The 72089-nt window shown below is 35.8% G+C and overlaps 1 protein-coding gene across 1 annotated transcript; it reads right to left on the reverse strand.

The window, feature by feature from the left end:
- Nucleotides 1-5499: 5499 nt before the first annotated feature.
- On the reverse strand, nucleotides 5500-27436 carry DLEU7 (deleted in lymphocytic leukemia 7). The gene is made up of 2 exons (XM_051987371.1): nucleotides 26969-27436; nucleotides 5500-6187 (listed from the first exon to the last, which is right to left on the reverse strand). The coding sequence occupies exons 1-2, from the start codon at nucleotides 27287-27289 to the stop codon at nucleotides 5975-5977; spliced, it is 534 nt and encodes a 177-aa protein (XP_051843331.1). The 5' UTR covers nucleotides 27290-27436; the 3' UTR covers nucleotides 5500-5974.
- Nucleotides 27437-72089: the final 44653 nt, after the last annotated feature.

Here is a 72089-nt window from a genome sequence, read left to right on the forward strand (position 1 = left end):
AGTGTCATTGAAGCACTACAGAGACAATTTAAATTTAATTTAAGTTGAAGAACAATTTTAACTACATCAAAAATATTGTCATCATCTTCTAAGAATTACCAGCTAGAAAGCTGGATGAGAAAGTAATGAAAATCTGTGAGTATCTACCAGGAAGACTATATTCATTTGAACTAGACTAAAAGGAGAATATAATTCTAAAAAAAAAAAGATTAGATCATCTCACACTGTATAAACAGAGAACAATAAGGCTAAAATACTGAAGGATTGGAATTAAAAGTGTTTAACTAAAATTTGGAAAAGTTAAAAATAAAAGGGGGGGAGGGAAAAAGGGACCAAGAGAAGGGGAGAGGAAAGGGAAGGAGAAAGGTATTTCTTTCAACATTTTTGTCTAGGGCTAGTTCATCTCCCTTCCCCCCAAAGAATAATTTGGAAGAAGTTCACAGACTCATCAAATTCTTAGTTTTCAGAAGACTACAGAGATCATCTATTGCACTTTAAGACATGCAAGACCCATTACGTTATCTCAGTTGATCCTCACAACTATTTTGTGAAATAAATATTATTACATACATTTTACAGAAAACAAAACTGAGTCTTTAAAAAGTTACACGATATGCCCAGGATCATACAACTAGTAAGTATCTAAGGCAAAGTAAAAAACAGTGTTTATTAAACACTTACTGTGCTATGCTAAACTATAGGGATACAAATACAAGAAACAAGATAATTCTTGTCAAGAGGCTTCCAATCTAATGAAAAAAAACAATAAATAAAATGAAGCTGAAAGGAGCAAAAAGGAAGGCATTTATATAATGGGATGGTGTTGAAATCCAGAGTCAGAAAAAAGAGCGAAGAAGAGAACGAACTCTCCAAATGGAGCTCTTGGCAAGAACTCACCAATGGAAAAAAGGGACTTGGGGGAAAAGGGGCTCATTCTGATATATTGACCAGGTGCTGAGTGAGTTCTAGGATGGGATAGCAGTTGAGGCAGGGTGAGAAAGTCTGCAAAGGCAAATCTGAGCCCAAGAATTCTTCACTCTTATGTCTAACACTCTTGAGGAACTAAAACAAGAATATTTTAGGAGAGTTTGTGATCTGCTCAGTCACAGTGTTGTCAAGAGTCAGAGCCAGGATTTGAAGTTGGGCCTTTGCCCTCAAAGCTAGCATTCTTTACATTGCATTGCACTTCCTTCAGTACTATTAGTAGCTACCAGCAGTAGGTCTCCAGCAAGAGAGACAGAGGCTTGGGAGTTACTTGATGTGAGCCCCATAGCTGGCACCTGAAACAAAATTTAAATTTGGGGGCAGCTGGGTGGTGCAGTGCTTAGAGCACCAGCCCTGAAGTCAGAAGGACCTGAATTTAAAATCAGATATGACACGTAACACTTCCTGGCTGTGTGACCCTGAGCATGTCATTTAATCCCAATTGCCTCAGCAAAAAAAAAAAAAAAAAAAAAAAAAAAATGTAAACTCAGGTTTACCTGATATCAAATCCAGAATGTCATGAAATGACTACTGTAAGAAGTGGGAAGCATGGGAAGTCTCCTATGTGCCGATGCAGAGGGATGTAAGCAACATCAAGAAGATACTATATTAATGACTACAACAGCATAAATGAAAAAAGCAGAAACAAAAGCCAGAACTGAATTTATGGCCCCAAAGGAGAAAGGCAAGTGTGTACTGCTCTCCATTCTTGGCAGAAGTGGAGTTTAATGTAGGTGGGAACAATGAATATACTATTTTGATTGATTAATGTGGTGTTTGATTTTGTCAAACTGCTTCTCCCTCCCTCCCCTCCCCCCCCTTTTTTTATTCTTTCTCATAAGATATGGTTTAGGGGGACAGGAAGGGTTAGGAATCTATATGTAAATTAATTTGATTTTAATAAAATAAAATATAGAAATAATGTTAAATGATTGCAATAAAAATAAAATCTAATAAAAATTAGAATAAGAGAAAATAAGAAAAAATATTAGGGAGAGAAAGGGTCTTCTATTGTAGTAATCTATAGTTTAATTCCTTTCTATTATAGAAAAGGAAAGAAACCCACAAAAAGATCACACACATACGTCCTTCAAAAATGTTTTCTCACTTTCCCATACATTAAGCCAGATGACATAAAGCATCAGTCTGTTAAAACACTGTACTTTTCTCTACTCTGTACATATGTAGTTACTGCACATCATCCCCTCTACTCAAATGTAAACTACTTGATAAAGACAGAGACTTGAGTTCACCTTTTGTTGTATTTTCAACATTTAATAATGATTTCCTAATTTCTTGGTATTTATATCCCCAGTCTTTAGCACACAGCCTGGCTTATAGTCGGTACTTAATAGATGTTTATGGAATGAATTATTTTATTGTAGTGGGAAAATGAATTATTTTATTATAGTGGGAAAAAAGTTTGAAGAGTTAGTCAATAACCATGTCATTCCAGGTCTAACAGGAAAAGTCCATTTCAATATAAATTAACTTGATAAAAAGACTGATAAAAAAGTTAATTTGAAAGCTCCCAAAGTTTTCAACAAAGTAAAACATGATATCTTCCTAATTCGAGGATTCAGGGGATTTTTTTTTTCCATTGGAAAACTTAAAGAAAAGAAGCATTTGTTAAGTGCCTACAATGTAGCAGGCATTGTGTTAACAGCTTATTAAATTACTCATTTGATCCTTTCAATCCTGGGAGGTAGGTGCTTATTATTATCTCCATTTTACAGATATGGAAACTGTTGTTATTTTTCTGGAGTGATACAGCTAGCATAAGTGTTTGATACTGGATTTGAACTCAGACCTTCCTAATTTCATGCCCCATACTAGAAGAGGAAAAGAGACAGGGAGGGAAGAGAAAGAGAAGGAAAAGCCAGAGGAAAAAACCCAATACTCTCCTATGGAGAAAAAGACATCCCAGGGACTTGACCTTTTTGTCTATAGCTTCATTTTTCATTTTTATATTCTTAAAAAAATGTTTTTAAAAAGTCGGGTCTCTGATAGGACTCATTGTTCAGATTTGAAGAAAGTGATTTTCCCAAAGCACAGATAACCCTGTCACTCCCCTCCTCAAGAGACAACAATGATTCCCTATTATCACACAGATGTGTGATTATCTGTAAGGAGAAATCAACTACAAATCCTCTATTTAGCCTGGTGCAGCATTACTAAATATTACTACTATGCATGCACTTTGTGGTTCAGCGAAAATGACCTTTTTTTTCTTTTCCCCTCTGCCACAGCACTCTATCTCCCACCTCTTTGCATTTGCACTGGCAGTTCCCCATACCTGGACCACACCTTCCATCACCCTTAGAATGCTCAGTTATTATTTTTTCCAAGAACCCCTTTAGGTGCCATCTTTGTCCATGAAAGCATTTTTGATTCTCCCAGCAGAGTAGGTACCTAAATGCTTATTTGATTGAACCCATCACTGTGACTTTGTAAAAACTACTGAACTCTCATGAGCCTCAGTTTCCCCATATGAAAATTGAGACGGCAAATGTGGATATCTGAGTCCTGGCTCTCTAAGTCTATGATTCCCACTGACTGTGAATGTTGAATCAAAGACACTCCCTGTGCCTTCATTATTCTCTAAATTCTAAAAGAAGTCACCAGCATTGCTGTGGCTAAAGTCCTGTTTGAATATAAACAAGGACAGCCTACATAACTATAAAACTTTGACATTTGACTTCCTTTAAAGTTATTTTATTTGTTTTTCCATTTAAAACTTCTTGATGTGGTCTGCTGGGCTGGGGAGAAAGGAATGAAGGCAGGAAGCCTCATAAGATGGCCAGAAAGAATCTCAGAGCACACAAACTGCAATCCTTTCATTTTAGAGTTGGGGAAACTGAGGTCAAAGACTTGGGTTTTCTGGTTCCAAATCTAGCCGTTTGTGCACTGTGCCATATTGCCTTTGGAACAATGAGGATAAGGGAACAGAGGAAGAAAGGAGGCAAATTGGCCATTTTGAGGAAATTCTAGTTTTAGCTCATTTGGAAATAGATTGTTAATAGAGATTCCTTGAAGTATGAGCAGTAGACATCCAGCATGCTGTCCCTTAAGCCATCATTCAATCTCATCACCCCAAAAATGTGGCGACTAAAGGTTTACTTTGCATCTCATTTTCACTTAAAATAAATCCTTGAATAATTCAAGAGTGAAAGCATCTATACATTTCTGGCAGACATCTGACTTTGTCAAAAATATTTTAATACCCCCTTCTGTTTTGTGACCATTCATTTTAACATGTTTGTGTAACTGGATTTTTAAGTGAAGGAGGTAAAGTTTCAGAACTGAGAAAGTAATCATTTTCCCACTTAATTGGATATAATTTTCTGAAAAATCAAAATACTAAATAAATTGAAAAATACACATAGGGGAAAAAATGCACCAGACCCCATTTACCTATGAAACACACACTGTTTTCTCCAAGAATGTTACTTCCCACTTACACTAGATGTATCTTGTATATACTTATTTTTATATTCTCTCCTCCATTAAAATGTAAGCTCCAAGAGGGAAGGGCCTGCCTTTGCTTTTCTTTATATCCTCAATTTTTAGCATAAGGGTGTTCTTAACAAATATTTGTGCATCAACTGATCTAGTCTCTGAGTATTAGAGGTGTGGGGGGATACATCTCAAGAAGTTATCAAGAAATTCCTTCCCTTTGGTCTTTTCTTTCTGCTCCATTTCTATATTTTGTTTTGTCTCTATCTTTCTCTTAGAATTTATTTTAATATAAATATTCTTTAAGGCAGGTGATTATCTGTAAGGAGAAAAAAAGTATAGACCAGGATTGCTTATCTAAGATCATTGTGAGGAGAGAGGAATCCTAGAAACATTTCTGAGTGGTAGATAGATCTGCTGTAGTTTAAATGACCTGTCTACACTCCCAGAGCCAAAAATCAATATAAAATCTAAAATCCTGATTGTTATTAATGAGAGTGTGCAGGATTTTCCCCACTCCCAACCCTCCAGACACAATTTCCTAATTTTTTAGGAAATGTTACACTCATAAATTTTATTCCTGTCTCATAAATCTGATACTGTTTCTATTAAGTGGTATAGGAATGTCAGAAGTTTAACTGACCTCTGTTCTGGGCACAGTCTGCATGAAAATGCTGGAAACCTGGAAAAACTAGCTATGTGCCTATGTGAGCTACTAAAAATCCAAAGACACCTTTCCTCTCTTGTCAATTGGAAATGCTTGAGGGACACTGGCCTCTATATCCACTTCTCCCTCTTTTATCACAAAATTTCTTACTTGAACTGGGATATATGAAAACAATTTTTTTAAAAAGCTGGAAATTTTCATCTCAGGCCATAATAACACAATACTTATATTTTATTTAGCATCTTTTATTCCAAGTACCTTAAATAGGATTATTATCATTTCCAATTTCCAACCAAGGTACTTAAGGCAAAAAACTTGTAAGGTATTTAGTAGCTGTCAAATAGTAAAGACACTAAACCAGGAACAAGAATCAGAAGTATTAACACAAAGTCTTCAAATTTCTAGAGATTATTCCTTTACTAGGAAATGAAATAAATTGACACGCTCTATTTTATACATAGCAACAGAAAACATATATTGATTATAAATATCACATTTATGGCTCAGATTTTTTATTAATAATAGAACTTTAGACACAAAATAGCCCTAGTTAAACAAGAAGACCTCTAATGGAAAAAAATATGTAACAGGTCAAAAAGAATATCTGATGTAGAACTTAATGCACTTATCCAATCATATAACCAAAGTAGACTATATTCCTATTCATAATAAGCCAGAAAAATGGCAAAATCCCTGAAAATCCTAACTACTGCTACTGATTGTTGTAAATGGGAATAGAATTATGAGAGATCTGGATGACAGCCCTTAATTCTACCAGATGTAAGGATGCTCCGGGTTCAGTTTGTTATCAAGACTTACATACAATATCTACTTGGTTAAAGTTTAAGGCTGGACAGTCAGGGAGGGTTAGGGCTTGCGATCCAGAAGATTGCGGAGAATCTGCCTCAGAGCAATGTTGGCCATGGCACTGGGGTCCGGGGGGAGGCTCAGTAATGAATGGATCAGCTTCTTGATGATGGTCTTCAGACACTGGAAGGCTGCGTTCAAATCTTGGTCAAAGCTGTGTCCCTCCGGCTGTAGGGCCATGTGACTGCAGATGTTTCTAAACTCAACACTATCCTTTAAAAAGAATTAAACAAAGCAAAACCAAAGAGAAGAGGTTAATATAAGGTAAAGAAGTAAAAATGGATTCTACTAAATTCACATAAGGACCAGGAGGGCTCTCAACTTTGGGCAGGGTGGAAGGGATGTGTGAACTTGTATTTTTTAAATAACCATTTCAATATAACTGTTTCCTTTGTAGTCCTATGTATTTTATTTTGTATACTTAAAAACATTTTTCTTAAAAGGGTACATAAGCCTCACCAAATTATAAAGGATTAAGAGAGGGAAGCATACTATTTTTTCTGGATTCAAATTTTCTTCTATAATGATTTATATGGAAATGTTTTATATGACTGCACACACACACAAATATATATATATATATATATATACATATACATATATATGTATACACACACACACACACACACACACACATATATATATATAAAACTTATAACAAATTGCTTACTGTCTCAGGGAAGGGGGAGGGGAAAGAAGAAAGAACAAAATTGGAAATTCAAAACTTTTTTTAAGTGTTAAAAATCGTTTTTACATGTAATGGGAGAAAAATAAAATTATTTTTAAAAATCCATTGTAAATATTTTAAATCCTATCCCAATACATAAAGAACAGAAAAGGGGAATGGATAAAAACCATGAAGTTCTAGTTTGTAATTAGTTTTTAAATATGTATTAATTTTAACAAGATATGCTGGTAATATTCCCTTCTCAACTGCCTGATGCTCACTTCTAAATGTTTTTAAATGTTTAATTGACATTTTTTTTCTTTTTTTTTGGTATCACTATTACTAACTCACAACACCTTCCTAATCTCCAACCCCCTAAAGTTCCAGGAGTCCTCAAACTACGGCCCGTGGGCCATATCCAGCAGCTGAGGATGATTATCCCCCTCACCCAGGGCTATGAAGTTTCTTTATTTAAAGGCCCACAAAACAAAGTTTTTGTTTTTACTATAATCCATCCCTCCAACAGTCTGAGGGACAGTGAAGTGGCCCCCTATTTAAAAAGTTTGAGGACCCCTGCAAAACCCTACCTTTTCCAACAAATAGGTATAATTAAGAAACATGTCAACACTTTTACTGACTGTCTGAAAATTTGTCTCATTCTACACCTACAGTCTATCACTCCTTTGCCAATAGGCAGGAAGCATGCTTTATCATAGGTTAACTATCATATTAGTGCTTAGGAGAAAAGGGGAAGTTTTTTGGGTTTTTTGTTTGTTTGTTTGTTTGTTTGGTGCAACATGGCTATAGCTTCATTTGCTGTTTCCCTCCTGTAATTCAAGAGCACAGAAATTTCCATCCATATTAAATGCAAAATGAGCACTTATTAAATGTGCTCTTGACTGAATTTGACAATCTCCTCAATCGGCACTTGAGAAGCAGACCACACTTTTGTACAAAAGGAAAAAAGAATTCAAAAGCAACAAGCAAATGGACTTTCTGAATGGAGTCACACAACACCACATGTGGGTAACATGCCTAACACCAGCCTCTGATAGCATCCATCATCCAAATAAGAGGAAGATGCCTTTAAAAATAGATATGGGGCTTCACTCAGCTCCTAACACAATTCCAGCTTTTCTTTAGAGAACCTCAGAGAAAGCATCTTTGGGGAAGTCACATACATACATATATACACACACACCCCATAAAATTCAGCTGCTGAACTGTATTGCCCCCTTATTCCCCGAGGAAACTTTGAGTCTCTGTTGAGTTCTGCAAGACTATTTTACTATTTTGGTATTTCCTTCCAATTCTCTCTAAAATATATTAAAGGTCAACGAAAACAAATTAACAGGGGAAGCCTTTCCGTGGGACTATTAGGACCCAAGACAGAAAAAGAAAAACAGGTGATTGTCTCTCTTCCTGTCCATAATCGAGAAAATCCAAGGTGGGGGCCCACGGTTAGAAATGACCTCAAGCTGAAACCCCTACTGTTTTCATTTCAGAACAATGGAAGTCCACCGAGAAATCATTTAAGGAACCAGAGTATTAACTGGCCCATACTCTTCTGTCAGAGACTCACATAATAAATATTTGTGATGATTTCATTTAAAGTGTTTTCCATTCAGCCCAGGAGCATATCCCTCCCAACAGCTTTTGTTTGTCAAATCCCATATGTTCACCCAGACAAGTTAATATCCTAGATGGTGATGGGAACCCCTTGCCAAAATTAGAACTCCCTGTTTTCCCCCCATTTGGATGAATCTAAAACCTAGGTTCAACATGTCCTAATGTTGATGAAAATTTGTGCAAGTGAATATGAAATGTTGAGCCATGAGAACCCTAACACATGGCCATCCTTGGTATAACATGGTGATCTGGAAAGCTGCCCCTCCTTATATCTCCTCCAGCTGATCTTTTTCGGTACATGGAAGTAAATCCTCATGTTAATCTCAGAAGACTTCTTTTTTTTCCCTAATTACATTTTTGTTGTCTTGCTTTATATCACCCACATTTCTCCAATGGATTCCCTCCCCTCTCCACTTCCTAACGTCACTCCTTATGAGAAAATAACTAGCAAAACTAACCAAAATAGTCACAGTTTCACATTACATGCACATTATTCCATACTCAGTCTCCTATCCCTGCAAAATGTGTTGAGGGGTATCTTTTGCTATTTTTTCTCTGGGGTCGTTTAGTTATTCCCATTTCAATTGTGTATATTATTTTCCTGGTTTTATTTATTTCACTTTCTATCAGTTCACATAAAATATTGCTATGCTTCTTCTCTGTATTCATCATATTCATCTTTTCTAACATAGTCATATTCTATTACATTTAATTAGTTGTTCCCCAAACAAAGACATCTGTTTTGCTTCCAATTCTTTGCAATTACAAAAGGTGCTTCTATAACATTCTGGCTTCTTTTTATCAGTAATCCCAATGAGGTATATGTCTAGAAGCTCTAATTCTAACTGCTTTTTTCAATACCAGACTCTGCTGTCTGAATCAGGCTACAGATATAGCGACTTTGGTGAGCTGATCAGGAGTAACTAAAAAGAGCTTTCTGGGCTCAGTTCCAATAAACATAGCATCACAAAGGTGTGAATCATTTACCCTTTCAACATAAGTGTTAGCCCATAATCATAAGCCTCTGGGCCAGATCTGGAAACTAATTCTCAGATCTTCCGTATCACAGGCAAGGGTTCTAAAACCAGTAAGTACTCTGTTAAATCAGGTTTGATGTTGAGATTAAATATAGTGCTTTTTTTAAAAGGTAAGAATAATTCTATTTTGTAGATGGGGAAACTGAAAGATTGAGAGTAAACTGATCTGGCTAATTTGTCCCTCATATACTACGGGGACTTCAAAAGGTATAGGTAAGCAGAGAAAAGAGAGATTAAATATTTTAAGCAAGAAGAATCATCTTAAAGACCAAATGCTTGGTCTAAGGAATGACTGTATTTTGACAGTATTATTATGCCGATTTGAATCTAGGCCCCAAAAACGCTACCATTTTGTCACTTAGCTGCCTCTAATGGATCTAAAATCCGTCTTAAATCTCCAGCTCTCTCTTCTGCTTTGAATTTCTTTCCCTAGTGATTGAACAGCAATCTTGAGATACATGTTCCTAGTCTTTGCAACTAACTTATAAGCAAAACTGGTCACTGAGAGCTCTAGGGCCTGGTTTCCCAATGGGAAGTGCTTCCTGCAACCTTTCTCAAAGGAGCTCTCCATCACTAAGATGATGTGCAGTATCCTCTAGCTGCCCAGAAGATCTGGACCCGAACTGAGTGGCTCAGCTCCCAGTTAAAAGTGATATCTATTCAGTGATTCCACAGTCTCCCACCGATCTTTATCTCCTAAACAATTATCATAAGACAATGGGATTCTATGGTTACCGTTTGAGTATTCTTTTAAAAGTCAAAGTATTTTGTGTTCTAAGCATCTTTAGATATAAACAATAGCTGCCCTATACCCAGAAGTGTACTGGTAAACAATCAGCTCTCTGGTGGGGAAAATATGCTTGACATATTTTCAAGTTTAATCTGCATTATTAACATTTTCTTCATCACTTTCTTAAGTCTAGACAATCAACCAAAGAAATCAAGCCCTTCTGGGTAACATCTGCCAATTTCCAAGCGTTTTGTGCCCAAACTGAAATTTAACAACTGGCTCTTGAGAGCTGGTTACAGCTGGCTCTCTTATGTATGCCCTTGCCTATACTTGATCTACTTTGCAGAATGAATGAAATTCTAAAAAAGGTTGTCCTATTAATCCCTTTGAGGGAGAACCAAGTTATCAGCCAAACTTGGTGTAAGGAGGTTTTCTTGGAATAACTCCAGATGACAGCATGATGGGTTGCCTTTCCTAGTGGAAACCAAGGGTGGGAAAGGGGAGCCCCTTCTTGGATATACAAATTTAAGTAAGTTAGTCAGACCCTGTCTTCAAGGTGTTTACATTCTAATGGGGAAAGGAGAGGTCCAGGAGAGGGGTTTGCTGCACAGTGTGGCTAAAGACAGGAAGAGATGAATAGGGCTTCAATTCAGCAGATATTTACTAAATATTCAATTTGTAAAAAGCATCACAACTAGAATACCAGGACAGTCCAGAGGATGCAGCATATAGAGTTCTGATTCTGGAAGAAAAAGCACTTATCTCCCCAAGTTCAAATCCAGCCTGAGACACTTATTAGCTGGGTGATCCTGAGTCAATCCTTAATTTCCTCATCTGTAAAATGAGTTGGAGAAACAAATAGGAAACAGCTCCAGTATCTTTGCTAAGAAAACCCCAACACAAAGAGGCAGACATAATACAAAACTCCTGAACAACATCTGATACTTGGGGACACAAAGCCGAAACCTGACAACAGATCCTGTCCTCAAGGAGCATAAATAATCCAAGTGCAGTGATTCTTAACCTTTTGTGCGATATAGACCCCCCCACTGACAGATTGGTAAAACTCGTCAGAATATCTTTAATCAAAAACAATAAAATAAAATGCTCTGAAAAAGGAAATCAATTATATTGAAATATAGGCACCCAAATATTTTAAAAACAAGTTCACAATCCCCGGACTAAGGAATCTCTATTATATAGGAATGTGGTATTTATACAGATAATAAGATAATACAGAATATTAGTAATAAATTAGGAATTTTAGGAATTAAAAAAATCAAGTAAAACTCAAAGAGAAGCTCGGGTCACTGATCTCTACATATGGATCCCTATGGGATACTTAATTTTCAAATTCAGTGTTAAATATTTTCTTTTTTTTATTTTGTTCCATATTTCCCCAATACATTCCATTCCCAATCCATTCTAGCAGTACTGGGAAGCATTATGGGTCAGCTGCTGCTCATGGACCTGGGATTTAGTCCTCCCCCCCCCAAGCTAGAACTTGATGAAAAGGATCTTCAGCAAACAATGTTGATGATGAGCAGAGGGACAGATATTGGAGAATCAAGGGATAACTCTCCACGTTGGCTAGGATGTCAAATGAGTAAAGAATCATGTGAAATAAAACTAGCAAAATAGGTCGCTGATGAACTCCAGGAGTATTAAATGCCAAGCTAAGGAGTTTGTATGCTTTGAGCAAATGCTCAAAGCCTTTCTCTCTTTCAAAAAAAAATTTAAAGCTTTTTATTTTCAAAACATATGCACGGATAATTTTTCAACATTGACCCTTGCATAGTCTTGTGTTACAGATTTTCCCCTTTTTCCCCCCATCCCCTCCCCTAGATGGCAAACAATTCAATGTATGTTAAACATGTTAAAATATTTGTTAAATCCAATATGTATAAACATAATTTATACCATTACTGTGCTGCACAAGAAAAAAATCAGATAAAAAATAAAGTAAATATGTAAGAAAACAAAAATACAAACAACAACAACAAAAAGAGTGAAAATGTTATGTTGTGATCCACCCTCAGTTCCCACAGTCCTTTCTCTGGATGTAGATAGCTCTCCTCATTACAAGATCATTGGAAATAACCTCAATCATCTCATTGTTGGAAAGAGTCATGTCCCTCAAAAATTATCATTGAAAATATTGGCCTTTTCTCACCCCAACTCCCACTCATTCTAGAAAGAGATTCTGATGTTGAGGTCCTTGCTTCCCAACCCTGTCTCAGTTCCAGTTAGGATCACCCTCTGCTCTCAAACTCCAACCTTGGATATCCCCACCAGCAGCCCCCTGGCTGGAGAAAGGATGCTGAATGGGGTCACTGCGGATTTAGGTTATCTCTTGTCACCTGGGCCTTCACTGCCTCCAGGCAATCCTTTCACTTCCCTAATTGGCTCTCTAGAGCACTCCTTACAAACCCATTATTTCACACCTCTTCCCAAGCCTCCCACAAAAACCTTCTCCGTTTTCCTTCTTAACACAAGGCCTCCCGCCCAAACTTTACTGAGAAAAATACTACCCTTTTCAATAATACCAACCCTTGGGTTGTTTACTCACCCTATCCCCCCCCAAAAAAATTACTGCTTTTGTACTTTTCAAGTTCATTTCCACCCTTTCCACTCTACATCTTCAAAGTCTCCCTACTGGTTGACATCCTTGCTGACTAAACACTTCTATGACAGCCTTTAAAAATTTTCACTCCACCTTGCCATCCTTCCAGGCTCTCTCTGTCTGTCTCTCACTGTCTGTCTGTCTCTGTCTCTGTCTCTGTCTCTGTCTCTCTCTCTCTCTGTCTCTCTCTCTCTCTCTCTGTCTGTCTCTCTGTCTCTCTCTCTGTGTCTCTCTCTGTCACACACACACACACACACACACACACACGTCAAATTCCTTTTAAAACTAAAGCTGTCTACGTTTATTTTTTTTTTCTACCTCCTGTCTTTCAGGCAGCTTCTTCTTTGCTTGTGATTAACCCAAGGGATTTCTTACTACCCAAAAAGGGTCATAGCCTGAAGAAATAAGTACACAAAAAGGTGGGTTTTTGAGCGTTTTTTTTTAATTGTCGTTTTTACTTTCTTTAAATAAGTCAGATACTTGATACAGATGCTTGAGAAAAATTAGAATGCTTTAGAGAGGGATGGGGGGGAGTACAGGAGCCAAACTCATTCTAAAGTTATTTTAAAGATAGCCCTATAACTGTATTTGGTGACAGAATGGCAGATCTAGGGCCTTAAAAAAAAATAATAATCGGCACTGACATCCCAACCAAATCAGCATGCAGAGGCACTTTTTTTGTTGCTTTTTAAACAAATAAAACAAAGCCTACATGATCATGTTTTTTCTCACTATTACCCATTTCTCTGACTTTTATACAGAGCTGTTCTAGTCTGGCCTATTGTTCACTACCTGGTGAATTTTAGACAAAAAGCTCAATTACTTAGGATCCCACACGTGGCCTCAAGCCAAATAGGGGACTCAAGTCAAAATTGTTCAAATTAGAGCCCTGTGGCTGAAATAGGGAGACCCAAATGTAGAGCCCAACACAAAGATAAGACCTGCTACACCAGCTTCCGACACCAAGACAAGCCCACGCCAAGCAAAGGAAGAAACAAAACAAAGCTATTTAAGAAAAGCTATTTAAACTCTCAGCAAAGTCTTACCTTCCCCTTGGCCCCCAACTTCCCTATAAACTACATGGTAAATATTCCCCAAGATCAGCCAGTTTAAGCTCTCACTCCACCAGTGGTGACTACAGAGCTGACTTGGTCTAAATATGTGTAATCTAGGGGTGTGGATGGCCCCAACCATGCTCTTCAGCCAACCCACCCAATCCTACGAGGTGTTAAACATGGGGGACCCACTCATTTTATCTATGGCCAAGAAGCCTCGCTAATAATTTACTTTTTTTTTTTAATGGAGAAAATAAAAGCCTGAAAGCCAATAAGGATTCAAAATTCTTTTTCACTTGACCATTTTCCCCCAATATTAAGAAACTCTCACATAAATTATGGAGTTAGAACAATCGTGAAATCTCACCCAAATTTTACAAATGTCTTTACAGCATAACTGAAGGGCTTGGTTAACTGGAAAGAATCTAAATGACAAGCATCCACAGAGAATAGTCTATGGTCATAAAGCTACGTATCTGAAGCCGCAAAGGGTTATCAAATTGGGTATACTGTTTCATCCAGCAGTGTTTCTACTGGGTCTGTATCCCTAAGAGATCATAAAAGATGGAAAAGGGATTATATGTGCAAAAATGCAGCTCTTTTTTTGTAATGTTGGCAAGCAACTGAAATTAGCAATTCTTAACAATTTTAATTTTTTTTTTTACCACTTTATATATCTCAGATTGGCTAAGATCACAGGAAAAGGTAATGATAAATTTTGAAGGGGACTGGGAAAACTGGGACACTGATACATTGTTGCTGGAATTGTGAAGGGATTCAGCTATTCTGGAGAGTATTTGGAATTATGGCCAAAGAGTTATTAAACTCTGCATACCCTTTGATTCAGCAGTGTTTCTACAGGGCTTAGATCCCAAAGAGATCTGAAAGGAAGGCCCACATGTGCAAAAATGTTTGTAGCAGCCCTTTTTGTAGTGGCAAGGAAGTGGAACCAGGAAAGTGGATGCACATCAATTGAAGAATGGCTGAATAAATCGTGGTATATTAATGTGAATATTATTGTTCTGTAAGAAACGACCAGCAGGATGATTTTAGAGAAGCTTGGGGAGACACATATGAACTAATGCTGAGGGAAGTGAGTAGAACAGGAGATCATTATACATGGCAACAAGAAGACTATACAATGATCAATTCTGATGAATGTGGCTCTTTTCAACACTGCAGTAGTTCAAGGAAATTCCAATAGACTTGGGATGGATAGAGCCATATGTATCAAGAGAGAAGACTATGGAGACAATGTGGATCAAAGCGCAATATTTCACTTTATTGTTTGCTTGGGGATTTTTTTCCTATTCTCATGGGGTTTTTTCCCCTTTTGAAATGATTTTTCTTGCCCAGAATGACAAATATGGAAATATGTTTAGAAGAATTGCATGTTACCCTACATGGTATTTCTTCATGTCTTGAGGAGGGTGGAGGTAGAGAAGGGTGAGAGAAAAATTTGGAACATAAGATTTTGCAAAGGAGAATGTTAAAAACTATTTTTGCTTGTATTTGGAAAAATAAAATGCTAATGAGAACTAGAACCTGTTAGTCATTAGAGTAGAAGCTTTCTGAATGGGTGAAGAGAACTCCATTTCAAAGGATGGAAAATACTAACTCTTAAAGATAATAACATAGTCTAAAGTTTTTAAAAATTAATAAAAGTCTAGTTTAACACTTTTAACTAGACAGTTTTACTATAAGCCTAGAATAATAGCAAAGATAATGTGACTGCTTAAATGACATCAAATCTCATGGATTCAGAAACAGCATTCAATGAATTTTTTTGAAGTTAATTATATTTTTTAAATGGTATTTTTTAAAATGAAAGTGAAAGATCACCTGAATCTACTGTCTGGCTGACTAACATCTTGAAAAGATTAGAAAGGAAAATTAAAAGTACAAAGACCACATGTTAACAAAGGCAGAATTCTCATTGAACCTCACTTTAGGATTTCAAAATTTGATTTTGACTGTGTTGGAGGGAGAAGGAAAAAACCTTCTGTGGGAATTCATCTCAAATTATAATGTCAATGACATGATATGTTTTGAATATTCTGTGCAAATATTCACAACATAAGTTGAAGTATTTACGAGTCTCTCCCTGCCACTTTTGATTCCATTGAGCTGCCTAAATTATAAATCAGTCTGTACTGTTTTCTCTCTTCCCCTCCCCCTTCCAATCTCCTCTCTCACTTCCCTTCTACTTCTTCCCTTCCCTTTCTTTTTTTCCCTTTTTTTTTTTTTAACAACTTCAGTAATCATTTATTGAGAATCTACTAAATACTAAGTACTCTGAAAGGTACTGGAGGACACAAACATACAAAGCACATGATTCCTATTGATATTCCATTGATAGAAATCAGAGGCCAATATCGATAACCATTGACTAATACCAGTGCCACATTTAATACTTGATATCCACACCATCATATAGGGAAAAGCTTACAAACTAAGAGATGAGAATGGGAGAAATATTTTAGATTATTATTTGCCTAAGAGGCATGATGCAACTGGGTACAGCAAATTATCCAGGTAAACTTAACTATCTTCAATTTTATGATGTCCCTTTATTGATTTGCATGTTAGATGTCAACAAATATTATGGTTTCTCCAGAAAGTATATCAAAGACTCACGCCAAGTCATTTCTATCAAAATGCTGTGGGGAACTGAAATTTATTTTTGTCACCACATAGTATCCAAGGTATAGCTGAATAAAAGATTCTGCAGATGAAATGATTTCCCTTGATTTCTTTAAATAATGAACAGCCTTTTTCCTCCTCCATTTTCTTGTGATGGTGAATATCCTACATTACTCTCTGAGGGAGGCTGGTGGATTCTTTCAACCTAGTTTATCCCTTGATTTTACTCCTTCTGGGAAATTTAGTTGAGCAGTTTCTTGAGAAAACTTGAGAAAAAAAGCAGTTGGATTTTCTTCACCTTTTTTGATAATCCAATGATTATTAAGTTCTTTTTCTAAGTAGTATCCTCTAGCTTCATCATCCATGCTTGTAAGATTTTCAAGTCTTTTTTTCCAGTTGAGTTGTTTTTTGGTCTGATTTTCAGCCATTTTTTTTTTGCCAACTGGCATTCCAGCTTGAGAATTTTATTTCTTATTCCCTTATTCAAATTTTCCATTGCTTTCTCCATGTTATTGACTTTTATAATTTTGTTTTATTTTTATTGATGAAAAATGATATCATTATAGATGCCAGATCTTTCTTTACTAAAAGTTTTATCATCCAAGTTCATGTGTCTTATATTGTTAAGGCCGTGTCATTTCTTGGGATGATACAGTTAATTTGTTATTCTCCCCATTCTTAGAATTATCTCCCACCTCATCTCTGCCTCCTGGCTTCCTTCAAGTCCCACCTTTGACAAGAAGCCTATAAGCATTAATGCTAATAATACCTTCCCTTTGAGACTACTGATAATTTAGCCTATCTATAACTAGCATATACCTATTTTCTTGCATGTTGTCTAAGATCAGGCATTTTTTTTTTGGCCTTTGTGTTCCTAGCACTTAACACAGCACTCTAACATTTAGTAAGCATTTAATAAATGTTGGCGGATTTGATTTCTTTATAGTACACACTATATTTATCATTTGGGGGAGGATTTTTTTTCTTCTTCTGTTTGCTCATTTCCTTGTCCTTTCCTCTTCTCTTGAGGTTCTCTCTTTGGGGGTTCTTGGGCTGTTCCCCTCCTTTTAATTTATTAAGAATTTGGCATTTTATCTCATTCATTTGAGAGTGTTGAGTTCTTCACAATTTCTTACTCCTTTATCTTGTCATAAACCTATGTTTGTTCTTTCTTATAAAGCAGATATATTTTCCCCAGAAAAAAATCATTCTAATTTTTGTTATTTTGAGTTTTCTATCTTCTGCCCATAGGTCCAACTCCTCTCCTAAGACTATCTCCCAAGTCTATAACCCAGAGCATCAGAGCAGGGAAAGGAAATTCTCCCCAATTTTCAGCAAGGGTCATAATGAACACCAATTTATTCAATCCTCTCTGAAGGTGCTTATTAGCAAAGTTAAGAATACTCCTGGGCTGAGGCAAGACCCTCTGGAATCCCTCAGGGAGTGGGAAGTATATAAAATAGAAGAATGCTTCTGTCTTAGAAGAACGACTTTAAACAAATCATTCTCTCAGCCATATTACACTATAACCCTGCATAATGCATAAAATTTTCATAGAACTGGAACTTCACAGAGCACAAAGCAGTCGCCAGTTGTGTTTCATGAACCCAAGGTCACTTCTTTATAGATAAGTAGCAGTGTGTTAATAAAACACCCAATGAAGAGCTCCCCAAAATCTGCCAGTCACCATAAAAAAAATCATTGTCCACAGGAAATTAAACATTTTTACTTTGGGATACATGCAATATAAACCCTCCCATAAGCTCTCTATACTCCCATGTATTTGCTTAGAGGACGGTATCATTTTTAATTGGAAAAACCCAATGAAAAAAGTCATTTGGGATGACCAGTACCCCCCATTCAGGGACATTTGCTGACAATTCCCAACAAGGTCGAGTTGACAGAAATGTTTTCAGAGCTCTCTCATAATAATCTTTTCCAATCATTTGTATTTTGGAAAGCTGGGTTGGGGGGTACTGCTTTTCATATCATTCATGTCATAGGGAATTATAGAGCTATAAACGAGTTTCTTGTAAAAGTCAGTGCGCACATGGAAAATACACGCCAGGCAGCCTGTGGTTAGCCACCGAGTCTCTTTCTAATACAGAAAACACAAGTTTGTCCCAAGAACAGAGCAGTCCTCGGGGTACAGAGACGGTTCACATAGCGTAATCATGAGCACAGATTTCCTCCGTGGCTTCGTAATGATTTTTTGGAGTCACGGTTCCCAAGTTTACAGAAATTGGCCCTGCTCCTCAGAAGTAAAAATGCAACACACTCGTTATCAATGTCTGTATTTCTCCGGGCAACAGGAGATCCGCTCTGACAATGTGCAAATAACATTAGCAGAGAACTTGGAAGTCAGAGTCCACAGCCAAGGCTCACACTGAAGCAGAAGGAAGGAAAGCAGTGATTCCTGTGATGGACGGATGGATGGATAGATGGGGTCAGAAGTGAGGTGACAAATCACAAAAAATGGTGATATACAATAAAAAGTGAAAACCTCTGCCTACAAATAACACTTCCTTAGCTCTATCTTTCACAAATAGGCTTTAGAACATTTGTTAGATTTGGGGTTGAGAACGGTGTTTAAATATTACAAAGAGAAGTTCTTTTGAAATGATTTTAAGGTATCCTCTATCTTTTGCTGTGAGTCATTTAAGTCAAATACGATTTTCCATGTCCACATTTGGGGTTTCTGTGACAAAAATACTGGAGCGGTTTGTTATTTCCTTCTCTAGTTCATCTTACAAATGAGAAAACTGAGGCAAAAAGAATTAAATGCCTGCCCAGAGCCATAGTCAGTAAATGTCTGAGATAGCATTTGAACTTATGAAGGGGAATCTTCCTGATTCCAAGGCTAGTGCTCTATCCACTGGACCACCTAACTGCCCCAATTACTACTCCATTACCCACATTTGGATTTGTCATCAGGGCAATTTTTTTAAAAATTAGCTTCTACCTATCATCTTGCCACTTCTGGATTGCCTCTAACTCTGAAAATCTTTAGCAATCAATAGACTGACTAGTTACTAATTACATTAGTTTTCCTTTTTCCTTCTTGGATCTGGGTCTTTCATTAGCATAGAAAACTCTGGTGAGAAATGTCCACTACCAATACCTGGTCTGCATCTCAAGAGTCTCAGGGGAGTTTACCTAGACTACTGAGAGGTTAAATGATTGGTTTGACTCACACAGCCATTAATGTGTCAGATATAGGCCCTCCACCTAGCTCTTCCTGATTCTAAGCTAAGCTTCTATTTCCAGAGCCAAAAGAATTTTGTTTGGATTTTTTAAAAAACTACAATGAATAATTACCTACATTGGGAAGTATACAGAAAGGCTTCATAGAAGTGGAAAATGAATTGGACTTTAAAAGACCCAATAGGGAAAGAAGTAGAAAGATATTTTAGCCAATGGGGACAGAATGAGAAAAAGTATGATGTCAGAGAAACTTTTTTCACTTATAAATAACCCCTTCTGAGGAAGTGTGTTTGAATTTGTTTGAGAGAGGGAAAGGGAGCAAAAGGCATAACAGAAGTGAGCCCAGGAGATACTATGAATGCTGCCAGACTGGTCCTCTGCCCTCCAAAAGAGAAAATACTATTTCCACTTTTTTTTCTTGCTCTTTGCTTTCATTTTGATGTTTTTTCAGTTTTTTCCTTTTTATCTGATTTTTCTAGTACACTATGACAATTGTGGAAAATATGTATAGAAGAATTGCACTTGTTTAACATATTGCTTGCCATCTAGGGGAAGACACGAGGGGAAGGGAAGGAAAAAATTGGAACACTTTTGCAGAGGTGAACATTGAAAATTATCTATGCATATGCTTTGAAAATAAAAAGCCATAATTAAAAAAATAAAAAATACCAGATAGAAGAAAAATAATTAGGAAAGATTTGGGCCTGAGAAATCTACCCACACAAAGAAAAAGAGAGCACTAGAGAAAAACCAGAGTGCTCGGAAGAGCCAGGTAAAAACAACCACCAAGAGAAGTCCTGTAAGCGTCACCCTACTAAATGAAAAAGAATTTTTAATCTGGGATCTAAAACTCAATTTTTCAAATTAATATTTTAAATTCTTTAAAATTAATATTCCAATAATTCTATTTTAACATAATTGATTTCCTTTATAATTCTGTGTGGTTTTGTTTTCTGCATTTTAAAATGTTATTCTGAGATGGAATCCAGGGCACAGAAAAGGTTAAATACTCCAAAATTAACAGATCTATCAAAACTGGCCCCTTGGCTTTACCTAGGGTTTAGGAAAAAAAACTGATGCCCCACGACAAATTTGCAGTCATCAAGTATTCTGTCCCTACTTTACAGGTGCAGAAAAATTCTGAATCAAGTAGTCTCAGTGTTATTAACAGAAACTGTCTCCCAGATCCAGAAACATGGCTCATTATTTCCTCCTTAAAAAACACCCTATTTTATAGCCCTGATGCTATATATTAGGCTCCTGTTTCAAAAAGCTCCAAGTTATTGAAGTGTCTATTAACAATGATAAATAGTGGTAAGAATCTCCTAAGCAAGCAGGCTGCTAAGAGGCCAGGGATATTAAATGCATCCTTCCTCTTCCAAGGGCAGAGCAGTTCTGAGGCACTGGAGTTGGAAGGAAGGACACAGTGAGGGGAGAGCTCTGAATGTAGGAAAGAATGACAAAAGCCAAGAGCCAGGAAAGATATTTGGCATTCAACAGGTCACAATGATCCTCGCTCAGCTGTAAAAGAAAGCCTTGGACTGACGTGCTTCAAGCAGCTGCAAGCTGAGCCCATGGTCAAATCGACATTACAGGCTTGTAGGCCCTGGCTTGCATCAATAACCCTGTCAGAGGATCCTTGTTTCCCGTTTTCCCCTCAATATAAACATACAGTCCTAAGCCTTTGGGGTTCAGAGTACCACTAAAAAGAAAAAACCTCTAGGGTCAAAACTCACTCATGCACAAGACCGGATGGTTCATATTTCTCTTTCAAAAGCACTTTACTAAAGACTTTTGCTACAGCTCTGTAGCTAGGACATGCATTATTTCCAACAACCAATGACGGGAATAGTTCAAAAAGGTTAAATGACTTGTATACAATCAGAGAGTTAATTAGTATTAAGACCAAATTCTTAGGGACCTATATGTGCAAAAATGTTTGTGGCAGCCCTTTTTGTAGTGGCTAGAAACTGGAAATTGAATGGATGTCCATCAATTGGAGAATGGCTGGATAAATTGTGGTATATAAATGTTATGAAATATTATTGTTCTGTAAGAAATGACAAGCAGGATGAATACAGAGAGGCCTGGAGGGACTTACATAAACTGATGCTGAGTAAAATGAGCAGAATAAGGAGATCATTGTCCACGGCAACAAGAAGAATATACAACGATCAATTCTGATGGACATGGCTCTCTGCAACAATGAGATGATTCAAACCGGTTCCAATTGTTCAGTGATGAAGAGAATCAGCTACACCCAGAGAAAGAACCGTGGGAATGGAGTGTGGACCATAACATAACATTTCCATTCCTTCTGTTATTAGCCACTTGCATTTATTTTTCCTTCTCAGTTTTTTTTAACCTTCTTTCTAGATCCAATCTTTCTTGAGCAGCAAGTTAACTGTATAAATAGGTATACATATATTGTAGGTAACATATACTTTAACATATTTAACATGTATTGGACTACCTGGCAAGGGGTTGGGAGGACGGGAAAAGTTGGAACAAAAGGTTCTGCAAGGGTCAATGCTGAAAAACTACCCATGCATATGTTTTGTAAATAAAAAGCTATAACAAAAAAAGACAAAATTATTTTGACTCTTCCATAAAATCTTTCCTTTATACCATCTTCCCTGATAAAGATAGAAATCCAATACCAAAGCTAGTGAAGTAGATCTCCTATATTCATGATTTCAATGAATCTACTGAACTCTAAGATGTATAATCTTACTTTCCCAGACCGTAAACTGCCCAGTAGAATGATCACCAGCTTCAGCCCATGTCCTCTGTTCCCTTAAATAAAGCTATGACTTCATATGGATCATGTTTCTTGTTTTCTCTATGAGTGAGAGAGAGGGTAAAGGAAGCAAGAGCATTTAGGGGAAAAAATGATATTTTAAATACATAAATAATACTAGGGAAAATGTTGGAAGGCATGATCTTCAATCTAGCTAGCAGCTAACAGAAAAACAAAACAAAACAAAACATCATTATACTAAGTAGAAAGAATTGCCAATGCTGCCTCATATACTGGCCATCATCAAGGGACATTGCCCTAATCACTGTGTTTGCTGGAGAAAAATAGTTGCTCCTTTATCTATATGTTTTCCCTCAACCTCTAACCATTTTGCTGATGTTAAAAATACAATTATTTTTGGATTCAGCAGTGTTACTACTGGGTTTATATCCCAAAGAGATCATAAAGGAGGGAAAGGGACCCATATGTGCAAAAATGTTTGTGGCAGCCCTTTTTGTAGTGGCAAGAAACTGGAAACTGAATGGATGCCCATCAACGGGAGAATGGCTGAATAATTGATGGTATATGAATGTTATGATATGATCGTTTGATCAGCAGCATGAATTCAGAAAGGTCTGGAGAGACTTAGATGTACTGATGCTGAGTGAAGTGAGCAGAACCAGGAGATCATTAAACACCACAAGATTAAGTGATAATCAACTGTGATTGACTTGGCTCTTTTTAACAATGAGATGAATCAAGGCAATTCCAATAAACTTGGGATGAAGAGAGCCATGAGAACCCAGAGAGACTGAATATGGATCAAAGAATAGTATTTTCAGATTTTTCCCCTTTTGATCTAATTTTTTATATAACAAGGCAAAAATGGAAATACATTTAGAAGGATTACACATATTTAATTTATAGCAGATTACTTGCTGTCTGTAGGAGGAGGAAGGTAGCTTAGCAAGGGAGAAAAATTTGGAACACAAAGTCTTACAATAATAAATGTTGAAAACTATCAGCATGTATTTGGAAAATAAAACACTTTTGAATTTTTTTAAATACCCTAGATAACAAATTAGAATATCTAAACCATGCTAATTGTAGTGGGATCAGGAGCCCATATGGGATCTCCTAATTGAATGTGGAGGTCCACAAAATTATTATTATCAATAAATGTTTGAAGATATATATATACTTTCATACCTCAAGTCACATAAAAATTTCTTGGACAAAAAGGAGTCATGGATATTAAGAAGCCCCGGACTGGAGCATGAATGGAGAGAAATTGAAAAAGCAACATTAACTTGGGCCAAAACAGTATCAGTGTTTGGGGTAGGGGGAGATTGCATTGAGATACATTATAATGAAACTTCATGAGGAGCCTTAGACTTTTGGTAATCAAAATAAAACATTTAAAAATTAGGGAATCAATAGTTGAATTATTAATATAAAGTATTAAAGTGTTATTTTAACAGAAATTATATATATATGTGTGTATGTATATATATATTCATATATGTATACACACACACACACACACACATATATATATATATAAATCATATGTTTTCTTTTTCTATCTACTTTCTTTTCTGTGCTTGCAGACTCATCCATCAGAACAGAAACTCACTATAAATAAGGATTATGTCATTCTTTACATTTATACTCCTGGCACGTAACAGGATTGATCAGTGTTAAATACTCCTCCATACTGAAATGCCAGTCACCCATCACATAATAAACACAGCTCAGTTAACTGCATATGCCCTTAACAATCCTTTGCCTTTCCAGTTAGCACTGGGCCTGAGACAAGATTTTCTCTGATTTTGTTATTATTTCATCAATTTAAAGAATTCCAGATTTCCCTTCTTAGAAATATAACTGTAGAGAATATCTAGTCTAACCCTCTCATTTATAAAGATGAGGAAACCAAAGTCCAGGGGAATTGGAGCATAGGGTATTGGTGGTGAGGAAAACAAGATGGACTTGAAATCAAAGGACCTATGTTTAAATCTTGGATGTTCCATTTGATAACATGGGACCTTCACAAAGTCACAACCTCTTTAAACCTTAATTTAAGAAAGGTGGCATGGTGCAGTGGATAGAACAAACTGGACCTGTGTTCATATCCTGATTTTAAAGTTTATTAACTATAGAACCTTGGCCAAGTCATTAAAAAAAAATTGTGCCTCAGTTTCCTCATCTGTAAAAATCAGGTTGGGTTCAACAGCTTTGGATATCTCTTCCAGATCCCTATCCTTTGATCCTAAGTGACTTGCTCAATATAGTAATAAGGAAAGGGAGAGTCAAACATCTTATCCAACTTTCCTATTTTATACATGCGATATTATACCTTGCTGCCTCTCATTATTTAATACACAGAATTGGAAACAGTGATTGTTTCTGGATTTAATGACTTGCTAAGTTCAACAAGTCAGTAATAAATGGCAAAGCTGGGCCTCAAACCCATATCCTAACTTTTCACACAACACACAGATTGTCTCATAACACTTATCTAGGTGTAAGTTTCAGTGCAGTTTTTTAAATTTTTATTTTATTTTTAATTTTGGGAACAAAACAATGTAGTTTTTTTAAAATATCTATTAGATGACTTAAAAGTCACACAGTATATAATAACTTTCCTTCTAATGTATAAGAACAGCAAACGCTGGATTACAAAATTTATCTCATACTATCATTTAGCTTCCTGTTACCAAACATATTTAAAAAGTCCTTTGGGCACCTGTTTGACCACCAAGACTCTAGAAGCAATACTGCAGCTAGAAGATGCCCTGGAAATTATTTTTATTTTATATTATTTTATCTGAATGCTTTCATTTTACATGTAGGATAACCAAAGAAACTGCTTCACCACCCATGTAAGTAAATAATAGGCAGAGTACTTTATGGAGATACTGCCTAGTTATGTTGCTGTTCTGCCAATCGGCAGTATTTTTTTAAGCAGTTTGCAACCTTAAGAGGGAACAGGTGCCATACAAATATAAGCTCTTTTACTTAGCAGGCATTTAATATTAATATTCACACTTCAACACTTTGGGCTTAACCCTTCTCAGCCTGTTCAGTAAGTGTCCAGATTATTGACTCAGTAGTCCTCTAAACCCCCTGGCAATCCAGACTAGTAGTGAAAATAAATGTAATTCATGGGTGTGAAAAAACTTTAAATGTTATAAAGATAATTTAGTGCGGAAAACAGCCAGGTGATTTACTAATCCCACCTGCACCAGAGAAAGGCATTTATTAAATCATAGAATGCTGAAGCTGAAAGGGGACTTTGAGACCAGAGGCCAACCTTATATCCTGGAAAATGAGGAAACTGAGGCAAAGTGAAAGGAAACCTTTTGTCCAAGATTACACACAGTTTAAATTAAGAAACCAAAATATGAACCAAGCTTCCATTCCAATCCATCAAAAAATTTAATTCCTGGTATACAAGAAATGCTCTATAAATGTTTTTAATATATTTAGAGATGACCTTAATCAACTGTTTTCACATCCAAAAACATACAGTGGGGGGTGATGATTTCAAAATCTGGACTCAAGGCCATTTCCTATTCACCAGAAAAGTATTTTATAAATGTTAATTATAATAATTTTTAAGACTCGGGCTATTTTCATACCCAGAAGCAAACAGCAATGATGTAGATTTCAAATTCTGAATCCAGGGCTCTTTCCAATCCATCACAAAAGTGCTTGGTGCCCAGCAAGTGCCATATAAAATATATTAATCTTATATGTGCATATATATATATATATATGTCATCGTTATTATCATTGATTTTGTGGTTATTAAATAATGAGATAGGCCAACTGTTTTCATACCCAGAAGCACAAAGCAGTGATGACTTCAAAATCTGAATCCAGAAAGCCTCTTTCCAATTCACCAGAAAATTAAGTATTTTACAAATGTAAGTTAATTATTAACAAGCTTAGAGTCTGGCTGTTTTCATATTCAGATGCATATGGCTGAGATGCCACTTTCAAAATTAAAATTCAGGGCCCTTTCTAATACACCACAAATTAAGTGCCTGACACAAAGTAAAAACTACATAAATTATTATTATTATTAAAGGTCTTTTCCAAGCCACTACAAAACTGAGTATATTGTAAGCCCTCTATAAATGTTGATATTAACATTATGATTAGCTTGGCCAACTTTTTTCACAACCAGAAGCACAAAGAGGTGGTGATTTACAGCCAGGAGGTAAAAAAGCAACAAGAAGAAACGGGATCACTTCCCCTCTGCTCCCAACTTCCATTTGTGGAGGATGCTAACACAGCAGGAAAAGGAGGATGAGCCAGGGCAGGATGCCCTCTTGCCTCCAGGACACACAAGCACACGCGTGCACATGCACACACACTAGCGTGCACATGCACACCTCCGCACGCTTTCCCCGTGCATCTTCACTTGCAGGGACTACTTTTCTTCCAGGATGCTTCTGCAATGCACTGTTCCAAACCTGCCACTGCCCTCCTTCCCTTCGGTGGCTTAACCCCACTAACACTCGCGCTGCCCCTCGGTGCTGGCCAACCCAGCGTAGGGTCCGGGGGTGAGAGGTCAGGGCTAACCCTGGGGCCCAGCAGTGGATTACCCCGCGCTGGGAGGCGACGAGAAATGGGGTAGGGGGCGGGAGGAGCTTACTTTCAAGTAGATGGGGAAGCCCAGTTCCTGATGCAAGGGTTTTAGGATGGTCTGCTCCACCCGGATAAGCTGCGAAGTGGACTCGACGACGCGGCCCAGCGAACACTGACCGCAGTCCCCCGCACCTTCCGCCTTCGCCACGGCCGGGCCCCCGCCCTTTTCTCCATTCTCTCTGGGCCCTGCCTGCCCCGGGGCTGCGGACACTTGCTGGGAGTAAAGCAGGTCGTCCTCTTCGTCCCTCTGTTGCTGCAAGAGCCGCAGGGTCTGCAGGGCCACTATCTGGTGACTGATAGCGACCTGGAGGCTCCCAGTGGGGGCCATGGCTGCCCCGGGCTTTTCTGCCCTATTCCTCGCGCAGGTGAGGAATGAGAGAGAGCAGGAGCGGGTGATTGAGGTCAACAGGGTCACATTTTCCGCCAGTTCCCTTCCCTCCCGCCTCTACTCCCCGGGAGCGCTTCTTTTCTCGCTGCGTGGGGCCGCGGCCCCGCCCCCCTCGACCTGTAATCAATGACTTGTTGGTTTCAGCTCCGGTACGGAGCCCTAAAAGCGGTCCGGAGTCCGCTCGTGCCATACAGAGCGTTTCTTTCCTCCCTTTTTCGTAAGAAACCGGTTGGATGGGGCCCCTTTATTATTTCTGCACGTATTGGGGGATGCGAAAAGAAAAGCTTCTCTTTGGGGAGAAAAGCTTTCTCTTCGGCCCTGTGGAGGATAAAATAGAGCGCCAAAGGGACTAAGTGTGAAAGGCCCGAAGGGAAACTCAGAGAAGCATATCTGGAAATCTAAACCAAAAAGCTATCATTTCTCTCCGGGCTACGGCGGCTTTTTTTTTTTTTTTCCTTTTTTTTTTTTCTGGGAACTATTTGCAGCAATTCAACATTGCAGCAGTTTGTTTGCAATAGGATTTTCACTTGTTCTCCTCCGGTGATTCTTGCTGCCTTTGCACCTGAAAGCAGGATTGCTAGGCTTTCTGGAGGAAAAAAAAAAAAAAGTAGCTTTAAGGAGGAAAGAAGTTGAAAACCAGAAAGAGGAAAGAGTCGCACCTGAACTAACTCGAGAAGTAGCATTCCTGGCACCACAGAGTAAGCCAGAGGATCCTATATGTTTTTGTAAGAAGGTCCCAAAGGACTTAAGACAGCAACATTTGATGCTAAATCCATTTCTATGCAGTGAACCCGGGGGCAGCTGTACAAATATTTGCTGTTTTTAATTAAGTCTAACATTGCTACTTCCTTGATTTAAGTTAGGTCAAAGAATTGGCAATTTTATGCTTTGGTAGACGAAGCAAACCAGCGGTGTGCTGTATTAGTGCTTAAAAAAGAATAGAAAGTAAGAAGGAATAGAAGTGGAGCCCCAACTCAAGGCTCCTTAGCTCCCTGTTTTCCTTTCCTCCCTCCTCCCCCCCACCACAGCTTAAGTGTTCAATTTAGAAAAGGGCCTTAATGGTCTTTGCTTGGAATAATTTTATCTAAACTTGCAGCTTGCTCCCAAATTAAATTTTAAGGCATGTTTTTCATGTTCTTTGAAAAGGCCAAGACCGTTTCTTTGATCAGGGTTGTCGGCTCACATTACCATTTTAATCACATCACTGCAAAAGTCCCTTCTTGTTCAGCAGAATTAAGCTGGATAGATTCCGATTTGCTGACTGTGATTACAGGGCAGTTATCTTTCACTGGATCTGTATTTGCAAAGCCACAATTTTGTCTATGGCACATCCTAAGGACCAGATTGTACATGTAGCAGTTTTCAGAGGAGTAGCACAAAATGTTTCAAAGTAGTTAATTAGTCCCTACAATAAGAACCATGTGTGTACTTTACAATCCCCTCCAGGCCCAGCAAAGCTGGAGTAAAAAAAATTGGGGTTCAAAAATTAAAAAGATGGGATGAGCAGACTTAAAGCTTCGTGGAAGGCAAAACTTAATTTTAAAAAAATTCAGAGCTGTCAAAAGTGGAAGGTTTTCAACGCAATACTGGGAGGTTTTCTGTAGAGTCCTCTAGATTCCTTATAGATGTTCATGGTTAGGTGTTAGTTGGGCCAAGTGACCCTTGAGGAAGTTTCCAAACCTCAATTTATGTAAGTAAAGGAAGAGAAACTGAAAAAGCCAGAAAACAAGATCTCATGTTTCCAGTAGGAAAGATGACTTCGCCTTTGGGGGAAAAATAATAGTGGTCTCAAATAGGATCTGAAGACAGTTCTGAGCTGAAAAAGCCCAGATTAATGAGTGTAATCAATCTAGAGAAACTGCCATTTAATATAAGGAAGGCAGCTGTGGTGTTCTGTAACAGAGAAATCAAGTTGGCATTAACCACATACTAGCTACGTAATATTGGCCAGTCAATTAGTCTCTGTGAGCCTCCGTTTTCTCATCTGGAGTGGGGAGTAGAGATGATAATTATTCTGCTATTTCTGTTGCCTGGTTATAATGAGGATAGCCCTTTGTGAAGTGCTGTACCAGTGTGAGTTATCACCAGGCTGGGTTGTTGAACGCTACAAAGAAACACATTTCTAGCTCATTGAATTAAGGGGCCAAGGTCAGCAGCTCACCAAAAGACAGCACAGAGGGGAAGGATGACTATGTGTCCCAAGAAAGGAAGAGCATTAATGGGGTAGTAGCCCAATGGTCCATGTTAGGAAAGCTTCCAGAGTACTACTTCTAGAATTACTTTGTGCACTCCCAGATTCCCATAAAGCAAAACCTGCTACAGATTACTCTCTGTGGGACATCCCACTAGCTTTTAGAAGCTCTGCTTCAAGTGTCTAGCAGGAAAGGAGGGATTGTGGGATGTTTGGAAGAAGGAGGGATTGTGGGATGGTTGGAAGAAGGAGGATTGTGGGATGTTTGGAAGAAGGAGGGATTGTGGGATGGTTGGAAGAAGGAGGAAAGGAATTCCTAGGAGACTGAAAGCCCCCCAAAGTGAAACCCTATTCCCAGTCATTGGGAATACAGTGACAAATCCCTGGCTCTCCCAGGTATGGCAAAAGGCTTTTCCCTCTGTAATCCAAAGTAATGGTGTGTTAACAAAGGGTGTTGGGTCTAATATTAAGTTTTTAAAGAAATGTATATTATACATGTGATATAGCGGGACATTCTTGCCCTTGGAGCAAATTCAATTGAGTGGGGATGGTCAGTATCACAGTGCTGTAAGGATAGTAGGACTAAAGAATATCATCCAGAGAAAGGAAGTAGGAGCAGTTTATGGCCTAGAACATTTATTTATCACTTCCACAGAAAGGTAGCGGGAAGAGGAGGGGAGAAAGGTACAAAAGTGATGGGATCCTGAAGTTGTCTGTTAGAAAGTAAGACTAATAAGAATTTATTAAGGACCTACTATGTGCCAGCTAGCGTTCTAAGCACTGGACATACAAACCCCAAAATGAAACATTTTATTCCTTCAAAAGAGTTTTTACTCTATCCAGGAAGATAACTTCCACATAAATAATTGTGCAATAGTTTGGCGTGGTGGATAGAACACTAAATCTGGCATCAAAAAAAAAAAATAGTTCAAATAAGGAATTTGATTCAATAGGAAAGAAAGAATCATTCTAGGCATAGAGAAAAGTAGAGAGTCTGAAGAATAGGAAGAAGGCTAATCTAGCTGTTCAATAAGCTATGGAAAGAGGGAGATTGATAAATACAGATGTCATATATGTGTGTGTGTATGTGTGTTTTTGTATAAGATGTATATTATATATATATATGTATATATAGGTATCTTCCCACATTCTACTATATATAATTCTATATATTATTTATGTCATATTAATATAGTATATACACTTGTATGACTATTATAATATATACAGCATAGAAATATTTTATATAATAATATATATTATGTGTGTGACTAATAATATATATATAATATATATGATATATATGTTATAGATAATATATACTATATATAGTATAATATATTATAATGTATTCATATTTGTAATATATATATGTGAATATATACATGCCAGTATATATAATATATACAATAACATTGAAAGGTAAATTGGGGACTGCTTATGAAAGATTTTAAATGCTGTACAAACAAGTATATCTTTTATCCTAGGCAATATAAGAAGCTATTGGAGTTAAGTAGAAGAGTGACATGGTCAGACCAATTTAGAAAAATGACTTTGGCAACTGTGTAGAAAACAGACTGGAGGGTAGGAGGAGAAATTGGAGGTAAGTGAATAAATGAGAAAATTATTATAATACTCCAAGTAAGAGGTGATAAGGATCTGAGATAAATGTATAGAGAAATGGAAATAGACAAATAAAATGTTTTAGAGGCCAACTACATCATAACTTGGCAGCTGATAAGTTACATGAAGTGAAGAAAAATAAGAATTAAAAGATAATGTGAAAATTACAAAGCTGGTTAACTGGAAAGACGGCAGTCTGCTCAAGTGGATTTGGAGTTGAAGAGTAGGAGACAGAATGATGGTTCAAATTGAACATAAAAAGTTTGAAATGGACCATAAGTGTAATGTTTCCAATAGTCAATTGGTAAAATAGAACTGGTGCTTAAGAGTCAAGGCAATAAATATGTAAGTACTTATTTTGGTCCAGTTACTAAGCTAAGATCTAAGGATGTAAAAAAAAAAAAAAGTCAAAAATAGGATCTTGCACTCAAGAAGCTTACAGGCTGATGGAGAAACAGCATAAAAAGAGCTATGTACAAACAAGATATATAGATATAGATGTTTTGTTATCTAGATATAGATATATGGATACACACACACACACACACACACACACACACCTGGAGATAATCACATTAATCATAAAAGGAAAGAGAATTAAGGGAAATCAGAAAAGGTTGGTAGAAAATGGAACATCTTCTGAGACTGAGGAAACCAGGGAATCCAGGAGATGGAGATGTAGAAGAAGAGCATTTTAGACATGAGCAACATCCAGTGAAATGTCATGAATTCAAAGAAGTAATGTGATATGAGGAATATCAAGAAAGCCAGAGTATCCAGATCAAGATAATAGGTAAAGAGAACAAACTGTTTATTAGCTATTTTGATTTAGATATCTCATTAAACTTAATACATCAGAGATTGAATTTGTTGTCTTTTCTCCTAAACCCTCCCTGTTCTAAGTTGCTCTATGTTTGTCAAGGACATCACCATACTTCCAGTCACCCAGGCTTGCAGCCTCTCTTCATTCCTGATCCCCCATTCTCACTCCTTCAAATGCAATATGTTGCCAAAACCTTCAGATCTTTCCTCCTTACCATCTCTTGAGAATAACCTCTTCTCTCTTTTGTGGCTTTCATCCCTTCAAACCTGAACTATTTCTTTTTTTAAAAAATTATTTTCCCCAAATTACATGTAAAAACTATTTTTAACATTTGGTTGTTGGAAAAAGGATCCACATGTGCAAAAATATTTGTGGCAGCCCTTTTTTGTAGAGGCAGGGAACTCGAAACTGAGTTGGTGCCCATGAGTAGGGGAATGGCTGAATAAGTTATGGTATATGAATATTATGGAATATTATTGTTCTGTAAGAAACAATCAGGAGAATGATTTCAGAAAGGCCTGGAGAGACTTACATGAACTGATGCTGAGTGAAATGAGCAGAACCAGGAGATCATTGTACATGGTAATAAGAAGATTATATAACAATCAATTCTAATGGACGTGGTTCTCTTCAATAGTGAGGTGATTGAGGCCAATTTCAATGATCTTGTGATAGAGCCATCTGCTCCCAGAAAAAAGGACTGTGGGGGCTGAATGTGGACCACAACATAGTAATTTTACTTTTTTGTTGTTGTTTGCTTGAATTTTGTTTTCTCTCTCATTTTTTCCCCTTTTTGATCTGATTTTTCTTGTGCAGCATAATAATTTGGAAAATATGTGTAGAAGAATTGCACATATTTAACATATATTGGATTACTTGCTGTCTAGGAGAGGGGGTAGGGAGAAGAAAGGAAGAAAAAAAATTGGAATACAAGTTTTGCAAGAGAAATGTTGAAAACTATGCATATGTTTTGAAAATAAAAAGCTTTTAAAATTTTGGTTGTAGTTGTTTTATGTTTTGATAGGAATTATATCCCTCTCTCTTCTGTGATAGTAAGCAAGCAAATACAGGTTACACACATGCAGTCATGTAAAACGTATTTCCATATTAGTAATTTTTTGAAAACAAAACAGAAGAATTGAAGCAAGGAAGGAGGGAAGAAAGGAAAGAAAGGAAGAAAAGAAGAGAAAAAGAAAGGAAGGAAGAGAGAAAGAAAAGGAAAGAGAAAAATGCTTCAGTCTGTATTCACACACCATGCATTTTTCATCATGAGTCTTTTGGGATTGCCTTGGATCATTGTATTGCTGAGAAGAGCTGTCATCCACAGTTGTTCATCATACAGTATTGTTACTATATTCTACTCATTTCATTCTGCATCAGTTCACATAAGTCTTTCCAGGTTTTTCTGAAATTATCCTGCTCATCATTTTTTATAGCACAATGGTATTGCATCACAATCATATACCACAACTTGTTCAGTCATTACCCAATTGATGGGCATCCCTCAATTTCCAATTCTTTACCACCACAAAAAATGATACTATAAATATTTTTGCACGGATAGGTGTTTAATAAGTATTTTGTTGACTGATGATAAATTAATAAGTGTTTTGTTGACTGATGATAAAAAAATAAAAGAACAGTTTCTGATAAGCCAAGCTCAGGCTAAGAGATAGATCTGAGAGTCATCTGCATAAAGATGGTAATTGAATCAATGGGAGCTGTTGAAATCATCAAATGAGAGCTTATAAAGGGAAGAGAAGAAGGTTTGAGAGAATCTGGAAGTATAATGACAGTAAGGGGACAAGGTTAGACAATTTCTCTCTTAAAAAGCAGCATGGGGGAAGTACAGACCTCGGGTATTGATGCCCTGGGACAATGTTGTTCTGAAATAATTATAGCTATAGAAAAGACAGTTTGAAAACTACATGTGAGTTACCTAAAAAGGGACAAATTTAAACATTTTTTGTGTTAGGGGGTCAGCTTTCTTCTGAAGATATCCAGGAAATTCTAAAATGCTGTCATTAACTATACCTCAAGATAGTTGAATGAAAAGAAAAACATAACCAATGAGATTATACTGCTTCAAATTATCACTGAGGAAAAGCATGCGTAAAAGGTACAACTAGATATAAAGATGGAGAGTAAAGCAGAAAATAGAAGAGTTAAGAAAAAAATATAAACTCACTAAAATATTATAGGAGCATTTTTTGTAGTTTTAAAGAAGTCCAAACAAACTAGATGTCCATCAATTGGGAATTGGCTGAACAAATTGTGGTATGTGAGTGTAATGGAAAATTACTATGCTCTAAGAAATAATAAATGTGATGAACAGAAAGAAATAAGGGAAGACCAAATTAATTGATACAATGGAAAATAACTTGAACTAGGAAGACAATATACAAAATGATTACAACAAAATAAATAGAACCAAAAAGCAATTGAAATGGAATGTTGTGAAATTACAAAGAATAAGCTTGACCCCAAAGAAGATATATGATAAGATGGCTCTTCTTATTTTTTCTGCATAGGTAGGGATTTACGATGTAGAATATTTCATATGTCAGATTTCTTTTTAATTGGCTTAATTGAATTTTTCCCTGATCTTTTTAATTTTATTCTTATTCTTTATTGTAAGGAATAGTTCTTTGGGGCGAGAATGATATAGTCATAAAAGTAAGTAATGTTAAAGCAAAAAATATTAATAAAATCTCTGAAGGGGGTAATAAAAATTGAAAAAAAAAGAATAGATTCAGATCATAAAAATATAGCAACTAAAACCATGGTCATTTTTATTTTTCACTCAACTATTTTAGCAACTGATGCTGTCAGAACAATTAAAAATGACCTAGTGGGTATACTCAGGCACTGTGGAGCCCTTGTAACCTTGTAAGGACTTTTATACCTCTTCTTAAGAGAAACACCATCGGCTGAAATGTGGGCTTCCTCAGTGGGCCAGCAAGGACTCAGGTCAATGCCTGGGTTCCCACTAATTTTGAAATGTACACCTGGTTTTGATCCATGAGTACAATTTTGCTGGGAATGCCCCAAATTTGTTGGTGTTGGAAAATGTATATTTCAGAGTCACTTATGTGACCACAATTTGTTCAGCCAGTTCCCAATTGATGGACATCTATTTTGTTTGGACCTCTTTGAAACTACAAAAAAATGCTCTATTTTGGTAAGTTTATATTTTTTCTTAACTCTTCTACTTTCTGCTTTACTCTCCATCTTTATATCTACTTGTACCTTTTAAGTATGTTTTTTCTCAATGCTAAGTAGTGCTGGAAAAATCATTAGCCCTCTATCTTAAAACCTTAAGCCATATAGTGAGTGCCTTGATATTCTAGGCAGTTCCTCACAATGACCTTCATCTCAAAGCCTGCCATATAGTACTTGTGAAGGAAATAATTTCAGGGGGGTTAGTCCAGTATTCCTCTCAGACAGAAGAAGAAACTGTGACTTTAAGAACATGTGGTTATTTCTAAAGTCCACGACTCCTGATTCTTGGCTTCACATGTATTTATTAGTACCTCTTCTAGCTAAGGTGAAAAAAAAATAAATTATTTTATTTTCATAATAAAATGAATTAATAGATATGGAAAGAAGGAAAAAATTGTTAATTGTCGTTCATCTGGTAGTCCAACCCAAGACTATCATTTCTTTGATGTCATATATTTACCAATTAATAAATTGGGAACATGGTTATGCTGTAAAATACTAAATAAATACTGCACACAGAAACCATTTTACTTGGCACTGATAAAACAACACAAAAATATGGCCTCCAATGGAAAATGTCAGGGCTGCCAGAAGATAATTTCAAATTGGAAAAATTGTTCTGATTTTGTAGTTTTAGAATGGTTGAATTTAACATGCATATCAGAAGTTTTCCAGGTGTTTCAACTTAACCATGATGCAATTTAACAAAGGTTTACTAAGTCTCTGATATATGGAAGGCGCTGGACTAGATTAAATGTACAAAGATAAACATAATACAGAGCTTGTTCTGGAAGAGCTTGCAATCTAATAATTGAAAAAGACACAGACATAATGCAAAAGAGAAAGTCAGAGAAATGCTAAATATGAGTTTGGGTAATAAAATCAGAGGAAAGAGATTGTTTTCAGGATGGGAGAGAAGTCTCAAGGTGATATTGGCATCAGTCATTGTCTTAAAGGAAGGAAAGTTCCTCAATAAATGGAAACAGAAGTTGGAATGGGGTTCATAAGCACATGCTTAGCAGAGAGAACAGCAAAAAGCAGTAAGCAAAAGAGAACATTTTGAGAGTGATAGAATGCAATCCAGGTGGGTTGACTCTAATTTTGTTTGGCTGACTTTAAATAGGAAGGATTCAGTCTGAGGTGGTTAGAAAGATAAGTTGAAATTTTTATCCATTTCAATTTTTAATATTATATAATTGTCCAAAGATACCTGCTTAAGGAGAGGATTTTGCTTCGAAGCCTTGTGACATTTCATTGCTCTATGTCAGGGGTCCTCAAACTACGGCCCATGGGCCAGATGTGGCCTGCTGAGGACATTTGTGCGGCCCGCTGGGTTATGGCAAAATCAGACCGGAAGGGTTAGCAATGCCCACTTCTGGCACTGGGCTGAGGCGGCGGAGACAGAGTGTGAGGCGATAATGAGGTGAGGTGAGTTTCCAGACCAGAGTGTGGGGTATGGGGAAGGGAGAGAGATGCAAAAGATGGACAACTGATGGCCTGCAGCAGCCACCACAACAGACAGGCAGGGGGATGTACAGTGCATGCTGCGCATGTCACGCCTGCTGCAGGGGGAATTCACTGCAGCAATGAAGGTCGGAAGTGGGAGCACAAAGAGTGGGAGAGAGTGCAGGAAATGGAGGCATCACAGCACAGAGGCAGCTTGGAGGAAGTTGGGCATTGCAGTCTGTATGTCTCTGTGTGGGCAAAGTTATTGCTGGTATATTGTTTCTGTAGCACTGTATATATATGTTGGTATTTTACTAATAGCAATTTGGAATCCCTAGGAAATTATGATGTCAAGAAAAAGAAGAATTGACTCGGGGTGTAGGATATTCAAAGAAAAGTGGATTTATGATTACTTTTTCATGCAGTACAAGGAAAGAATTGTATGTCTGATATGCCAAAATAGTGTCTGTGTTCAAAGAATATAATTTACGTGGACACTATGAAACTCAACATAAAGATAAATATGATTGTTTGGTTGGAACAGTGAGAAAAGATAAAATATTAAAACTGAAAAATGCATTGACAACTCAGCAAAATACTTCTATGAAGCAGAAGCAGCTAAATCTTTCATCACTGCAAGCAAGTTTTCAAGTTGTCAAGCTACTTGGCCAACTCAAGTGGCCAAGCTAGTTGCATTGGCAGACCCTTCGTGGAGGGAAAATTTGTTAAAGATGCCTCCTTTCTGTTGCCAAAGAGATGTGTCCAGAGAAGGCTGATTTATTTAGTACAATGAGTCTTTCAGGACCTACAATTACACGGAGGATTGAAGAAATGGGAGACAATCTGCATCAGCATTTGTAAAACTCCATAAAAAAATTCATATTTTTCCTTGGCATTTGATGAAAGCAATGATGTTCATGATTCTGCACAACTTCTAATTTTTATTTGTGGGACAAATGATTATTTTGAAGTCATAGAAGAGCTTGCTGCACTGCAAAGCATCAAAGGAACAACTATAGGAAAGGATATCTATGAAAAGGTTTGCCAAACTATGAATGGTTTGGAGCTGGACTGGGCTAAACTAGCCAGTGTGACAACTGAAGGTGCTCCTAGCATGGTGGGGTCTAAGAAAGGAGTAATTGCTCACATTAACCAAGAGATGGACAAACATAACCATTCTCATCCAATAGCCATATACAGCCTCATCCACCAACAAGCGCTGTGTAGTAAATCACTGAAGTGGGACTCTGTTATGAAAATCTTGTGTTACCTTCATTAGAGCTAATGCACTAAATCATAGACTATTTCAGGAATTTCTGTCTGAGCTAAATGTTGAGTATGAAGCTGTTCTATATCACAGAAGTCCATTGGCTGAGTCGAGGGAGAGTTTCGAAACATTTCTATGACTTACTTCCAGAGATTACAACTTTTCTGCTTTTAAAAAACAGAAGGACCAGAGCTCAGTGATGCAGAATGGAAATGGCACCTTGCCTTTCTGACAGATGTAACAGAGCTACTCAACAATTTCAATATACAACTTCAAGGAAAAGGGAAGCTCATCTGTGATATGCAATCACATGTCAAAGCATTTGAAGTAAAATTAGCCTCCTCATCAAACAAGTGAAGGAGGAAAACTTCTGCCATCTCCCCACAACTCAAAATCTTTAGCGAGAAAACTGCTGATTGCATTCCCAAACAAAACATGTATGGATTCAACTGAAAAAACTGCAAAAGGAGTTCCAATTTAGATTTAAAGAGCTTCATCTCCATGAATAGGACATACAGCTTTTCCGTAATCCATTTTCTATTGACATTGAAACTGTGGATACAATTTACCAAATGGAACTGGCTAAACTGCAGAATTGTGACTCTCTGAAAGATGCATTCAAGTCAAACAGTCTTCATAATTTCTATGCTTCTCTCCCCTCTGAGACACATCCTCATCTCAGGAACCATGCTGTCAAAATGGCAACCATCTTTGGCAGCACTTATGTCTGTGAACACTTTTTCTAGAATGAAACATTTGAAATCTCCAACCAGATCAAGACTAACGGATGCACACTTGCATCACTTGTTATGACTGGCAGTGACAAATATGGAACCAGATATTGACCATCTCATTAGCCAAAAGCAGGCCCATAGTTCCCATTGAAATACTTCTAAGTTTGTTGATTTAACTTTACTTCATTTTAAATATTGTATTTGTTCCCATTTTGTTTCTTCACTTCAAAATAAGATATATGCAGCATGCATAGGAATTTGTTCATAGTTTTTGTTTTTACTATAGTCCGGCCCTCCAACAGTCTGAGAGTCCCCTATTTAAAAAGTTTGAGGTCCCCTGCTCTATGTACATACAGTTATAGTAAGAAAAGGCAATGTATGGAATAAAATAGAGACTAAATGGAGACAATAACATCTGTGTCTTTTCACACCTTTGCCCCACCACATCTAGTGAGTTATCAAGCTTTGTCATTTCTAATTGAAATATTTTTCACATTCCTCCATCTCTACTCATATTGCCATTCACCCTAGTTCAGACCCTCATCAACTCTTAGACTAATGAAATAATTTCCTAATTTGCTGTAGTCTCTCCTACTTGACTAGAACTTATCTACCCTTGTCATCTCATTATATCATACTCATGTGTTGTGATACGGGAGCCACCTGCCAGTGGCTGCTGGAGGTCTAACTCAGACCTGTAGAATGGATCTCTTCATATGAAAGGATGATGATGATACAAGGAGACTGAGAGGCAGTTGCTGTTCTCTGACCTCTCTCCTCTTCCTTTTGCCTCCAATTTACTCCATTCCCAATCCCCAAGGAACATCTGTGAAGGCTGCTTTGCAACTCCTTCAGGGGTGTTATGATCCACAGCTGCAGAGGCTCTCAGAGAATTGGCCTGCCCCCTCATCTAGGCATAGTCCTTAACAATTCCCCGTTTTTTGTTTTATGGAATTGCAATTATTTCCCCCCCACAGCATGGTCAGTAAATTTGTGCATTAGCTGTTATCTGAGTTCACATACTAAGGTATCTGAATCCACATGTGCTTTCCATACTTGTGCCCTCCTTTGCATTTCAAGTTTGACTCTATTATCCCTAGCAAGAATGTTTTTATAATTATTCTCATTATACCAGTTCAGGAAATATTTTCCCCAAATTTTAATTGTTTGCCTGATTGCTCATGTGGAACATGGGATTTCTGAGCATGAATATCAGGAATATTGGGCCCTTCCCATAGAACTGGCAATAAAAGCAGCATCTATGATCTAGAAATCTGGTCTACCAAAGTAAGTGGGAATTGGATAAGTGACCCCAGAGGGTACTACAATATCAGTTCTACAAATTAAGAAATTGAGACACTGATACTTGTCTTGGGTCATATAGGTACTAAATATCCAAAGCAGAATTCAAATATATATATATTGCTAGATATAGATATATCTATATATACATTATATATAGATAGATATAGAAATTCATTTATTTGTTTGTTTGTATATAGTTCCTCATGTGTAAAATGAACTAGAGAAGGAAATGACAAACTACTCCAGTGTCTTTGCCAGTGAAAGCCTAAATGGGGTCACAAAGAGTGGACATGACAGAAACAACTGAACAATAATAACAAACTCTAATGAGCTATTGTGACTCTCCCCTTAGTTCTACTGGAGTCCTCTCTGCTTGCACCATTTTCATAGTGTTGATAGAAGAAAAGATTATTTGGATTGTATCTAGACACTTAAAGACCATTTTCCTATTCCCCTTTTTTTTTTCTTTCTAAGAAAATTTCTTCTCATGTGCTTTACTGTAAGTCTCCCCTGCCAGTCTTCGCTGAGTGAACAGACGTGAATTTTATCTACCCTCTCATTATGGGAATTATCTGCCTCCCCTACTCCCCTTTGATTTCCCTGAGCCCTTCTCTGTAGCAGTGGTAATGAGAGATGGGCACATGGCTCTTTTGTGTAGTTTCTGATACAAGACCACAACAGGGGGTGCTTCCATGAGGTCCAGATTTCATACTGAGGGATTCAATAGACACCTTTGTAAGTTTCTGGCTCTTAAATGGTGTTTGCACCAAGGGAGAACTAAATAAATCAGTTTTGAAAACTGGATTAGTGCCTCCACACTGGCCCTTGGTGCTAGGAAAACAAGAAAGACTGACCAAAAAATGCTTATTTCATTTGTCTCATCTTTTTTTTTTATTTTAATCAAAATATTATTAAGTGCCTGAAAGAGTTAAAATCAGGGAAATACATATTTTGAGAATAAATATGTTTGTAGAAAAGGAAAGAAATTACTATTTTGTTGGAAGAGTTAAAATGATATTTGAAAATGTATCATGTAAACTGGAAAAGTTTCTTATTTAAAAAATTAAAGTTTTTCTAGCATCTTCCTCAGTGACCACTTATTATTTGCTAATGGACCATGTGAGCCCTTGTAGAGAGTAAGGTGCCAATCAAAGCTTAATCAGAGAATTGGCCATATAGCAAACATTGGTTAAAGAAATTATGTGAATTGAATCCCTTTCCTGCTGGTACTTCCCATCTGACTGCTAAAACTACAATCAAAAAATTTAAGTATTTATATATGCCTCAATTCAAGAAATCTATATCTCCTATTATAAAAGGTAACTCTTGGTGTCTTATTCCTGACTAATGATGGAAAATAAACATTTCTCCCTCTAAGCCTTGGGGAACTATCTGAGACTACACATTTTAGACTAGTTTTAAGCTACTGTAATGAAAGGAGTTTCTGAAATGATGAAATATAGGACTCCTTTAGCAAGAAAGGTATCACTTAGCATTTGGACACATTTAAAGGTATTAAACTTTTTATTAAATAATGTCTTGCCTTGAAAACTCTTAAGACTGCTATAGGGCTTAGAGGGGGAAATGATATGCCCTATGATCAAATATTAGGTATCAGAGATAGGATTTGAATTCGTCTTTTCAAATCCAGAATTATTCTACCTCATGAAATGCAGCTTTACCAGTTTTTTGAAAATGCTTCACTATTGTACATATATAAACTAGCATTTACTATATACCATAGCATTGGAATAAGCAGCTTTACAAATATAGTATCATTTGATCCTTACCAAAACTCTGGGTGCTAAATATTCTCATTATCCCCATTTTCCAATTGAGGATACTGAGGTAAACATAGATTAAGTGACTTACCTAGGGTGACACAGCTAATAAGTTATTGAATAGGTTTGAATTCAGATTTTCAAGACTCCAGGCCCAATACTCTATCTATTATTCCACCTAATTGCTTAAATCTTGAATAATTCAATTTCCCACAATTCATATTTTCCAATTTTTATAATATCTCTTCCACCCCAACTCAATTCCTAGAAAAGCATAAAAGAGATTTTATTTTTACTGTAGCCTTCCCCTACCTCATGCAGGAATAGTATATGAACCTAAGAGGAAACTAAAGAATATGTATTTGCTGAAAAGAATTTGAAATCTCAGAATCCGAGAGTTAGAAGATAACTTAGAAGCCATCTAGTTCAATCCACACAGAGACTCTAATTGTCAGAAAGATTTTGCTGACATTGCAGCTCAAAGAAGTTCCTTCTTTGAAACTTCCATTCATTTCTTGGTTCTGTTCTTTGGGTCCAGTAAAACAAAAGTGATCCCTAACTATTATGCTTCCCTTTCCCCTCCTCACTCCCATCTCATTGCTTATGTCTTCTCCTGACTAACTATACACCCAGTTCCTTCCAGTGATTCTTTTATGACATGAAGCTGAGGCTCTTCACCATACTGTTTGCACTTCTCTGGATGCTCTCCAGCTTCTCAATGGCCTTCTTAAGCAGTGGTACCCAGAGCTGAACATAATATACTAAACAAAGGCTAGTAAAATGGAACTATCCTCCCCCCATTCCATGTCTTTCCTAAATTCAACTTGAGATGACATTTTCTTTTTGTCTCCCATATTGTACTGATCATTCTTATTGAGTTTTCAGTCTACCAAAATATCCAGTTCCTAACCATATCGTCTTATCTTATGTTTGTGAATTTGACTTTATGTACCTAAATTAAAAACTTAACATTTTTATTTCTACTCCTCATTTCATTAGATTGAGCCCATTGTTCTAGCTTATCAAGATCTTTTTTAGATCCATGTGTTAAAAAGTCCGAGACCAAGAACAGACGCCTTAGGAATTCTGCAGGAGATAATTTGACATTAAATGAATACTTTTGAGACTGGCCATATAACCAGTTCTGAATCCATTTAATTTAGAGATTCTTACCTGAAGCCCATGGACCACCAAGAGGTCCTTGGTCATATTTTAGCTGATTAATGATTTCATGAAAAAAAATTGAATTTCTCTTTCAATAAAATTGGTTTCTTTTATGATTCTATGTAATTTATGCTTTACAAAATATTCTTCTGAGAATGGGTTCATCGACTTTATCAGATTTCCAATCGCTCGGTCAGTCAAGAGACATTCATTAAGCAGCTTCTAGGTGTTAGGCATAGTGAAAAACCCTGGAAATAAAAATATGAAGAAAAAAAAGAAATCCCATGCTCTCAAGGAGCTTACTATCTAAAAGAGGATAATACTACACTAAAGAAAGCTGAATAGTAGGGGAAGGAGAGAGAATACCCAGTGCAAAAAATTAGGGAATCCAGCCCAAAGCAGAGCATCTGGGGAAAGAGAAGTCTAACCTGGAAGCCCTCTTTCAACAAATATTTTCCTAGGTGTCCTTGCTCTTTCTTCTAGGCTTCCAATTGAAGGAACACAAAGAAGATACTGATGAGGTGTGAGTAACAAAGCTAATGCTACTTAAAAGATTTGCTAGTGGTAAGGTTTCCTGGATGCATGGTACAATCTAATCCAAAGATTGGTGGGAACTAACCTGATAGTGGGAAATAATAGCTGAAGGGAAATAAATTTTCAAAGAATCCCCAATCAAATAATAAAATAAAATGAAATAAAAAGAATTAGAATAGTATGAAAAATTTTTAATCAAAATATGCTACAAGATATGCTTATATATAGAACATTCATATATATTCCCCTATCATGTAACCATGTAATTTACATATCATATATAAATAAATATTTATGTAGATAGAGCATATATTTATAATCTATCATATAATAATATACATTTTAAGTAGATATTACTAAATACATTAATATTAGTATTACTAATCAATATCTAATATATGGATATCTTTACCTAATATATCTCATATATTACATAATACATAATAAGTATATATTACATAAGACATAATTTATTGGCCTATATAGACATTATATCCATGAAGAGTGATCAACAAAGTTACTTCCTCGAGCAGATCATTACCCTTAGGAATACTTCCATCCTCACTTCACGAGAGATCAGCAACCTGCCATCAAAGGAATTGTAAATTGGGTGGATGCCCATCAGTTGGGGAGTAGCTGAATAAGTTATGGTATACAAATGCAATGGAATATTATTATTGTATAAAAATGATGAACAGATTGATCTTATACCAGGAAATACTTACATGAATTGATGTCTAACTAATCTGATATATTTACACAGTAAACTGAAAGACATTTATCATAGACATTAACTTTTGAACAAATTAAAACTACTCTGGACCTCAGTTTCTTCATCTGTAAAAGAAAGAAGTTAGGCTATAGGCCTTTCTAACTCTAAAAATTTCTATTATTATTGCCTTAAGATAATAGCTATTGTTGCCAATGTTGTTTATTTGAGTACAAGATTTAATGTTATAAAAATAAAAGGGAAGATAAGTAAAATTGAAAGTAAGAAAACTATTGAGTTAGTTTTATGAAAAAACTAACAAAATACAAATTTGATTAGAAAAAAGAAAGAAGAAAATCAAATTTTTATTATCAAAAATGAAAAAAGGTGAACTTTCCACCTATGAAGAGGAAATCAGAGCAATGATTAGGAGCTATTTTGCCCAAGTATATGTTAGTAAATCTGATAATCTAAGTGAAATTGATGAATACTTATAAAAATATAGATTGTCTAGATTAATAAAGAAGGAAATAAATTACTGAAATAGTCCCATTTTAGAAAAAGAAATTCAACGAGTTATTAATCAACTCTGTAAGAAAAAATTTCCAGGGCCAGATGGATTTACATGTGAATTCTACCAAGCATTTAAAGAATAATTAATTCCAATACTATAAAAACTATTTAGGAAAATAGGAAAAGAAGGAATCTTACCAAATTTCTTTTATGATATAAATATGATGCTGATACCAAAACCAGGTAGCATCAAAACAGAGAAAGAAAATTATAGACCAATTTCCCTAATGAATATTGATGCCAAAATCTTAAGTAAATGCTATTAGCAAAGAAATAATGGCAAGTTATCCCCAGAATAATGCACCATGATCAAGTAAGATTTATATTAGGAATGCAGGACTACTTGAAAATTAGGAAAACTATTAGCACAATTGACTATATCAATAATCAAACTAACAAAAATCATGATTACCTCAATAAATGCAGAAAAAGTATTTGATGAAATCCAATACCCATTCCTATTAAAAACACTGGAGAGTATAGGAACAAATGGAGTTTTTCTTAAAATGCTCAATAACATCTATTTAAAACCATCAGAAAGCATCATATATAATGGTAATAAACTAGAACCATTCCCAATAAGATCAGGGATGAAACAAAGTTTTCCACCATTATCATTCAATATTGTATTACTATTATAATTCAATATTTATTTAAAATATTAGCTTTAACAATTAAAAAAAAAAAAAGAAATTAAAGGAATTAGATTAGGTAATGAGAAAACCAAATTATCACTCTTTGCAGATGATATGATGGTATACATAGAAAATCAACTGAAAAACTACTAGAAACAATTTACAACTTTAGCAAAGTTGCAGGATATAAAATAAATCCCCATAAATCATCAAATTTTTAAATGTTACCAACAAAGTCCAGCAAGAAAGAGATACAAAGAGATAGATATTAAAAAATATTTGGGAATCTACCTGCCAAGGCAAAGTCATATGAACACAATTACAAAACACTTTCCACACAAATAAAGTCAGATCTAATTGTTAGGAAAAACATGAAGTGCTCATGGGTCGGCTGAGCTAATATAATAAAAAGTATAACACTACCTAAATTAATCTACTCATTTAGTGCCATACCAATCAAACTCCCAAGAAATTATTTTATAGAGCTAAAACAGATAATAACAAAGTTCATCTGGAAGAACAAAAGATCAGGCACTTCAAGGGAATAAATGAAAAAATGCAAATGAAGGTGGCCTAGCTGTACCAGACCTAAAACTATATGATTAAGTAGCAGTCATTAAAACCATTTGGTAATAGCTAAGAAATAGATTAGTCGATCAGTGGAACATAGGTTCATAGAACAAAATGGCCAATGAAGAGCAATCTAGTGTTTGACAAACCCAAGGACCCAGCTTCTGAGATAAGAACTCACTATTTGGCAAAAATTGCTGGAAAAATTGGAAAATAGTAGGGCAGAAACTGGGCATTGACCCAAACCTAACACCCTATACCAAGATAAGATCAAAATGGGTTCATGATTTAGATATAAAGAGTGATGCTATAAGCAAATTAGAAGAACAAAGGACAGTTTACCTCAGATTTGTGGAGAAGGAAGGAATTTGTGACCAAAGAAGAACAGGACTCATAATTGAACACTAAATAGATACTTTTGATTATATTAAATTAAAAAGGTTTTATTCAAATAAAACTAATGCAGACAAGAATAAAAGGGAAGCAATAAACTGGGGAAAAATTTACATCCAAGGGTTATGATAAAGGTCTCATTTCTAAAATATTAAGAGAATTAACTCAAATTTACAAAAATTCAAGCTTTAAATGATTAACGGCCCAATGAAGAAATTGAAACCATTTCTAGTCATATGAAAAAATGCTCTAAATTACTATTGATCAGAGAAATGCAAATAAAGAGAACTCTGAGGTACCACTACACAGCTCAGATTGGTTAAAATGATAGGAAAAGATAATGACAAATGTTGGAAGGAATGTAGGAAAACTGGGACACTAATACATTGTTGGTGGACTTGTAAACTGATTGAACAATTCTGAAGAATAATTTGTAACTATGCTAAAAAATTATCAAAACTATCAAAAATTATCATACCCTTTGATTCAACAGTGCCATTACTGGCTCTATATTCCAAAGAGATCCTTTTTGTAATGACAAGGAGCTAGAAATTTAGTAAATACCCATCAGTTGGAGAATGGCTGAATAAGTTATGGTATATGCATGTTATGCACTATTATTGTTCTGTAAGAAATGATCATCAGGATGATTTCAGAGAGGCCTGGAGAGACTTACATGAACTGATGCTAAGTGAAATGAGCAGAACCAGGAGATCATTATACATGGCAACAACGAGACTGTACTGATGAATGTGACTCTTTCCAACAATGAGATGCTTCAGGCCAGTTCCGCTGATCTTGTGATGAAGAGAGCCATCTACACCCAGAGAGAGGACTATGGGAACTGAGTGTGGATCACAATATAGCATTCTCACTCTTTGTGGTGGTGTTGTTTGCTTGCATTTTTTTCTTTCTCATTTTCCTTTTTTAATCTGATTTTTCTTGTGCAGCAAGATAATTGTGGAAATATGTAAAGAAGAATTACACCTGTTTAACATATATTAGATTACTTGTTGTCTGGGGGAGATGGTAGGGGTTAGAAGGGAGAAAAAAGTTGGAACCTAAGGTTTTACAAGGGTGAGTTTGAAAATTATGCATATGTTTTGAAAATAAAAAGTTTAAAAATAAATGAATGGATGGGTGGATAAATGGATGGATGGATAGGTAGATGAATGAATGAATGAATAAACAAGTAAATAAATAAGAAATCTTCTCAATGTATTGAAGGCCTTCTTCACATTCTCTTGATATCAAGAGAATACCAACAGAAGAGAGAGCCTATAGACGATCCACTTTTTCCCTCATTGTGGCACCATGATCACTTCAGCCACAACCACATACTATCGATTAGCTTAAACTAAGGTCAAGAACCAGCTTTCCCATTCACTGTAACTGTCTCTTTTTCTTTCTCTCTCTGCCTTTCTGTCTCATCTGAATCCAAACTCTCCCACTTAACAATCAATGTGACTTTCAGGCAAGTTTGTTGATCTCTACAGACTTCAGTTTCCTGATCTGTAAAAGCAAGGGTCTTAACTAACTGATCTTTAAAGTCTCTTACAACTCTAAAATTTTGATTCCTGAATGCTGGACCAATGAAGTTGAGCTTATGGTTTTTAGGATGTCATATAATCATAGTAATGAAATCTTAGACCAAAGCTTTGTCTTATTTTATCCCTATCCCCTCAAAACTACAGACCACCTATTTTTAGGACAGTGAAAGTCTATGTGCTCACTAAATCCTAAATGTAGTCTGAAACTAAATCCTCCTCATTCTAAATACCCGCCCTATCCCTTCAGAGCCAACACCCAGTATGTACATGTTGCTGAGAAACAAATGTTCATGGTGCTCCTGTGGGGCTTTCAATGTTATCAGAGTTGTTAAAAAAGACTCCACAGCTGTTATTTTCCCTGGCATGGGAAGTGCACAGTGGGTGTTCCTGCAATATTTATAAGCACTCACCAATATGCCTCAAAATAACCCTCAGAATACAATTACCCACAAAGGAGCTGGTTCCTAAGCAAGTTCCTTTAATGATACCTTTTATAATGTAAAGAGATGATTGTTGATTGTATTTTTGGAATGTTATCTATTCTGGATGAGTATCAACACAGATTGCCACATTCTTTGCCATTTATAGTTTTAGAGAATTGTCCAGAATTACTTTTGCCAAAGTAATTTTGATACGACATTAAGATACTTCAGTTGGATGATCTGATATCCCAAACAGGATTTTCCCAGTCATAGAGCTTCTAGGACTAGGAAAGTCTGGAATTATCAGGTATGTCTAGAAAGAAATCGAGTAGAAAAAAAAGATTCTTTTGTCCCTCAGGCCAACCAACAGATTACAGGATTTGGGGTTGAAAGGGACATTAAGAAGCACTTAGTTCTACTCCCTCACCTTACAAATGAGGAAACTGAGGTTCAGAAAGTTTGGTTGACTTGCCTAAAGCCTTATCATTGAGTTAAAGGATGTAGGGGAGAGAACAGTCAGAGAGAATTTCTGTCTTCTGATTTTGAAGTTTCCTATCTTTTTCAGGAAATGCTAATAGCTGAGGAGTAGTAAATGGTAGTGAAGAGATAAGTGGGAGATGTTTTATTTTTTGTCTGTGTGTGCCCAGCACCTAATACTTGTGCATTATGATAAAAAAAAAAAACCTTTGATTTTGAATTAAGAATCATCAGTGGACAAGATATAGGTCTGAACATCATCTACATCATGTGTAAAATGGGTTTAATAATACCTATACCCCTATCCCAGAGGGTGATTATAAAGTTCTAATGAGATAATTCTCTTTTGTTTCTTAGCCTTTGCACATAATGTTCCCTATTCCTTGAACGTATATCTATATCATCTCCTTAGAATCCCTAGATTCCTTCCAAATTCAGCCTACATCCTTTACTCTTTTCACCAAAAATTACTACTCCAGAAATTACCTTATATTTACTTAACTGTGTATGAGTTGTTTCCCTGATGGAAAATAATTGCCTTGAGAGCAGAGACTGTTTTACACTTGTCTTTACTTCTCAAGTACATTACATCCCCTTGCATTAAAGTTTGATGAATTTTTGTTGAATTCAATTAAATTGAATCTATATTAAGTATTAGAGATGTAAATTGTTATTGACTTGTTAGCATTCAAAAATACTGACCTGGGACCTGGAAGACATAAATTCTAGCATGATCTCTTTGACCAACTAGCTGTGTAATTTTGGACAAATCATAGAATCTCTCCAAACTTCACTTCTTCTATTCAAACAATGAGAGGATTAGAAGGGATCTTGGCTATAAGACTACAATTTTGTTTCTTCACTTATGAAGGAGGAGCTATGACAATGATCATAATTTAAAGTTAATAATGTGAACTCCCAAAAGAAAAAAAAAGTCGGCATATCTGGATATACAAGTAATTCTATCAAATATTTAAAGAACTGATAAATCCAATGGTGAATAAACTAGTCACAAACATAAAGTCCTGCCAAAGTCATTATGTGTGACAAATAAGGCTCTGATGCCCCAAATAGGAAGGGATAAGGAAGAAAAAATCCTATAGATCAATATCACTAACAAATATTGTCCAAAAATATTAAGTAATATATTTACAAAGAAATGATAGCAATATGTTCAAAATTATTCACTATGACCAGATTTTATTTAAACTAGGAATTCAATCATAATTCCTTATTAGAAAAAATATAAACAGAATAAATTTATAAATAACAAGAATTAAAATTGCATCACTAATGACATAAGAAATGGCCTTCAACAATTCTATCACTTATTTACATTAAAAATATAAACCACAAGAAAAAATTGACTCTTTAATATGATGTAAGATATTTCTATAAATAGTACCTAGCATTCTTTGTTAACAGAGAAACAATAGAAGCTTTATTGGTAAGAACAGTAGTAAATCATAGATGCCCACTAGCTTCCCAATTATTTGACATAATGATAGAAATGCTAACCATAACAAGTAAAGAAAACTGAACTGAAGAATAGGGAAAGAAGGAGCAAAATAATCTCTACTTTCCAATGATATGATAATTGACTTTGAAAAGCTTAGAAAATGGCTGAAAATTTGAAATAATAAGAAAGTTGCAAGATGCCAAAAACACTTGAAAATTGTCACTCTCTTTTCATTTTACTAACAAAATCTAATAATAAAATATAGGAAAAGAAATCAAATTTAACATAATAACAAGATTAATTTTGGTCCTTTTCCTGGTCTCTATTTTTGTAGTTAGTTTGTGTACATAGGATCTGTCAATTCTTTAAAGATCTGATAGAATACTTATAGATTGATTTGGATTTATACAACTTCAAACAATATTTACAGAAATAAAAAAGAACTCAGTTATTGGAATAATATTGATTGCTCTTGACTAGGCCAAGCCAATGAAATAAAAATGATACATCCACACACCTACCTCAGGCTCTGTGATATCATCAGTGTAGGGAATTTCCAGATGTGGAAACTCCTCCCAATAGCAAAGATTGGTATTTTAACTTACAGTCATAAAGAGGGGCCCAGTGCACTGACAGGTTAAGTGAATTGCTTGGAATTATAAATCTAGCATGTGCTAGAAGCAGGACTTGAACCAGACTTATCTTGACTTAAAAACATGCCTTTTCTCTACTGGATCATGCTGATGCCCTTCTTCCCTCCCCCAAAAGATGATAGTATTTGAATTATTCCACAAATTTCATATTATAGTAAAATAATAGCAGGCTTCTTTATGAAATTATACAAGATAATTATTTTGAGGGAAATCTAAGGTAAACAGTATTAAAGAACATAATGGAAAATGAGGGGAAAAGGAAAACTTGACACTATTCAATCTCAAAAGACATATAGAGCAGATCAAAACTACCTGGTACTGAATTTTTAAATAAAGTAGGAAAGAGAAAGAAATGAGAATAATAAGGTTTTAAAACAAATATGCATAGCAGCCTTCCATTGTGTAATCCCCAAAGGACAAACTTCTGATCGTGGAATATTTTATTCAACTATAATTGCTAGGAGAACTTTTTAAATATAAAACAATATAAATGTAAATGATCAGAGGATATTTTTCACAATTGTAGATGTGAAAAAAAAAACTTAAAACTGGTCAAAGGCTGGAAAACATCATGAAAGACAAAATATACTTCCTTGGTCATACAAAATGAAAAGACTATACAATAAAATCAATACATGTAAAATTATATAAAATATAGATTAGGGAGAAAATCTTTTCATTAGATGATTGATAAAAGCCTGATATCAAGCTAGGGAATTGACATAAACATGTAAAATTAAGAGTCATTCCTAATGTAACTAACAAGATAAATTGTAGCTATCACCATAAAACAAGAAACCAAGATACCCAACAAGGTGGCAGATTTGGGAATTAATAGTAGTGAATTATAATCCCTACTGTGCGTAATGTTTATTCAATCCTACACTCCCACCAGTCTACATATTGTAGAAGGGCACAAATATTAACCCACAGTCAGACACTGGAACCCACTTAAATTTTTCTGCTGCTACAGCCGGTTCCAAAAAACATCACCTGTCTTTACATTAGCATAGTTACAAGCCGTGGACCCCAACTCTCCTAAGGCACACACAACAGGAGGGAGGAGTCCAATAGGCAGGAATGGAATATGGTCAGAGTGAGGGGTACATTAGTGTCCTCAAAGTGGTAGAATTCTGCTAAAAGAAAAACTACTCCATCATCACCCAATCATGAAAAAACAGCACACAATGACTAGCATCAGAACCAAATCCAGGTCAGGAAATGGCAGAACTCAGACCAGAAGAGCAGCAATCAGACTTTACCATCGATTAAACCACTTTTGGACACACTGAAAGCTTGCATATCCCCAGCCTATTCCTGAGATCCTAGAATAACACAACACTCAATACCACAAGAAAGCAGCCACAGAACTAGCACAAACCTTCTTCCAGAAGTGCCAAAGAGCCCAGCCTTACTCAGGAAACAGGCTAGGAAAATGAGCAAACAAAAACCAGAATTCCACCATTAAGAGTTATTATAGTGGCAGGGATGTTCAAGACAAACTGAGAAAAAGAAAATGACTCCAAGACATATACAAGTAAAGCCTCAAAGAAAAACTCAACATAGATACATATACCCAACTAGAATTCCTAGAAGAGATAAAACATTTTAAGTTAAAATGTTTTTATAAATGGAATGAGAGTGCTTGAGGGGAAAAGATTGGAAATGACAGGGAAGAAAGAATTGGAAAAGGAATTAATGCTTGGCATAAAAGATACAAAACCTCACTCAAACAGCAAACTCCCTAAAAATTTGAATATATCAAATGAAATCAAGAACTTCACAATCCATCAAGAAGTATTAAAACAAATTCAAAAGACTAAAAATGGAAGAAAAGTAAAATCTTAACAGCAAATACAATTGGTCTGGAAATCAAGGGGGGGAATTTAAGGGCCATTGGATTATCTGAAATACCATGACACCCTCTCTTCCTTTTCCTCACAAAAAAAATCGTTGACACCATATTTCAGGAGTTTTTTTAAAAAAAATTATCAGATATCTTAGAACCAGAAAGCAAAAAATTAATAGAAGGAATCCACTCTTCTCCTTGAAAGAAGCCCCAACAGAAGATTCTCAGGAGTACTTTAGAAAAATCTAGAGTTTCCAAGTAGAAGCAGAGAGAAAAAAAATAACTCAAATATGAAGGATACCCTGTTAGGATCACACAAAATAAAGCAGCCATCAATATAAAAGAGAAGAAAACTTGGATTACAACATTCCAGAAGGCAAAGAACATGGGTTTACAGTCAAGAATAATTTATCCAGTACAGAATAGCCTATATCAAACTAATACATTCTTGGTGGAGTCGTGAACAGATCTAGCCATTCTAGAGAGCAATTTGGAACTATGTTCAAACTGTGCATACCCTTTACCCAGCAGTGTTTCTACTAGGATTATATTCCAAAGAGATATTAAAAGAGGGAAAGGGACCAGCATGTGCAAAAAATGTTTGTGGCAGCCCTGTTTGTAGTGATAAGAAAGTAGAAACTGAGTGGATGCCCATCCATTGGAGAATGGCTGAATAAGTTATGGTATATGAATGCTATGGAATATTATTGTTTTATAAGAAATGATTAGGAGGGTGATTTTAGAGAGGCTTAGAGAGACTTACATGAACTGATGCTGAGTGAAATTAGCAGAAACAGGAGATCATTGTAAACAGCAACATCAATATTATGTGATGATCAATTATGATGAACATGACTCTTTCCAACAATGAGGTGATTGATGTCAGTTCAATGATCTTGTGATGAAGAGAGCCATCTATATCCAGAGAGAGAACTATAGGAACTGAATGTGGATCACAACATAATATTCTCACTCTTTTTGTTGTTGTTCCCTTGCATTTTGTTTTCTTACTTAGTTACTTTTTTTTGACCTGATTTCTCTTATGCAGCAAGAGAATTGTATAAATATGTTTATACATATTAGATTCAACATAATTTTTAACATGTTTAACATATATTGGATTGCTTGCCTTCTAGAAAAAGGGGTGGAGGGAAGGAGAAGAAAATCTGAAACACAAGGCTATGCAAGGATCAATGTTGTCAAATTATTGATGCATATGTTTTGAAAATAAAAAGCTGTATAAAAAAAAACTAAGTCAACATTATACTAGGGGAAATTTTTTAAAGTTTTAATGAAATATAAGATTACCAGACATTCCTGATGAAAAAACTATAGTTACATAAAAATTTTGAATTTCAAGAGGATTCTGGGAAGATGTGGGATATGTCAGAACACTTTTGGTTCTTCAAATTTCCTTTACAAGTTGTGAACTTATCCAGTCATTCTGGAGAGCAATTTGAAACTATGTCCAAAGTGGCACTAGTGAGTCTGTATCCCATATAGATTATAAAAGAGGAGAAAGAAGGGGGCAGCTAGTTGGTGCAGTGGAGAGAGTACTAGCCCTGAAGTCAGAAGGATCTGATTTCAAATATGATCTCAGACACTTAATCCTTCCTAGTTGTGTGACCCTGGAAAAGTCACTTAGCCCCAACTGCCTCAGCCAAAAAAAGAAAAAAGCAAAAGAGGTTAAAATGACCATATTATAGGGAGGTAGGGAATTTGGAAGTCAAAATTAGAAAAAATTAAGATATTATAAGATGTGAAATTTTAACCAATCTGGGCAAGGAGAGGAACATGGAACAAATGATCCGTTGGATATAAACTCAGCCAGAGTTGAAATACAAGGGGAAAGGAATAGAAATCTCAATAACTAGTTATAGTCAAGGCTTTCAAACCCACAAGGTTTGGGTGGTCTCAAGATTCTGGATCAAGTCTTTCCCAAGACACGTTTGTCCATTTCATCTTAAAATAAACTTACATTATTTTTCATTTTCTGTGGTTTGAAAAAGAATGATTCAAGGCTAATAACATAATAATAATAACAGGCAACATCCATCTAAAAGAATAAATCACTAATCAAAATGAGGAGGACTTGGCTTTGGAGAATGGACTATGCCTGCCTGGAGGGGAAAGCTTCAGGCTATAAGAACAGAGAATTTGAACAAGAGTTTCCCTGTGTATAAATCCCTTGTCCACTGATGAGGGCTTTATGAACTTCTCTGCATATTATCCTGACATAAAAGTGCCTTGAGCTTGTGGATTCAGAGCAAGTCACCCAGTAGACATACTAACCCTAAAAACAATAGCCCTTTCAAAACTGTAATTAATAATACTTTTGAATTGCTGAACCAAGTGCTGAATTCCAAACATCTTTAAACTCAGCTCTCTCCCCAAAAGCAATTACCTTAAGATCCAAGCACCCACATGTCACTTTTGTGATAGGGGACCTGAAAAAAAAGATCATCATTTGACTCCAAGTGTGCCTACATTGTACAAGTTTTTTGCAGTCTAATATTTGGAACAGTTATTCAGGAGCCAATTTATTAGAGATAATTTATTCCAGATCCTTGCTGGAATAAACAATGCTCTTGAGTATCCACAGATGTTTAGCCAATAGGGAGCTGACTGGCTACATGAGTTCCTACACATCTTTCAGCAAAATCAAAAACCCACACACAATACCCAGCACTCGGAGCCTTCATGTGGATTTGAGACATTCTCTGGGGCCTTAAACAAATGAATGGATTACAGTCATTTCTAGATGTAATTTTTTCATCTGTGACAGATATAATATGGATAATGGCATTCACTTAATAAGTAATCCAGTATAATTTAACAGAACTTAACAATAGGAGTTACAAAGAATTTTCACTGCACTAAAGTTTCAGAACACAGTATAACTGACAGAAACTTGCAGAAGGGAAATGAGTAACCTACAATTGATGTCATACTGAATTCATCATTATATTGTTGTTATTGTTATTCTTTTAATAGCCTATAAGAATCAAGAATATTTATTGAGTGGTTTGACATGTTTGGACTAAAATATAAAGAATTTAATGTAAATAATCTTTCTTGTTTCATGGCACTTTTTATAGTCCATAATGACGATGATGATAACTTACATTTTTAGAATGCTTCATTGTTTAGAAAGTATATGTATTTCCTCAGTTGATTCTCAAATAGCCTTGTGAAGTAGGCACTATTATTGTCTCACATTTACAGAGATGCAAAGCTACGTAGTAGGTAGAGAACAGGCCCTTGCGTCAGGAAGACCTGAATTCAGCCCTATCTCTAATCTGTATTGGGTCTATTGGTGAGTCTGCCTCACTCAAGTGTCTCTTCCCTGCAATTCAGCCTCAACCAGCCACCAGAGTGATTTTCCTAAAGAGAAGTTTGACAATCCACCTCCCTATTCAACAAATTCCAGTGGCTTCCTATCACCTCTAGATCAAATACAAAATTCTGTTTGGTGTTCAAATTCTTAAATATCCTAAATATCTCATACCTTTACAATTTTCTTATATTTTATTCCCCACTATGTACTCTTTAATATATAAATACCACTCCATCATCTGATCCAAAAACAAGGCATTCAGTCTCTCAGCTCCAGGCTTTTTCTTGACTATTTCCTATTCCTGCAATCTGCTGACTTCTCTGTATTCCTTTAAGTCATAACTAAAATATGATCTTTTATAGGAAGTTTCCCAGATCCTATTAATGTAATGCTTATAATGCTTGCCCTCATTTAATTATTTCCTAATTATCATATATAGAGCTTCCTTTCAATATATTTCTTTACAAGTTGTCTCTCCTATTAGATTGTAAGAACTTTAAGGTCAGGAACTGTCTTTTGTTCCTTTTTGTACACATAACTTAACACAATGCCTGGCACATAGTAGTATCACAATAAAAGTTGATTGATTATTTGGTCATGAAAAAGTGACAAATTAATGAATTGCTATCTGTGTTGGTGAATGGAATATCTCTATACTAATAATAATCTGAATAAACAGCAAGTTTTGGATAAGCAGACTGAGGCACAGAGAAATGAATGGAGTGGCTAAGGGACATAGAACTATAAAGATTTAAACCCAAATTCAATCCAAGTCTAATACTGTATTCACTATGCAATACTGAATTCCAGATTAATTTCTAGAATATTTAGTGTATTAATTAAAGTATTTGGATACTTTAAAATTGATCATCTGGGAAAAATATCATGGGTTAAACACAAAACACATATTTTTAACCCAGAACTCTCTTTATGTGTAAATTGAATAAATGATATTCTATGTAATATAACAATCATGTTTTCAAAATTCCATTTAGTCTTTCATTCTCCCTAAAATCTGAGGATAAGTATTCCCTAGACAAGTGTTTTTTGAATCCCTTCATTTTCTCCTCCAAGAAGGAGATCATAGAAATAAGACCTTTATCAGAGAAATTTGATGTATATTCCTCCCCCATTTTTGTTTCCCTCCTGATTTTAACTATATTAGATTTGTTTTTGCAAAAAATTTAAAATTTAAATAATTAAAATTGTCTATTTTGGAAAAAACCCAGAATTTCCTTTAGGACTGTGTGACTGAATACATGTTGTTGGTGGAAGTGGTCATCCATTTCAGTCATGTCCAATTCTTTGGGATCCTAGTTGGGGTTTTCATGGTAAAGATACTGAAGTGGTTTTCCATTTCCTTCTCCAGCACATTTTGCAGATAAGGAAATTAAGGCAAACAGGCTTAAGAGACTTGTCCAGGTTCACACAGATAATAAATATATGAGACCAGATTTGAATTCAGGAAAATAAAGTCTTCCTGACTTGAGGCTCAGCAACTCTATCCACTCTGCCACCTATTTGCTCCACTGGATTCATGGCTATGTGTATAAAAAATGAATGATGACTTCATTCAGTCATCAATTGATGACTGCAATGAGGGAGATAATTTCTCCACATTAAGATCCTAGTCTAATTCTTAAAATGAGTATTATTGGACTGAATTGAAATTGCTTTCAAACTTTAGGTGTTTTCTATACTTTTCTAATTTACATCCTTTTCAAATTGCATAACTGTACTATAATATTACAATTTGGCATTGTGCTATCCCAAAGAATTCATAAATTTGAAAAGTTCCCTAAATTAAACTTAAAATTTAACAGTCAAGTGGGAAAATAAGGTCAAGATATAGTGAAAAAAGCCCACTGAATACAAAGTTATAAAGGACCTTTTTCTGCTACTGATTACCTAGGTGTGTGAGCTTCAGCATATCACACTTTTCTAAAAAACTCATTTTATATGTTGGACTAAATAACCTTCCAATTCAAAAATGAAGTCTATTAGCATATTCCCATTTAGATAAGTTCTAGTTTAGATTATGAAAATGAAAAGAAATCGAAAGCTGTGGAAAGGAAGTTCTCAGAAAGGCACACAGGATGAAATGCTGGCACACCATGTTGATGATCTGGCTATCATGTGTTTTGCATCTCTTTAAAATATGCAGTCTACATCTCTGTAATCCTAGTGTATCAATTGACATATGTATAAATATCATCTCCAACCAGAACAAAGTGTAATGGTGACTTCAGGTCCTTTTTTCATGTTGGTTCCAGCTGCAGAAGTATCATAATTATGTCTCAAACCTTTTTGAACATCAATGTCTTTGGATCATTTAGTGCCAGATTTTTTAAGTGATGTAACTGCTGTCCACACACTACTTACTATTCCCAATTCAAGTAGCTCATCTAAAACAGTTTCACCCATTAGGGATCTTCCTGAAATCAAACTAATCTTTGTAGCTTCCTTGGTCTTATATGTGAATGTTTAACCTAGCTGACACCTAAAAGATTACAACACAGAAATAGAATGTGGGCATTTTTACTGTGTACACAGGCTCACTTAATTTGTTTTGTTTGTTCATTTGTTTGGAGGGCTAATTTTTTTTTCTATTTAATATTTTATTTTTTCCAATTTACATATAAAAATTTTTTAACCTTAATTTTTTCTAATTTTGACTTCCAAATTCCCTATCTCCCTACCACTTTACCCAATCTCCTCATTGAAAAGGCAAGCAATTTGATATAGATTGTACATGTACAGTCATGTAAAACATATTTCTATATTAGTCATATTGTAAAAGAAAATACAACCCCCCCAAGATAAACAAAGTTTTAAAAAATATGCTTCAATCTGCATTCCAATGCCATCAGTTCTTTCTCTGGGAGTGTATATCATTTTTTAAATAAGTTCTTCAGAAATATTTTTCTGAATTGTATCATTGTATTGCTGAGAATAGTTGTCATTTACAGTTGATCATTGTACAATATTGTTGTTAGTATGTATAATGTTCTCCTGCTTCTCCTCATTTCTTAGTCTCACTTCATGTAAATCTTTCCAAGGTTTTTCTGAAATCAACCTGCTCATCATTTCTTAAAGCACAGTAGTGTTCTATCACAATCATATACCACAACTTGTTCATCCATTCTCCATTGGATCCCCTTGATCCAATGAATCCAAGGCATCCCTTTGATTTGCAATTCTTTGCCACTACAAAAAGAGCTGCAATAAATATTTTTGTATATATAGGACCCTTTCCTTTTTATTTTTTATCTCTTTAAGATACAAACCTAGTAGTGTACTGCTGGATCAAAGGACCTATCCAGTTTCATAGATCTTTGGGCAAGGCTCCAAACTGCTCTCCGGCGTGGTTGAATCAGTTTACAATTCCACCAGATGCCTTCCAATATTTGTCATTTTCCTTTTCTGTCATACTAGTCAATCTGATAGGTATGGGACTGGTATCTCAGAGTTTTAATTTGCTTTTCTCTAATCAATAATGATTTAGAGCATGTTTCCATATGATAATAGAGAACTTAGATTACTTCATCTAAAAACTGTTTACTTATATCTTTTGACTATTCATCAACTGGGGAGTGACTTGTATTCTTATAAATTTGATTCTCTATATATTTAAAAAATGAGGCCTTTATCACATAAACTTGCTGTAAAAAATTTCTTCATAGTTATGAGTGCTATGTATTTCCCTCTATCCATTTCCCTGTTGATCCTATTTGCTCCTTTCACTCTGTCCATTTTCAAAAGTGTTTTGCTTACGATCTCCCCCAATCTGCTTTCCCAGTTTAACCTTCTTATCCCTTTTCCCTCTTATTTTTTGTAGGTTAAAATAGATTTCTATAACCAACTGAGTATGTGTATTATTCTCTTTTTGAGACAATTCCAATAAGAGTAAGATTCAAGTGCCCTCTTTTCTTCCATTCTCCCCTCCAACCACTGTAAAAGCGCTTTCTCATATCTGTTGCGTAAAATAATTTACCCTATTTTATCTCTTCTGTTTCCCTTTTCCCAATCCATTCCACTTTTTTTACCCCTTAATTTTGTTTTTTTTAAGAGATCATCCCATCATATTCAACTCATATCTGTGTCCTCTATGTACATATGCTCCTTGTAATTATCCTAATAATGATAAAGTTCTTAGGAGTTAGAACTATCATGTTGCCATGTAGGAATATAAATAGTTTAGTTTTATTAAATTGCTTGCTATTTTTCTTTTTTTGTTTACCTTTTTAATGTTTCTCTTGAGTTTTTATTTGAAAATCAAATTTTCTATTTAGCTCTGGTTTGGGGTTTTTGGTTTGTTTTTTTTAATCAGGAATGCTTAAAAGTCGTCTATTTCATTAAATGCCTATTTCCCTCTTGAAGGATCTTATGAGATAGGTGATTCTTAGTTGTAATTCTGTCTTCTTTGCCTTACAGAATATAATATTTTAAACATTCTGATCATTTGATATACCAGGTGATAAACCTTAGGTTATTTTGACTGTGACTTACCAATGTATTAAGTCTTCATTTCTGGCTGTTTAAAATATTTTCTCCTTGATCTAAGGATTTAGACATAATATTCTCATTTTGGGACCCCTTTCAGGAGGTGACTGATAAATTATTTTAATTCCCAGTTTACCATCTAGTAATATCAAGGCAATTTGAAAGATAATGTGTAGGCTTGCAAGTAATCCAAAAAATTTTAATTTAGCTCACCTATATCATTTTCCAAGGAGATATTTCACATTTTTCCTGTTTTCCATTCTTTTGTTCTATTTTATTATATCTTCATGTCTCATGGAGTCCTTAGCTGCTTCTTACCCAATTCAAATTTTTAAGGAATAATTTTTTTCATTGAGTTTTTGTACCTTTTTTCTAATTGGCTAATTCTGCTTTTTAAGGAGTTCTCTTCAGTGAAATTTTGTGCTTCTTTTACCATTTGACATTCCATTTTTCAAAATATTATTTTCTTTAGTATTTTTTGAGCCTTCTTTGCCAAATTGTTGACTTTTTTTCATGATTTTCTTGCATCACTTTCATTTCTTTCCCTAGTTTTTCCTCCACCTCTCTTATTTTAAAACCCTTTTTGAGTTCTTCCAGAGCCTAAGATAAATTCATACTTTTCTTTGAAGCTTTCAATGATAGATCCATTTTGCCATTATTGTCTTCTGAGTTTGTATGTTGATCTTTCCTGTCACCACAATAACAAGAACTTCAGGTTCTTTTTTTTTTTTTTTTTTTTTGTCAATTAATCATTTTCCAGTATATTTTGTTTTTACTTTTAACTTTATTTTAAAGTTGGGTTCTGACCCCAAGATGAAGAAAACTCTGTCCCAAACTTCAGGCACTTTATGCAGCTAACTTTCAGAGGTAGTTCTGGGCATCTGTAAATTTTTAGTTCTTCCAGTATGATCATGATCTAAGGAAAGATATGTTTGCTATTCCCCTGGCCTGTGTTCTACTCTGTGAGTGACCTCTCTTTTCTGCCATGTAACTATGACCAGGGTCTTGGGATTCCACTTCTTATGCTGTCTCAAGCTGCTAATATGCCTCCTTGCCCTGGGACTGTGATGCATACTGTAACCCAGAGCTGTGATCCACAACTGCAGCCCAGGATGAAACATCATCCTGCACCTAAAGTCAGTGTAGGAACCTCTGTAATCTCCTTCTGACAAGTTATCTAACCCCCTTAGTATCTGTAGAGCGAGAGCTCCAGAAGCTACTGCTGATGACTCAGTTGTTCCCATGGTCTGTTACTATGCTGGGGCCTTGCTGGAGCATTGCCTAGGCTGGACTGTACTCCACTTTTGTCCTCGTGTAACAGACCTTTCCAACTGACCTTCCAGGTTGTATTGGGTTGAAAAATTGCTTTCACTCCATCCTTTTGTGTGTTCTGAATTCATTTGGAGGCATTATTTTAAAGTTTTTTGAAGAGGAATTTTGGACTAGAGTGTATATATATATATATATATATATATATATATATATATATATATCTACACACACACACACACACACTCTAGTGAGTGCTGCACTTTCTCCTCCATCTTTACTCATTTACTTTGAAAAGCAAAAGTATAGAACTTGGAACATAGGATAATTATCATAATATCTAAGAACTGAGAGATAATGGGGCATAGAGAAAAATTGTTTGAAAGCCTGCCTCAGAGGCAGGAAGACCAGGATCAAGTCACTTAAAGACTTAGTCTCTATAATAAATGCTCCAGGCAATACTTTAACAATTACTATTAATTGTAGCATAGACACTTAAGTGAAGGAAGTTTCCTCACTGTAAATTCTCTAAAATAATGAAATAACAGATCTATTATTATGACAGTAATAAAAAGGCAGTACTGCATCAGAGAGAGAGAGAGAAGACTGACCTTTGAGTACTTACTATGTGTTAGGTACTGAACTAAGCATTTTACAAATGATATCTCATTTAATCCTCACCAACAACCTAGACACTCTCTCTCTCTCTCTCTCTCTCTCTCTCTCTCTTTCTCTCTCTCTCTCTCTACATATATATATATATATATATATATATATGTGTGTGTGTGTGTGTGTGTGTGTGTGTGATATATTTTATATCATATATATCTAATATTTATATATAGAGAGATAGTTTTATAAATATATATGTATACATATATACATATCTATCTATCTATATCTGAGTCTTGTTTTGAAATCATTTTCCTAATTTCAGGCCCAAAGCTAGAGTATATAAGTATATATTCTATTTTACACACACACACACACACACACACACACACACACACACATAATATATATAATATATATATGGGGGCTGGGAGACCCCAAGTTGGTTCAGATCCAGTGGGGGCTGGGATCTCCTTTTGGAATTCAAAGGGGTGCTTTTGACCAGGATTTGTGAATCAAAGGCCCTGGCTTCCTAGACTGAAATGCCTCAACCAGGAGAGGCTGGGAATCTGAAAGGAGTCACAGATTAATCTGAAAGGAATCACAAATCAATAGGAAATTACAGTTTCTTAAAGGGACCACAACCCGCTTCAAAATGAATGTAGAACAGTAAAAATAAAGCAAAAATAGAGAAGTCATCCTACTAAGATAACTTGAGAGCACTATGGAAAAGACTAGCCCTCCAGGAGGTGTGAGTAAAGTACACGCTCCTCTGGGCCAACTCTACCAAATTAAGTAGTAGTCCCGGAGAGCAAACTGTCAGGAAATAGTAGGCCTCTGAGAAATTTCACCTCATAAGCTTTCATCTCAGAGTCTCTGGAACTTTTACCTTACAAACTTTCATCTAAGATTGAAAGAACCACACACACACACGATTTCAGGAAGCCAGTGCTGACTAGAAGTGGTCCTGGGTTGTGACTGTGGGTGAGGAGTTCACACAGAGTGCAATATTTCAGAGAAAAAGAACATTTTCAGAACAGCATTATGGGGGTCCCTAACTGTGGCTTGAGGGAAGAAAGAAGTCTCTGAGGTTGAACTTCCAAACAGAATTCAGAAAATAGCAGTAAGGAAGAACTGAGGCCTAGGGCAATATTACCCACAACTTGGGATTAAAATCTAATTATAATAATAAGCCCCTAAAAATAAAAATTAAATAATATATTATAAAAATGAGTAAATGAAGGAAAAACAATCTGACCATAAATAGCTATTTTGGTATTTTAAAAAATCTGAGTTCTTCAGAGGAAGATAGGTTTAAAAAAAAAGCCCCTCTTACCTCAAAAAGTAAGATCAAATGGTCACAAGCCCCAAAAGTGTTCTTGAAATAACTTTAAAAGGAAATCAAAAATCAAATAAGAAAGATTCGAAAAAATTTAGAAAAACAAATAAAAGCAATCCAAGAAAATTAGGAAAAGAAAATTAATTGAAAAAGTGGATATGAAATATTAAGGAAGAAAATATTTCCTTGAAAATTAGAATTGGGCAAGAGGAACAAATGACATTATAACTCAACAAGAAATAATAAAACTAGAAAAAATAGCAGAGAATCTGAAACATTTAAAAAAAACAGCTAATCTGGAGAACAGATCAAGAAGAGACAATATAAAAATTATCATGATACCTGAAAGCTTTAAATAAGAGGATAAATAGAAATTGAAAAAAAAAGCCAACAGAAAACTACAGCTCACCATCTGAAAGAGATCCCAGCAGGAAAATGTCATAGTCAAGGCATATTAAGGAGAAAATATTGCAAGCAACAAGAAAAAAAAATAATTCTGTAGTACAGTCAGAACTTCATAAGTCCTAGCAGCTTTTATTCTAAAAGATCATAGGTCTTAGAACATTATATTTTGAAGAGCAAAAGAGCAGGGCTTGCATCCAAGAATAACTTTTCCAGAAAAATTAAATATAATGCTGAATGGAAAAAAAGCGGACGTTTGAATAACTGACTTTCAAGTACTTGTAACAAAAAGACAGGAGCTCAATGGAAAACTTGAAATAGAAGAAGCAAAAGAAATATAATGAAAATATGAAGGACTAATTATAAGGCACTCAAGTGAACATTAAACTGTTATATATGTATAGATGTATGCATGTTTGTAGGGATCCCTATCAATTGAGGAATAAATAAACAAGTGGCAGGTGGTAGTAATGAAAAACTACTGTGTTATAAGACATGATCTTAGATCAGTGATCTTAGAAAGGCATGGAAAGACTTATATGATGAATATGAATGAATAAATGTGGATTGAAAAGTCAAGTGAGCAGAACCAAGAGATTATTTTATATGGTAATAACAATATTGTTTTGAGAATGATTTTGAGGGGTAGCTAGATACTACAGTGGATAGCACATTTGCTTTAGATTCAAGAGGACCTGAGTTCAAATCCAGCTTCAAATGACACTGGGCAGGTCACTTAATCCCAAATGTTTCATCATCACCATATATCAATTGAGAGGAAGGAAGGAAAGAAAGGAAGGAAGGAAGGAAGGAAGGAAGGAAGGAAGGAAGGAAGGAAGGAAGGAAGGAAGGAAGGAAAGAAGGAAGGAAGGAGGGAGTTAAAGAAGAATATTCCAAACAGAAGAAACAAGCAAATCCTTGCAAAAGCATGAAGGTCAAATATGGAATGTTACATTCAAATAAGAGTTAAATTCTAATGGTGCTGGAATGTTATATGAAAGGAACTAATATAAAATGAGGCTGGACCTCCTCAATTGGTGTAGAATTAGCAAAATGTCCCACAGGAGTGGAATCTAATGGCTTTTAAAACCTCTTCTTCATTTGGAAATTTGGCTAAAGAGGGATTGACTTCAAAGATACAATCAATGACTTCATCACTGATTGATAACAGAATGTTGTGAACACTATATAATGTTAAGCCCATCTCTCCAGGATCATGTTCTTATCCCTAATTAATGTGACTCCAAGCACTGAATAGTTGAGATGCATCATAGGCCTTTGGCCAATAAATAGCCTTCAATGCACCATAAAAACCCTTTGGATTGCTACTCTCAGCATAAAACTGAATTTCATCTGTCTTCTTACCGAGCCAAGAATCCTGCATCTCTCTAAATTTCTATTGCAGTTTCCTTTTGATAGAATCGAATGTTACCCTTTTTTAGAGATGAATGAACTAGTCTGCTGGCACATCCTTTGGAGTTCTTGTTTTTCATTTAACAGTTTCTTGTGTATTTGTGTTTGTTCTGGTGTTTGTTTTGGTGTTTGTGAGTCTTCTGACCCAGATGAGCAAATGCAATACTGTACATCAAATTTCTGAAAGCTGCCCACTCCTTTTCTGCCCCACTTTTGTCAACAGTATGTTGGCTCAACTTACCCTCCAATTAGCAACAAACCATTTCTCAGAGAAGTGCTCTAATCTGTTGATATTTACTCTTCTGGTAGTCTTTTCGCCTTAGGGTCACCACTTTTGCTAAATGCAAATATTCATCTTGGAGAGGATAAGTCTATGATCAGTCCTGCACTCTGTGCCACACATTGCCTTGTCACTCTCACATCCTATCTGTCTCTTCTCCTTACAATGATATAGTCTATTAAATGCCAATGTTTGCTGTAAGGGTGGATCCACAAAGTTTTATTGCATTTAGATAAAATAGAAGAGATTGTGAATTGTGTGAATGTATTTGTATTTGTGTATATGTGTATGTATGATATAGATACATATGCAATATATGTAACATATGTATGCATGTATTTGTATGTGTGTACATACACACACACACATATATATATAATCATTTTATAAACAAAAATAAGGAGAGAAAGGCTTAGGAAGGAAAGAGATAATTTTCATTTTTGACATTCTGAGCTTACAAGTGGCATAGTCAGGTAGAGATAATCAGGAAGTAACCCAACCGGTTCTTGCTTATAAAAATGACAGTTCCTGACCACCAAGCTTGTTCAGGCCCTAAGTGACTCCAGAAATCTGGGGAACTTTACTGGCAATACCTTGGCCCAATAAAAGCGAGCCCTAAATTATTGGTGCTTGTAAATGGAAGGGTAGTCTCCTGGATACTGACCTTCAAAATGTATCACCATAGTAGAGGGCCTGACCTGGAGTCAGGAAAACCTGAATTCAAATCCAGTCTCAGACATTTACTAGCTAGGACAAATCACTTAACCCTTCTTGTCTCAGTTTTCCCTTCTGTAAAGTACTGATAATAATAGCACTTATCTTGTAGTCTTACTGAAAGAATCAAATGAAATAATCATTACAAGATATGTGCTATATAAATGGTAGCTATCATTATTTTCAGTGTGTTTAGGACAGCACTAAGAAATTTTAATCTTTATTGGTATGTTACTGAACAAGTAAACCAATTTAGGCAGAATTGTCATTTTTTTAAATATTAGCTCAGCCTAGCCAGCAACAATTGACTTTTTCCCAATTGTTTAGATCTGATTTTATTTGTGTGAGAAGTGTTATGTAATTGTATTCATATGGTTCTTGGGTTTGTCTTGACAGATAGAGATCCCCAAGTATTTTATTTTTACAATAATTTCAAATGGAATTGTTCTTTCTATCTCTTGTTAATGGGCTTTTTCAGTAATATAGAGAAATTCTGATGATTTCTGTGGGTTTATTTTATATCCTGTAACTTTGCTAAAGCTGTGAATTGTTCCCAGTAGATTTTTGGATGATTTTCTAGGATTCTCAAGTATATCATCCTATCAGCTGCAAAGAGTAATTGTTTTATTTCCTCATTGCCTATTCTAATTCCTTTAATTTATTTTTCTTTTCTTATTGCTAAAGCCAGTATTTCTAGTATAATGTTGAATAATAGTGGTGATAATGGGCATCCTTGTTTCATCCTTGAATTATTATTATTATTACTAAATTTTAATTTAACTAATGAATTAGATTATTGAAATCATTAAGAAATTTTAATCTTGGACCTCAATAGCTTCATCATTTCCCAGTGCTACTTGAAATCTGATGGTTGCACTACATAAACCATTTGATAATTTCAGCTACCTACCAGAAAAAACTCTGTCATTCAGACTCTTTGAAGAAATGTTTCTCCATTATATTCTTCTGGACTCTAGCAAAGGATTCAGTCTTATCACTGCAAAGCAAGATGAGCTCACAGGAATCCAGCATCCCATCCCCAACCCCAGAGCTTCAGTGGGTTTGAGTATTCCCCAGGAAAATATAGTCTTGTCAAAATTACTGGTGTTTTAGCTCTAATCCTCAGCAGAATTCTGAGTGGAAAAAAAATCCATGATGCTTCTGGCTTGCAGGTGTTGTTGGAATTATCCAGCCATTACCCTCTCAATCATTTTTCCCAGGAAGGGGTGGTTAGAGACCGGGGGTAGCTGGCAAGGTTTCTGACAACACTGAGTTGTATATAAATCAGGGATGGACTACCACATTTCATGGCGATTGGATGAATGCCCTGAATGAAGGAGGCATTCATATACTCAGCAAGAAGTGGCGTTCAGGTGTGTTCTTCTCTGGACAGGATGGGCAGAGTGCCAATTCACACATGAGGCAGTATGTGCCCCTCTTCTCATCTTTAGGTCTTCTGTTAAAGGTTACTGGTGCACATGCATTTTGGATTGGATTTGCTTCCTGATCCTGTTGACTTTTTTACAGCTTAAATACAAGTCTTTTTTCAGAGAACAGGGTTACCCCAGGAGGACTAAAGGCAGTTTGGCTTAATCACCTATTGGACAGGCAATTGAGGAGAACGGTAGTGTGGCTTCTGATCCCACCATTCAAAGAAACTCTGAGTAGTTCCCCAGGTGTGACCCATCTAGACTTCAGTCCTCTTCCTTCCCATATGCAATGATTTAAGACTTTTATTTTCCCAATGTTTCAAGCCCCTTACCTGGAAGTAATGTTACTATATAACTTTTGAGTACAGGTAAATAGAGATGTTGTATTTTCATGGAATATATCAAAGAATTGAAGTAGATGCTTTCTTCATTATCCAAACTACTAACACAAGACAAATCTGGTCCTTTAAGGAGTTTTTAATAATATATAGGAAGGTATTATTCAAGAGTATTTTGACTTCCCTGAGAGAGCTTCAAAAACAGAATAGAGCTATGAAATAAAACTTTCTTCCAAAGATGGATTGCTTTTTCCACACACATAAAAAGCTAAACTATTTAAAACCATATTGCAGAAAATGACATGTGAGGATCATGAGTGAATGAAGGACAAAACAAAATAGCAAAAAAAAGTGATTGAAGGAATTGCAGGTATTTATGCTGGAGAAGAGAAGATATGTTAGCTGAATTTAAAAATCTGAAATACTATCCTGCAGAAGGCTCAAATTTGTTCTGCTTGGTTCCAGAAGATAGAACGAGGGTATAAGTAACAGAAATCCTAGTTTTAAATTGTGTAAGGGGGGAAAAACCTTTACAATTAAAACAATATCTCAAGAGAAGGTAGATTCCCCATTACTGGGAACATTGAGGAAGAGTTTGGATGATTTCTTCTAAAGGACACTAGAATAAAGATTCTTGTACAAGAATGAATGACTCAGGATAGATAACCTCTGAGGTCCCTTTCAACTCTAAGATCCTATAATTGTGTGAAAAATGTAATTAAAGGACTTTGATTACCTGGTCAGCTATTGTTAACATGTTATAATAAATCAAATTGGGAATTACTAATTTAGGTTAGTGGCAGGCTAATTGTAAATAAAGAACTATTAACAGACTAAAGATATTATTTCCATTCAAAACTTTGCTTTAAGTTGGGTCATACTGAATTGGAGTCCTTATGTGCAATAACAGTTTAAGAAAAAAAAGTGTTCCTTATCAATCAATAAAGTTATTAAATAGTTATCCCTCATTATGATCTTCCAAAGTAAATAGCCCATAGGTGACTCCCTATACAGGTGATTAATCTCTGGAAAAGAAGAAAAAAAAATCTCCTACTCTTAATTCAGAATCACAGAATTTTTAGGGTGATAAAGGAGCTTAGAAAATAGTCCAACAAATCTACCCAGATAAACCCCACTATAACAAATAACTATAACATAAAAATAGCTATTATAGGCCAAGATGGCAGAGAAGACACACGTGACTTTTTAAGCTCTTCTCATACTTTCATGACCAGTTATTAAATTCAGCCTCAAAAATAGCGGTTGAAGATTAGAAGTACAACAATTTACCAGCCAAAGATAATCTATAAGATCACCAAAAAAAGGTTTGTCCTGAGCAGCAGGAGCAGACCAGTGCAAGCAAGGATAGAATCAGAGTCTAAGGTCTGGAGCAGACCAGGGGCAGGGGTGGCCTCTGTGGTTAGAAAAGTTATAAAGATGACTCTGCCATAGGCTGACTGCTCTGCGCTGATTACAAAGCAGTAGACAAGCAGAGAAATTAAAGCCAAAGGTGGAGGATACTCTAAAAAACTTCAGAACCTAACAAGATTTGGCTATACCCACCCCAAACTGGAAGTGACTCAGCATAGACCACAACACAGTTGTGCAGCTGCATTCTGCAGCATGGGCCAGGGCAGTCATGAATCTGCATGGCAGAATGAATGAGTCATTGAGACATCAAGAATCAGTAAAGCAAAACCAAAAAAAACTAAAAATTAGAAAAAAACGTTAAATATCTTCTTGGAAAAACAACAGACCTGGAAAATAGATCTAGGAGAGATAATCTGAGGATTATTAGACTTCTCAAAAATTATGATAAAAAAAGAGCCTATATAATATTTTACAGGAAATCATCAAAGAGAATTGCCCAGATGTAATAGAATCATTAGGGGAAATAGGCATTGAAAGAATTCATTGAACACCTTCTGAAAAAGACCCTAAAATAAAAACTCCAAGGAATATTGTGGCCATTTCAGACCTATCAGACTAAGGAAACAATATTACAAGCAGCCACAAAAAAACAATTCAAATATCGAGATGCCACAATAAGGATTACTCAAAATCTGGCTGCCTCCACATTAAAAGATCGAAGAGCCTGGAATCTGATGTTCCAAAAGACAAAATAACTTGGAATGCACCCAAGTATAAACTACCCCGCTAAGCTGAGCATTTTCTTCCATTTATTCTTCACATTTATGGTTAAAATTACTAATTCTGTATTTCCTGCCATCTTATTATCCCCAGATTATGCTTTTCTTTTTCTTGCTCCTCCTTACCCCCTTTCCCGGCATTAAACTTATGGGCCCCACTTGTGTCATGCAACTCTCCCTCTTTAGGATCCCTCCCTTCTCCCTTTGAATCCCTTCCCCTTTCTTGTATCCTTCTCTTATTACTATTTTCCTTTTCCCTTTTCCTATCCCACTTTTTAATGAGGTGAGAGAAGATTCTCTGGAAAACAAATATGTCAATTATTTCCTTGTTGAGCCAACTTTGATGAGAGTAAAATTCACACAGTGTTCCTCCCACTCTCTAACTTCCCTCAGACATGATAGGTTTCCTTTGCCTCTTCATGAGATGTAGTTTCTCCCTCTTTTTTATCTCCCCTTTTCCCTTTTTCTGACACTATCCCCCATTTCAGCTGAAGCACTATTTTGGTCCTTTACAAGCTTTTAAAGGCCAGAGAAGCAGAGGACTAGAGCCATCTTCATCAGCACATGGCTGGCCTGTCCTCCTATGTTTTCTTCACTGAAACCAAGACTCCAGAAGGCCCCCAAGAAAGCTAGCTGCAATCCCAGGAAAAGAGACAAGACTTTGAAAGATACAATTAAAGGATTTGGATTTTAACCTCTGGCTGTTCTTCTGGTGATTACTGAACTTTGAAAAGAAGGCTGCCCAGAGACCCCAAGAAAACTGAACAAAAAGAATTTTATATTTTGGAGCCCGAACATGGGACCAATAACCTTCATCTGTGACCCAGAAATTAGGGTGAGTACAAGAAGAAAACTTGGTAAAGGACCAAAATAGTGCTTCAGCTGAAATGGGGCAAATGTTTAGAAAGGAGCTTTTCCAATTCAAGGAAAATGTGTAGAGATTTGTCAGACTTATGAAAAACCAAGGTTTGAGTGTGACTTGGGAGCAGATCATTGAACTTTTAGAAACAGTACAGTACACATCTCCTTGATTCTCTAAGGAAAAAGAATTAGATCCAGAAGAGTGGAAATTAGTAGAAGAGCAACTATGTGAATACTACAGTGATAATGGACCTGATTCAGTTTCCAAAAAAACACTTTATACATATAACTTAATACAACTGGCTTTAGGAAATTATGTAATTTATAGAATAAGGAAAAAGAAGAAAGTGCAGGAGGGGGAGGAAACTGATAAACTAGGTGAAAAGGATGAAGAATCAGATAAGAATGAAGTAAGATGCTGATGAAATTAAGGAGTGTGGTGCTTCACAGTGGGAGCCATTAGGGCATTCTCCATCGCCTGTCCTACCCCCTTCAATTAACACTTCATGGGTGGAGGGAGAAGGAGGAGGGGAAGGGACAGTGACACAATCAGCACCACCTATGAAGCAGCCTATGACAAGATTACAAAAGGGCACTAGTTAAAGCTAAAAAAGAAGAACAGGATATATCTAATTTAAAAATAAATGCATACCCTGTGATTGAAAATCTTGACTCTTCAGGTCAAAAAAGGAGAAGAGACACTCCTTTTGAT

The sequence above is a fragment of the Antechinus flavipes genome, chromosome 3, assembly GCF_016432865.1.
Source record: "Antechinus flavipes isolate AdamAnt ecotype Samford, QLD, Australia chromosome 3, AdamAnt_v2, whole genome shotgun sequence".
NCBI lineage: Eukaryota > Metazoa > Chordata > Mammalia > Dasyuromorphia > Dasyuridae > Antechinus > Antechinus flavipes.

Excerpts from the sequence above, each read along its gene's own strand:
- DLEU7 (XM_051987371.1), bottom strand. The coding sequence starts at position 27,289 with ATGGCCCCCACTGGGAGCCTCCAGGTCGCTATCAGTCACCAGATAGTG. Across the intron at positions 6,188-26,968 it reads GCTTCCCCATCTACTTGAAA|GATAGTGTTGAGTTTAGAAA; the intron begins GTAAGCTCCTCC and ends TTCTTTTTAAAG.